Source organism: Diceros bicornis, chromosome 23 (assembly GCF_020826845.1).
Source record: "Diceros bicornis minor isolate mBicDic1 chromosome 23, mDicBic1.mat.cur, whole genome shotgun sequence".
In the NCBI taxonomy this organism is placed as follows: Eukaryota; Metazoa; Chordata; class Mammalia; order Perissodactyla; family Rhinocerotidae; genus Diceros; species Diceros bicornis.
In genome coordinates, this window is record NC_080762.1 from 57,821,938 (window position 1) to 57,894,026 (window position 72,089).

The following is a 72,089-nucleotide window of genomic DNA, read 5'->3' on the forward strand; positions in this document are numbered from 1 at the left end:
TGTGACCTCCAGCAAGATGCCTAACATCTCTTAACCTCAGGTCTTTCCTGGAGAATCTGAAGGTGAAATGAGGTCACCCCTGCAAGTAATGGGACAATTTGAGGGCCTGATGCAGAGAAGGTGCTCAGTAAATGCTAGCTCTCCACAACCCCATTTTGAGGGAAAACAGAAAAGCAAAAACACCCAGATTCTCCCATGCAAGTGCCCTGTCACCACCTAAAGAGCCCTGGGGAACATGCCTTCTCACTAGCAGCTTAGCACCAGGCTGAGTAATGGCCCTCTGAGCACCCCTGGCAGCCACATTTGCTGTGGCTCCCCTCCCAGCATCCTCCTCCCCACCCATGCTCCCCAGCAAGCCAGCTCCAGAACACAGCCCGAGTCTCCTCTCCAGGGTGAGCTGTAAGGATGCCAGAGAGACTTCTGCTACTTCCTGCAGCCCCCTCCCCTCCCAACTGTTCCTCCTCTGCCTCTGCTCATAACCCCCATCTCCTACCACCCTGGAGAACTGGGCACTTCCCCAGTGTGTCTGGGGTTTGAGCTGAACAGCAGAGGGGATGCCATAGGGACTCTGTCATACACCCCATTTGTGGACAGGAAAACAGGCCCAGAGAGAAAGTGTGAACCCCCCCGGGAGTCAGGGCAGCCCCAGCCTAGGAGCCTGTCCTCATCTCCCTGCCGTGGTCTCTGTCTTTCTCTGCCACATCAGATGCCCCTCCCTGGTCCCATTGTCCACGTGTGCTCTCTGCTCCCTCCTCTGTGATGACCCAGCACTTTGGCTGTTGGAGGCCCCTGGTGTTGTCCTCCTCGGGGATGTGTCACAGGGGGCTGTCCCCTCTCCCAGCAGTGTGTTGCCTGAGGGCAAACCCCCACCCTGGGGTCTCACTCCCTCAGTACAACAAGAGCAGGAGTGGAAGGTGCTGAATGGGTGCAGAGACATCCCTGAGCTGTGTGGCAGACGTTCAAAGATAGTAGCTTAGGAAATCACAAACACGCCACAGAGCCAGCTCTGCTCCCTTTTCAGGGCACGTGGCTTTGTCCCTCAAGGCCACTTGCTGAACCGCAGGATGAATGGGCTCTGACAATTGAGTGAATGGAGCACTTGGAAAGCAAAATGGGACAGTTACCCGCTCTCCACTTCTGGGTTGCTAAAACTGCCACGGCCTGTGCTTGAAGAGCGGCTGAAAATATCTAATGGAGAAATATGCATTGCTGTTGCAGGCTTTTCTATTTTTTCGATTCTCTGAGACCCTTGGCACATGAAAAACTGGCTGTTCTTGGATCTGAACTCTAAAGAGCTAAGGGAATCACACACAGGCTCGTGGAGAGCTCAGAGACACGTGAATACCCAGTCAGCACCCTTACTGTCCTGATGTCGTCACCCTCATGCCAGTCTGCTGTCTTTGCCAGTTCTGGTATCTGCACGTGGTATCCTTTTCTCTTTAGGCTGGAGGGATGTGTGTGTGTGTGTGTGTGTGTGTGTGTAAGACTAGTCTGTATGTAAAACTGATGGCGCCCTTCTCAGATACGTCTACAAGACATCTACTCCTCAGGGACAAGAGCAAAAACCAGATGCCGTCAGGTCAGGCACTCTGCTCCCTGCATAGGCAACACTGGCAGTCTGGGAATCTGATTTAAGGATCGGGCCAGGTTGGCAAAGCTCTGGAAAGCTGTGAGCCTGGGGACCCTGCAGAAGCCTTGGACCATGGCCCAACCCTGCTACAAACCAGTGTCAGGATGGTGGCAGGAGCCCCAGCCCCACTGAGATCGCAGAGGCCTCCTTTCCCTTATCCTGCAGGTCCCTTCAGGGGATGCATTTGCTTTGGATCTGGGTTTGCTTGGCTGACATCAGGGCCTGCTCAGCTGACCCTTCTCAACGATGTCCATGGAGAGTTTGGAATTTGGCTTACACCCCAACTCGCCAGCTAGAGTCCAGCTCTGTCTGCCCAACTGGGTCAATGCCTGGTGTCTCAGCTGAGCCCTGCCCACTTTCCACCCCACAGTCTGACCTTCTTGGCCCATCAGAGGCAAACCCTCATTTGTCACACTCCTTAGCAGCACTGCTCATAGGCTCCTGCCACACCCCAGTCCCCTCTCTGGAGACAGTGTCTTTAATCCAGAATGCATTTAGTCAGTGCAGTCATTGGTGGAGGAATTAGTCCTGGGTTTTCTCTCTTTTGTTAGCAAAGTTTTGCTAAAGATCTCTGTACTTGCTTTTCAAACAGCTGCCACACAACTCAGTTCTCTCTCCTTCCTCCATTCCCTCTGGCCTCTTCCAAGCCTAAGAGATGCCCATCTCTGTCTCCCTTTGTGCCAATCCTGTCAGCATGTCCTGATGGAGTCTCTGTGGTGGGCACCAAGCTGGGCACGGGTGAGACACAGCCAGAGGTGGATAAGTCAGATCCCTTCCCTGGAGGAGCTTCCAGCCTAAGAAGAGAGTCAGATACCCACAGAGGTAACTTATACTCCAACAAGGTGCACACCTCCTGCAGTGGGAGGGTCTCACCATGGAAGCCACAAGCGCTACCCAGAGGTTTTGCAGGACAAAACAGGATCCCAACTGCGCTGGCCCCGTGGTGTAGCAGTTAAGTGCACGAGCTCCGCTGCTGGCGGCCCGGGTTCAGATCCCGGGCCTGCACCGATGCACCTCATGTCAGGCCATGTTGTGGTGTCATCCCATATAAAAGTGGAGGAACATGGGCACAGATGTTAACCCAGGGCCAGTCTTCCTCAGCAAAAAGAGGAGGATTGGCATGGATTTTAGCTCAGGGCTTATCTTCCTCACAAAGAAAAAAAGGAGCCCAGCAAGTGTGTTATAGAATGGAAGGAATTGGAGCAGAGGGGATGGTGTGAACAAAGATGCAGGGTATGACAGGGTGTTGAGTGCAGGACAGCAGGGTTGGGGATGGCAGGAGGAACATGGGAAATAGGACTCAAGGCACAGAGTGGGCCCTGCAGAGGGGCTGACTGGGGAGGGGTCAAGGCGGCCCTCTCCATGTCAAAGTTGGTTTGCAAACCTGATTCCATGGCTACAGCTTTACCTTAAACCCTGAACTAAAGATCTCTGCAGTTTCTTGCAGAGTCAGGCTTGCAGGATTCTGAGTGCTACCAAGTCAGTAAAATATCACCACCATCTCTAAACTCCTACCCTGCCCTTTAGAGCTGCCTGAGCCATCCCAACTTACTTCCAATCATAAATGGGAGAAAAATAACTATTAAAACAATGAAATGGTGCCAAACTGAAGGTTCTAGAGGAGGGGAGGATTCTTCTCAGAGGAGGATGCTCCCTTTGTTTTAGATGGTCCTTGGAGCTTTTTGGTTACAAAAGATAAGGCCCAAGAGGGCTGTTTAGATGGAAAAGAAGAGACTAAGCAGAGCTGGATAGTTTTGCTTAATAAATTTTGTGCAGACTTTTGTTTGAGTATGCTCTCCCGTTACCTCTAGGGAGACATGGCTGTGGGTTGGGGCTCCAGGGATGGAAAGTATACATGGAGTAGAGACAGGGCCAATGTCCTTGATGTGTGACCTGTCCACAGCCCGCTTAGAAGGGCCTAATGCCTGGTTTCAGGCTCTGTTGTTGTTGCCTTGAAATTCTTAAGAGCCTTGCATTTTCATTTTGCACTGGACCCAGCAAAGTATTTAGCTGGTCCTGAAGAAAGTGTATACAAGGGTATATTGGTAAAGGATTAATGACCAGCTCTTAAAAAAAAAACTCTGACTGGTAGCACTGGCTGATTTCCATGGTGTAAACATTCCAACCTTGGCCCATTTTAAGCTACCAAAGGGCGAATAACAAGCTTGAAAGAGTCTTGAAAATTTCACAACAAACTTGCAAATTGGTATAAGCCAGCTCCAGCACATCACTGGACGGGGGCGAGGGTCTTGGCAGATAAAGAGATTATGAACACCCCCACCACCAACAAAATGGCGTTGGAAGCATGTGGAGAGAGGCCAGTGTGAGGAGAGGAGGTCAGCAAGAAATCCGTGTAGCAGGAAAGGCTGAGTGACAGAAGGGCAAGGATGTCTTCTATTCACCTTTAAGCCATTTTCTGTTTCAGTACTGCAAACACCTTCTACTGTATCTAAGCCTTTCAGAAAGTCTGGTCTATACTTGGCTTGTGTCAGAGGCTTGGGGACTGAAAGAGGAGCCAGTTGGGTGTCATTAGGTCTTTCCTGGATACTCTGGTTGTCCTCCTGGGACAGGGCAGGACTGTACTTCCCAAGCCCCTGAAGTTGAGTGTGTTCAAGTGACTCACTTTGTCCAATGAAATGTGAGCAGTGCTGTCAGGCACCATTTGCCACGTTGCTTCCCCTGCCACGGGACTGGTGAATTTCCTGATTGTGGGAGACCCATCAGCCTGTGACCCTGACTCTGAGTGAGAATGTTGTGGAGCGGAACCCACAATGGACACACAGTGTGAGAGAAAAAGCAATCTTTGTTGTTTTAAGCCACTGAGACTTGGGGGCTGTTTGTAATTGCAGCAGAATCTAGCTCCACCTGATGGACACAAGGAGTGCCCACACGGGGGTAAGGAGCAGTCAAGACCGAGTGAAGACAGCCACTGTGAGAAGTGATACAAGAAGCCAGGAGAGCAGAATTAGAAGCCAGACGTGGCCATGAAAATGGAAGACCCTAAAAATCCTCAGGAATAAGTGGGATGGGGCTTGAGGAATTTTTCTGACTATCAGGTGGACCATGAGAGCTTGAGGCCATCCAGCTGACACAGTGGTTCCCGAACATGCACCTTTTATCTGGCTCGTCTCCCCAGCAAGGAAGGAATAAGTTGTGGGGCAGCCACAGGCCAAGGATCTGCAGCCAGGAGACCCAAGGTTAAGCCTGGATTCTAGCAGTGGAAGTGACCTTGGAGTGACCTTGGATAAGTCCTCCCTCTTCTGTGGACCTCTGAGTTCTCAGATCCCTCCCAGCTCTGACTTTCTAAGACACTCTATCTTTGTCACGGGCGTCACTCATCACTTACTTGGCTTCTCAGTGCCTCCTGCCTACCTGATGGCCTACTACCTGGGAAATGGGCTCTGTTTCACCCTCCTAAAGCCCCTCCAGAGCACACAGGTGTCCTCTGCCCTGCAGGATGTGGATGTGTGTGTGTGAGTGAGAGTGAGTGAGAGTGAGAGAGAGTGAGAGACAGTGAGAGAGAGAGACTACAGCCAGAAGGCTTTACCAAGCTGATCTTTCAGTCTTCTTAAAGAAATCCTTTGCCCTGGAGAGTAATGCACTCAGTTGAAAACGTTGCTCCAAATTCCCACCAAACAGGCCTCTGCTGCCACACTGACAAACACACACACACACACACTCACTTTCACTCAAAACTGACCAGTTTTGTGCTCCCCAGCACCAGAGAGGGCCCTGCCTTTTGCACCCACCCCTTCTCTGGCCTACCAACACCTGAAACCTTTCAAGGCCATATGCGACATGAACCCACACCTTCTTTGGCCATAAAATGACTCATTTTCTAGCTGGGTTCACACCGCAAACTCTATTATGGCACCAATCACACTCTACCCCAATCAGACCTTAAGGGTAGTCCTGATGCCCATTCATTCATCAAGCCCTTACAGAGTACCTACTATGTGTGAGGCAGAAGGGACAGAGTGATAAAGGACACCCCTGCTTTCAAGGAGGTCTCACCAGGCCGGGTTGGGGACAGACACCCAAGGACCTGGCTCTGACATGGCATGCTGAGGGTGGGAAAGCCGTGGGAGCAGGGGGCAAGGAGAACATTCTGGGATGAGAGTCCCCAGGAGGAGGCATTCGAGCTTGGTAGGATCCCACCAGGCAGGGAAGCGTGGGGGTGGCAGGGGCACTCCAAACAGAAGCCCCAGCATGTGCAAAGGCCAAGATGTGCACAGCTCATGACCAGGGAGCACTGGCTGGATCCCCAAGTGATGAGGGAAGAGGAGCCTGGGGAAGAGGATGAGGCAGTGGTCAGCTGATCTTAGGCAGTTAGTGAATGAGTGAGTGAGTGAATGAATGACACCCGACACCCTTGATCATGAAGCCACTAACCTGGTGCTGGTCCCTAGACCTATTCCCTGGTCCCTAACAAGGACTCAGCTTGGTTTCAGGGATATGTGTAGGGCTAGGATAGATCTCAGAGTGAACCAGATGGTTTAGACTCGGGACAAGCCCCCATCCCAGGAGTGACATGGGAAGAGGCTATGAGAAGAGTGGCAAGACTAGCAAGTAGACAAGGAGACGTGGGTTCTAGTCCTGGCTCTGCCACCTCCCAGCTGTGTGAGCTTGGGCAGATGACTTGAGTTCTCTTAGTCCCCTTCCTCATTCAATCCTATGATTATAGCTATGGGGACTGACTAAGGAAGCATGTCTGACAGTGCCTGGTGCAGGGTAGAGGAGGTGTATGGAATCTGAAACTTTTGTTCAACCTCAAGTTCCGAGCTGACGTGACCATCAGTTCAGAGCTTGGCAGCGGCACCATAAGGTGGAATTGGCAACTTCAGATCTTTGAACATTCCAGGCAGAGCTGGCTTCAAAGTCATGTGATGGGGTCTTATGCTCAGAAGGCCCCATGCTTGGGGCTTCAAGTTCCGCAGTTGCAACCTTGTAGTTCTTAACCATTTCTCTTTTAATTTGTTTTCATGTGTAACATCTGATGGAACAATGGAGCACACCCCAGGGGCTTGGAGCCTCAGCCCCCATGTGTTCCTGCCTCCTGCTGCCTCACTGGGATGGTCTCTCAGCTGCTTGCTCCCCACATGCTGGCACCCCAGAACCCATGACCTCCTCTACCCTCTCTCTGGGAGCAAATGGGTCTAGTCAGCAAGGAAAACTCACATCCCTCCGTGAGTCACCCTCAACCCTCTTCAGGAGCCTCGGTGTAGGTGCAGTAAGAGTGGGTGCAGTGCAATCCCGATGGTGTCTCAGGGCAGGGTGAGGGACAATGCCTGGGCACTAGGTGGGTGACTCAGCAGGGACATCTTGCCCACCCCTCATCTAGGTACCAAGTGTATCATGGCACAGAGGTTAGAGGAGGTTGGAGGTTGAAATTGGGGGGGCGCCTGTCTGCCATGGGTGGGTTGGTGGGCTGTGAGAAGGGGAGGTCGACTTCCCCGACTCCACCCAGGGCCTTGCATTTTTCCCTTGCCTCAGGCCCTACAAATCATGCAGCCGACCCTCGTTAGAATCTATGTTTCCATTTTCCCATCCTCAGCTCAGAGTCCACGGTCCTCGTGTGACGTGGCCAAATGGCTCTGAGCATCTGGTGAACATGCTTGGATCTCTGGGGGACAAGAAGGCAGTGTCCTTCTTGAGGGGGGAGAGGCAATCACATCATTCGGCGCTGGGGTAGACAGCTGGTGAGGGGCGTCTAAGGGACAGAGAGCCAGCGCCTCCCAAGCTTTAATGTAAATGGCAATCGACTGAGATGTTGTGAAAGTGCAGATTCTGATTCCGGAGGTCTGGGCAGGGCCTGAGATTCTGCATTTCCAACATGCTCTTGCTTCATGGACCACATTTTGAGTAGTGAAGTTCTAGAAGGCTTAACTTAGCAACAGCATGGCCTCCAGACCAATGAGCCTGGAGCCGGTGAGCCCCTGTAGGAGCTCTTATGACAGGCAGAGAGAACGACTGCTTGGAACTGAGCCAGGAGCCCACACTATGATGACCTACCAGGACCCTGTGTCCCCAGACTCTTCAGCTGATAATGTGGGGATGCTTACTCAATGTGGTCATCAGCAGAGTAAATAAAAACTCGCCCATAAATAACCTCACTCAATCCTCACACCCTTGTCAGGCAAGTATAAAAAGGCTGTTTTATAGATGAAGGAATGGACGCATAGAGGATGGGGGGGGCGCACTCCAAGTTGCAACTGTCAAGTTGCAACTGTCAAGTGGCAGATCTGAACTCAGATCTGACTAAGGCCCTTCCCTCTCTGCCAGCATCACTAAATTTACTTTTGGAGACTGGCTTAGCTGTGGCTGGAAGCTGGTCCCCGCTGCCGGTCATGTGCCCCCCCGATCCTGCTGAAGCCTGGAGTGTGAGGTGTTGGGCCTGTGCCCTGGGCACCCTGGCCACCCTCTTCTGCACCCCTCGTCAGCAGTCACCTCTGCCTTCAGCCACTCTATATTGATCTCCCCATTCTCGATCTGCTGCCGTAGCTGCTTGGCCACTGTCTTCTCATCTCCACGATCTGCAGCAGGTGCAGGTACTTCTGCATCAGTGCTTAGTGCTCCCTGGCCAGGGTCTGGGAGCTGTGGACAGACAGACGTGGTAAGACACTGCCTTCTTGTCCCCCAGAGATCCAAGCAGAAGTGGGGCTCCCCCACTGACTGCTATTAGAAGATCCTGACTCCCAGACATGGTGCACAGGGACTTGACCTGGCTGCTGTGCTGTTATTGACTGCTCTGGCTCCTTCTCCAACTCCTGTCTCACACTCTGACCTCTGGTTCCTCTAACTGATCCTGTTCTCTCCCCTCCCCCTCCAATCCACCCCCCCGGGCCTTTGTACAGGCTCGCTTTCTTGTTAGGGGTAATGCATCCGGTAACTTTAACTTAGAGTCAATGCTCAAATGGAACAACAAAGCCTGGATGACAGCACATCTGTTTAGTACATCGTTCACTGAATATTTTGAACTCACTGTTGAGACCTACCGCCCAGAGAAAGAGATTCCTTTCAAAATACTACTGCTCACTGGTAAGTGCTATGGTTGCCATGGAGAGACTGATGCTGGTGTATGTCCCCCTCCACACACACACAGAAGTTAGCAAAAGTCTTATGACTCACATAATAGACGTCTCTGAGGAAAGCAGGGCCAAAATCACAAGCAGCTCTGAAATGGCTTGAGGGAGCAAGGAAAGAAACCAGGCCTGGGTTTTTATCGTGGTTGGAGGTTTTAAAGAAAAAATATTCAATGACACTTGTCAAAAATGGTAAGGCATATTTTATTCAGAACCACTGCAATATGTAGAGACCACTGTGATGGGATTCACAGCTGGGGAGAAATGAGATTGGGCTCGACTTTGAATGCAGCATGGGCAAGTGAGCATTCACGGCCAGGCAGCATGGTAGGGGTCAGGAGATGGAAAATTACTAAGAGAAAAAACAAGTGTTGGGGTTTATAGCTAACCTGACCTAACAGGATTATTACCGAAGCCAGGCCAGAGTTATCAGACACCACCTGAGGGATGGTGGGGGACGTGGAGGAGCCCAAGCAGATCTCGAGGGTGATCAGATCTACGGGTGTGGGTTCTGCTTAAACTGACTTAGCAAGGTTCTTACTAAAACTGGATTTTACAAGGAAGTGCACAGACAAACCTAGGAAAAGGTTCAGGATCCTGACTAAAGTTTGGTCAAAGCAAGAAATCTTTGCCAGGGTTGAGACCAGGGCGAGAGTTCTGCACACATACAGGGGCTTGTGTGGTTGGATCCGAAGCCAATGCCAGAGAAGGGAGCCTCTGGACTTGCTCTTCAGCTTGTCCGGTGTGGACATGAGGGGAAGAGGGAGAGGAGAGGCGTAAGCTGTCAGCACACATCAAAAAGTGCGGAGTCTGACTGCTCATTACAAGGACAAACATGCAAAGAAAAGCATGCATTCGCAATGGCTTGTTTTTATATAAAGAAACACTAACAGAAGCTCAAGAACGATCAGAACTGTGCACTGGGGGTGGCTGGAGTAAGTGCTGCCATCTTGCTGTCCTGTAGGCCACGGGGACCAGTTCCACATCCCATAGAGTATTGCCCAGAGCTCTACCCTCGTGGTGGTCCCACTCAGGGGTGGTGAGGAGGGGGACGGAGCCTGGGGGTGCAACAGCCTGAGGCCTGAGATGGTGTTCGCTGTGCGGCCACGATCTGCTCCCATTGGCCAGGCAACGAGGAGAAACCACCGTCTCCTTCCACAGGTAACTGGCCGCCACTGCCCAGTCAGCCCCCCATGAGGTCCAGCCTGAGGTGGGCAGCACTTTGTACTCGGGGCCTGTCCAGCAGGTGAGTCAGCGCTGGGTGCTGTGTAGCTGTGGTCTGCGCCACCGTCTCTGCTCGGGGCACCTCGGGCCACCATGGCCACCCCACAGCCACCAGCGCCCACCTTATGGCCTCCACCACCCTCTCACCCCCACCCTACAGCCACCCTGCTCTCCACTGATTTGGGCTAGTGTCAACAATGTCAAGTAACAGGATAGTCAGGAAACGCTCTTCCTTAGGTCACTATCTTCTTGGATTTGCTGTGACTTTTCTGCTCTTTTGATGGCAGGGAGCCTGCCTTGATCTCTGCAATCATGAATGTGGCTGAGCAAATGCAGCTTGTACCTGCTGGATGGATACACCTCCCAGATGCTCTGTTGCTAGAAGGTTCCTGGCAGTGCAGGGAAAGGTGGCTCTGCAGGTGGAGGTGAGTGCTGGAGAGGTGTCTGACAGCATCCTGGGCAGAGCAGGTCAAGGCCCACTCCTCATGGGAAGGCTGACCCTGTGGACTTGGACTCAGACAGCATCCTGGGAGGAGCAGGGTTCAGCCCACTCCTCAAGGGGAGATTTACACTTGGGACTCTGCATCTGACAGCATCCTAGGTGGAGCAGGGCGAGGCCCACTCCTCACGGGGAGGCTGACCCTGCAGACTGGGCATCTGACAGCATCCTGGGGGAGCAGGGCACGGTCCACTCCTCATAGGGAGGCTGACCATGTGGACTTGGATTCTGCATCTGACAGCATCCTGGGTGGAGGAGGGCACGGCCCACTCCTCACCGGGAGGCTTACCTCGGGGACTCGGTGAAGGGGCTCCTCTCTACACATCGTCCTTGGGCTCCTACAGCAGGGTGAGGGGTTTGCTTTCCCCCTGGCCTGGCTCCCTTCATGAGGGCTTCTGGAATTCAGCTAGTTCAATGAATCCTTTCCTGTGGACTCCACACTGGAGGTCCCAGAACAGTGCGCTGAAGACATTCTACTTTGAAAACCTCCTGGCAGATCATTTTGTTTCATGTTGCAGGTTGTTATTGAATTTTGAAAGACCTGAATGCCACTTGTTGTCTGTAGTCTTATTGAAGGTTTACAGTGGTTTGTTCTAATTTGGAAGTTGTTACAATCTATCCAAAGAACTAGTAACATGAGCTTGTTTCAGAGGTCAGCCACCCTGCTTTCTTGACGGTTTCCTGCAGAGCCTGTGTCCCAAAAGTTTTGTTACTGTTTTTGAGAATGAGGCAAAGCCCTGCAGAGAAGGTGGCTCTTGGCATGTGTCATGGTCTAATGTGGTCTGGGGGCAAATGAGGTAGGGGTCCTTTGGTAAATAGTCACAAAGCATTGAGAAAGGTTAGAAAGTCATGTTGCTTGGAACTCCCTGAGGACCTAGTATCCACCTCGTCTGGTCCACAGTGGCCTCAGGGGGGTTAGATGACCTCAAGTGGAACAGAAAGCCCTCGGGACAGACCCCCCCCAACTCCCCACGTGCAGTTTGGTCTAAATAGAGATTTTACCTTAATGAGGAGAAGAGATTATGAAGTGTCTTGGTCAGTACCTTGCAGGGGCTGGTTGACTTGTACAGGAAGCAGCTTTCCTCCTTGTAGTGGGAGGACAGGAGTAATACAGATCCACAGCTCTTGGGGTTGACCTCCCCTTGGCGGTGGTCTCGCATCCTCAGCTGCTTGAGCAGAGCTGGGGCCAGGCGCCCTGCTGGGTGCCTGGGAGGCTCTGCTGGCCAACACCTGGCCTGGCTTTGAAATAGGGGGACCAACCCTCCCCGTTTTAGCACCCAAAGTCTTGTATCCTAGGGACAGCAGGAGGATTGGGCAGCCATGAGCTTCTAAGAACTATTTCTGAGGCTTCTTGAAGCCTTTCCTGTTGTCTTGATGCCATCCTGTGTTATCTGCCAGAACGTCTGTGTCCCTACAGGGCACTTACCACAGCCTGGGAGGAGGTCCTCACCTTCCTTCCTTCTCTGCCCTACAGACGGTCACCTCCTTAAGTTAGACAGTGGGTCTTTCATGTTTCTATTCCAGTAATAAGTTGCAAGCAGGTGTTCCTTAAATCTTTACTAAAGGTTTAAATGGGCAAAGTGGCTACAGGTGTGGGTGTTCCCAAAAACACTTGTTTTGCTTTTATAGCTGATTATTTTAGGGGGAAACATTTAATTCTTTCTTTCTAATTACTTTTTCATTTATCCTTGCAGGCTTCACATAATGGGCTCAAAACATCTGGTCCAGTGGTTAAAAGCTGTTCACAGGGGTGACTGGACCCCACTAAGCATTCTTTCGTCTGTAGTGAATATTTCACCAAAAACAGCTCTAGGAAAGGCTGGAGGATCAGTACTATGTGCTCAAGCCATGGCCACGCCCTCCATCTTCCACCTGACCGAGAAGTGGGGGCTGAAGGCCACGGCCGCTCCAGGAGAAAGGACACTAGGAAGGCCACCGGGGGCCTGAGGAACATGTGCGTGAAGCAGATGGGAAAGGAGTTTCAGGTTTATTGTGGTCCTTGAGGGAAAAGCTGAGGGCCCAGCCGTGGTCCCGCAAGTGGAAGTAAACCGCTCTGCAGGGTGAACACGCACCCAGTGCCGCCCAGGAAGCTGCCAGTCAGGATTGGGCGCAATCTCTGGAAGGAACTCCAGGAGACAGTGTGGCCTCCACAGCATTAGGCAGCCAAGGAGATGCAAACACGTCTGCTGTAGATGCTGGTGATGAGACCCCCTCTTCCCAGCCAGGGCCTGCTGGGTAAGAGTGGCATTTCCGTGGATGACTTTATCCCTCAGGATCGGGGCGTGTAGATTTAATGGCTGGCTTCCTTCTTACAGTTTCTTCTCAGAGCACACTCAAGAGAGGCCATCTGTCCCTTGAGAGGCTGTTGACCAAAAGAGGCTGAAGAAGGATGTGGAGCCCAGCTGCAGCGGGACCAGCCTGGGGCCTGATGAGAGCTTGGCCCAGAACCCCCAAGTTCATCATTCACAATGATGCCTCAGAAACCCTCCCAGAGCCCCTCCACCCTCCGACGGATGTCACCCTGAAGCCAGCCGCAGAAGCTGTGCGGGGCGAGCACAGCAACACCGGCCCCACGTCCCTCAGCTGAGTCATCCTGTCAGCACTGGGGGCCCAAGATCTCCTCGACTGCTGCACTCCTACTGCTTCTGCTCCAGGGGGAACAGGAGCACGGGTGCCGCCTGCGGGAGCAGGTGGAGAAGAACGGTGAGCTGAAGAGGGGCAGCCGCCGACAACCAGGTGCACAAGCTGCAGGAGGAGCTGGACGAGCTGAAGGGAGGGGCTCCCTGCCTTAGCAGCCTGCTGCCCCCCGCCGAGGTCAGTCCCGGTGCTCGGGGCTCCCCCACTGCCTGCTCATCATGAGGGGTTTCCTGCTCCGCAGCAGATGGCCCCTGAGCACTTCTGTGTGCAGCATGCCTGCTGCTGTCTTGGGAGAAGGCTCTGCTGGTAGCTGCCCCTTGTAGACAGGGAGCCCAGGTTGCAGAGCTCACCCCGCTCGCTCTAGGGTGCTCCAGAGGCAGCGGTAGTTGTCAGGGTTTAGCAGGTGGGGAAGGAGGCATTGCAGGTCTGCTGGGAAAGCCAGACCTATGCAATGAATGGTTCCTGGATGGTTGGTTTTCCACTTGAACAGGAGAAAATCAGCTTCTGTTGCATCCCTCAAACAAATGTAAATTCCAATGAGTTAGGATCTAAATGTGAAATAAAATCGACATAGCAACTATTAGAACAGTTACAGGAGACTCTTAAAGTCATGGGGGGGTTCTTTCCCTTCATGTTTTAATGAATATCCTTGAACTGAAGTCATTTTGAACATTTTAATAATTTCTTTAAAATTTGAAACATCTTTTTGAGTAGAATACATTCTCTTTTGTAAAAATTAAAACACTCCAGAAATATACAAGCTAACAAGTGGTAAAAACTCCTATTTCTCACATACCTCCCAACTTTTATTCCTTGTTGGTAGTAAAATTTGGTGTGTAATCTCCTAGACTATTTCCTGTGCTTTACATACATATTTCTCTACCTGTACAAATAGGTTGGAATATTGTTGGTGTGTTTATTGGCTACATTTCTGATTTTCCTGCTCTTTTACAGTTTAGTCCTTGTAAACATTGGTTTCTCGATATTCCTTATGTATTGAGGGTACCATCTTTTGCCTGTTATACACCCATGGAGAACATTTCCCTACCACATTGTTCATTTAATCTGGATCAGTGCTTGTCTTCCCAGATGTCAGTAACACTTCAGGAGGGAAACGGCTCTATATGACAGGCTGTTCAGGACCTCCCGGACCCCCAGGGCAACAACCATTAAGAAAACACAAAGCAAGAAACAAAACCCATCCTGCGTGTTTCCAGATGCATCCCGGGGGAAGGACAGCTCCAGTCGAGGACCGCTGATGTCCTGGTCAGAGTTATCCCCTATGTTCTCCTATCACGTTAAAGCTGTTTCTGTAGTTTCTTGTACCTGATGCCTTTGTCTGTTCCTCTTGGTCAGATTGCGCAAGGTTTCTCACTGGTACAGGTCTTTCCAGACAGTCAGCCCTTGACTCCATTGCTCAGGTCTACATTGTTGTTCCTGTCTTGTGAATCCTCACTTCATTCTGCTGATGTTGGTTTTATTGTGGTGTTGTTCTGGCTCCTGGAGGGAAGTGCTCAGCTTCTTCGTGTACAGTTGATATTCCCTGATACCTGCAGTGGAGGCTGTGTCCCTTCTTCTGTTCCTTTGTCCCTACGCCATAGATTTGTCTCATGCTCCTCTCATTGCTATTCATTTCTAAAGAGGTTGTCCTGTCTGTCTGGATTCCCTCTTTAACCTGAGAGATTTCGAAGGGTTTGGATAGATTTTCAAGTGGATAGGTTGGGGGAGGGGAGCCAATATTTTGTGATTATTTTTTACTTTTATTGTTTTAAGGTCCGGTAATATGGTCACATAGATTTCTGCTTTTTGGACTCTTTAGAGATTTCACTGTGGCTTAGCACACAGTCCATTGTGGTGACTGTTTCATTGTGGTTTGAGAAGAATGTTTCCTCTCCACTAGTTGCTTATGTTGTTGTCCCTTGGGCTGAGTCTAGATCTAGCTTTTTTGTGTTCATCATCAGATCTGTTTCCTAACTTACTGTATCACTTGACTTGTGGATTTCTAAGAGAGGTAAGGTAGGTTTCCCTGTGATTCTTGAGATGCCTGTGTCTTATTGTTTGTCCAGTTTTGCTTTATGTTTCAAGACCATATTGTTAGGTGTATAAGTGTTCCTGACAGTTATCAACACAGAGAACCCCTTTTTGTCCCATTTAAAGTCTTATTTCTTTATCTCCTTATTTTCAACCATATTATATACCTTTATTTTATAACTATATTTTAACTCAACTCGAGAGCCTTCATCTTTTTATAGAGCAATTTGATCCATTTACAATTGTGATTATCAATAAATTGGAAGTTGAGTCTACCATTTAATTTAATTTTTAATTTGTTAGGCTTTCTCATGATTTTTCTATTCTTCTAGTGGGTGTCTTTCAGCTTTTAGGAACAACGATTTCTGCCTCTCTTTCTGTAAATGCTTAGAATCGATCAGTTCCTGTGTTCTACACTCCCAACTCATCACCTTCCACTCCCTAGCTCGAGACTGTCTGATCTTACTTAGTTCTATGTTCTTATTTTCCCCATCAAGCAACGATGGTTATATGCAAGTAGACGTTTTATTGGTTACTTTGTTCACTACTATTTATTGTTGCCAAATTTTTCCTCCTTTTTGGAAATATTTGATGCTACTTTGGAACTCATATGACAGTAAAATTTTGAAAGGAATCGAGTCTGAAATACTTCTTAGGTGCTGACACTGGGGAGCCAGCACCTATCCTCTTAAAGTTGCATCAGTGTGTCTGCAGAGTCAGGATGAGGTCAGAGATGTTTAAAACCATGGAATTGAATGAGGTCTCCTGGAGACACTGCAGCTGTAGAAGGGATGAGGGCCCAGCCTAGGAGCAGGCAGTGTTTACAGAGGTGCAGCTGAAGAGGGTCCAGGAAAGGAGACTGAAAGGTTGGAGCATGGAGTCGCAGGAGCCACGAGGGGAAAAGGGTATTGCAGAAAGGAGGGGTGCTCTGCTGGGTGGGATACAGCTCTGATCAGAATGGAGAAAAGATGGCTGGACTTGGCCACATGGGATCACTGGTGACCTCAGTCTCCTTGAGAGGGTGGGAATGAAGCTAGGTCTCGAGTGGGTGAAGGGGGGCCATGGGAGGGCAGTAGGGATGGGACACTTTACTTAAGAGGTTTAGCCATGAAGGGGAGTCAGGAAAGTGGACAATAGCCAAAAAGGAGCATGCGTCCAAGGGAGAGTTTTGTTTGTAAGGTGGAGATGAGCTAACAGTTGCTGCAGGTAGGACTGGATGGAGAGGAGGAGCCTGAGGGTCAGGGAGGAGCATGCTGGGCCCTGAGGAGATGCAGGGCTGGGCTTCACCGCCAGGGGAGGTGCAGAGAACAAGAGGACAGATGTGCTGGTGGAAAGGGCACCCTGTGCCTCTCTTCCTGTGTTCCTGGAGTGTGATGTGGGCAGTGGCTGGGAGTGGAGGGGCGATGCAGGAGGTGTTAGGTGAGCGGCAGGGAGAGGAGGGGGAGAGGGAGATGGCGCTCTGGTTGGTTTCCATGGCCCACCAGGAGCTCCCCACTGGGGTCCCCTGTCACCAGCTGCTGTCTCTCTTTGATGTCTTCCTCAAAATGTCAGCTCTCTTGATGGTTCTCAGGGCTATTATGAATTTGTTCAACAATCAAGGAATCTTTGGGTCATTTTTTAGGGATTTTATGTCAAGGGGACTCTACATGTGTTTATTCAGTCTATCATCTTTACCCAATACCTTTGTTTTTGGACCGATTCTGTACAACAGAACAGCCGAGCCAGTGGCCTGCAAGTTCCAGGGTTTGAGAGGTTTGCCCTCCAGAAAGCCGGTGATGATTGGGCTTCTCACAGGACGTGGTACACTGTCCCTGAGCCCGCTCTAACTGTGAGTGTCACAACGTTGTAAATCTTCTGGCAGTTCTGTCAGGGCCCATCGTTGGCATTTCTGTGACCAGCGAGGGCGAACATTTTTCCGTGTTCATTATCTGTCATTTCCCTGACTGTGCTGTCCCCTGCCTTGCTCACTGAGCTCTGAACCTTCCTGGTGGAACCAGGACGTTCACTCTCTATCCAGTGTGATTGCACATTCCCTCAGTGTACCCCTTGAGTACTTGCTTCAAAAATATGTTTTCTTCACATTCTTTGATTCTTTGTACATATAATCTAGATTTAACCTGGAGCTTTAAAAATGTTTTATTGTGGAAAACCTTTAACATACACAAATTAAACCGAAAAGTGTGATAGCCCCCCATGTCCCTATTATCCAGCTTCAACACATTAATATTCTGATATTCTTGTTTCCTCCATATTTCTACCCACTCCCTACCTTCCATTGATTAATTTTTAATTAATAGATTGTTTTTAGGAAAGTTTTAGATGGACAGAGAAATTCAGCAGACAGTGCAAAGCGTTTCTCCCTCCTCCCCTACAGTTTCCCCTACTGTTAACATCTTGCATGACCACCTGTGTTAGTGCAGTTCATTCCTTACAAGTGAGGAGCTGATGCTGCTACAGTGTTCGTAACCAAGTCAGTGGTTTACATTAGGGTTCACTGTCTCACTGTCACGTACTTGGATTTTGACAAATGCATAATCTCATGTATCCACCATGACAGAGCCTACAGAAGAATTGGATTGCCCTAAATTCCCTGTGCTCTGCCTCTTCATCCCTTGCCTTCCAACTCCTGGCAACACTGATCTTTATACTGTTTCTATGGTTTTGCCTTGTCTAGAATGTCGTGTGATTGGAATATATGAAAACTATGGAACAGAGTATATAACCTTCTCCAGTTGGGTTCTTTCACTTAACAATATGTATTTAAAAGTCCACTATGTCTTTTTGTGCCTTGATAGCTAATTTCTTTTTTTTTTCTTTTTGTATATTGAGTTAAAATATACATAACAAAAAGCGTGACATCTTAACCATTTTTAAGTGTATACTTCTGTGGCGTTAAATACATTTACGCTGTTGCACAGTCATCGCCACCATTCATCCCCATTACTCTTATAAATCTGAAACTCTATACCTATTAAAGGGTAAGTCTCCCTTCTCCCCTCCCCCAGCCCTTGGCAGCCACCATTCCACTTTCCATCTCTGTGATTTTGACTAATCTCAGTTCCTTGTGTTAGTGGAATCATACAGTATTTTTCTTTTTGTGACTGGCTTATTTCTGTTAGCATAATGTCCCCAAGGTTAATACACATGTAGCATATTGCAGAATTTGCTTCCTTTGTAATGCTGAATAATATTCTGTTTTATGGATATACTACATTTTGTGTACCCATTCATGTGTCAGTGGACACTGGGGTTGTTTCCACGTTTTAGCTATTGTGAATAATACTGCTATAAACATGGGTGTACAAATATCTCTTCAAGGCTCTGCTTTCAGATCTTTTGGGTGTATATCCAGAAGTGGAATTGCTGGATCATGTGATAATTCTATGTTCAATTTTTTGAGGAACATTCATACTGTTTTCCATAGCGGCTGCACCATTTTACATTCCTATCAACAGTGTACACGGATTCCCATTTCACCGCATCCTGTCCAACACATGTTGTTTTCTGTCTTTCCTGTAGCACTCATCTTAGTGGGTGTGAGGTGGTGTCTCATTGTGGTTTTGATTTGCATTTCCCTAATGATTAGTGGTGTTGAGCGTCTTTTCATGTGCTTATATGCCATTCATAAGTCTTTGGAGAACTGTCTCTTCAAGTCCTTTGCCCATATTTGAATTGGCTTGTTTTTTAGTTGTTCAGTTTTAAGACATCTCTGTATATTCCGGATACCAATCTCTTGTCAGAAATATGATTTGCAAATATTTTCTCCCACTCTGTGGGTTGCCTTTTTACTCTATGCACAGTGCCTCTTGATGTACCAACTTATAAAATTTTCGTGGAGTCCAATTTGTCTGTTGTTTTTCTTTCGTTACCTGTGCCTTTGGTGTCATATCCAAGAAATCATTTGCAAGTCCGGTGTCATAAAGATTTTGTCCTGTTTTCTTCTAAGAGTTTTCTTATTTTAGGTCTTACATTTATATCCTTGAGTTAATTTTTGTATATGCTGTTGGATGAGGGTCCAAGTTCATTCTTTTGCATGCAGATATCCAGTTTTCCCAGTACCATTTGTTGACAAGAAACCTTTCTCCATTGCACTATCTTGGCACCCTTGTCAAAAATCACTTGACCATATATGTGAGCGTTTGTTTCTGGGCTAGCTATTCTATGCCATTGGTCTCTATGTCTGCCTTTATGCCAATACCATACTGTTGATTACTGTGGCTTTGTAGTAAGTTTTGAAATCAGGAAGTGTGAGTCCTCCAGTTTTGTTCTTCTTTTTCAGGATTGTTTTGGCTATTCTGAGTCCCTTGAGATTCCATGTGAATTTTAGGACGGGTTTTTCTATTTCTGCAAAAAATATCATTAGGATTTGGATAGGGATTACATTGAATCAGTAGACTGCTTTGGGTAATATTGACACTTTAACAATACTAAACCTTCCAATCCATGAATATGGGATATCTGTCCATTTATGTATGTCTTCTTTAATTTCTTTCTGAAATGTTTCGTAGTTTTTATGGTGCAAGCCTTTCACCTCCTTGGTTAAGTTAATTCCTAAGCATGTTATTCTTTCTGATATAAATGAATTGTTTTTGTAATTTCCTTTTCAGAGAGCTCCCGGTTCATGTATAGAAATGCAACTGATTTTTGTGTATTGACTTTGTATCCTGCTACTTTCCTGAATTCTCTGTTAGATCAAATGGCTTTTTGTGGAGTCTTTCCAATTTTCTACATATGAGATGATATCATCCTCAAACAGAGATCGTTTTACTTCTTTCTTTCCAATTTGCATGACTTTTATTTATTTATTTTTATTGCCTCATGGTTCTGGCTTGAACTTCAGTACTGTGTTGAATAGAAGTGGTGAAAGTGGGCATCCTTGCCTTGTTCCTGATCTTAGTGCTTTCAGGAAAAGCTTTCAGTCTTCCATCACTGAGTTTTGTGTTTGCTGTGTGCTTTTCCTCCTATTCCTTGTTTCTCGAGTGTTTTATCATGAAAGGGTGTTGAATTTTGTCAACAGGTTTTTGTCCATCAATCGTGATGGTCCTGTTTTTTCCCCTTCATTTTCTTGATGTTGCATATTACATTGATCGATTTTTGTGTGTTAATCTACCCTTGTATATCAGGAATAAATTTCACTTGGTGGTAGTGTATAATTCTTTTAATACGCTGTTGAATTCAATTTGTTAGTATTTTGTTGAGGATTTTTGTATCTATGTTCATCAGGGGTAATTGTCTGTAATTTTATTTTCTTTTATTGTCCTTGTCTAGTGTTGGTATCAGGGTAATTCTGGCGTCGTAAAATGAGTTTGGAAGTATTCTCTCTTTTTCAATATTTGACAGAGTGTAAGAAGGCTTCTTTTTAAAACTTCTTTATATGTATGGTAGAATTCACCATTGCAGTCATATGGTCCTGGGTTTTAATTTGTTGAGAGATTTTTTTTTTATATTTCTTGAAATATTAGTGACATATAACACATGTAAGTTTTAGGTGTTCAAGATGATGATTTGTGAAAGAATTACCACAATACAGTGAGTTAGCACCTCCATTCCCTCACATAATTAACTTGTTTTTTCTAGCGATCACTTTTAACATCTACTCTCTTAACAACTTTCAAGTCTATAATATATTATTGTTAATTATGGTCACCATGTTGTACATTAGATCCCCAAAGCTTATTCATTTTACAGCTAGAAATTTGTGCACTTTGACTTACCTCTCCCCGTTTCCCCCACGCCCAAGGTCCTGGCAAACACCATTCTAGCCTCTATTCCTTTGAGTTGGGCTTTTTTAGATTTCACATATGGGTGAGAATATATAAATTTGTCTTTGTCTGTCTGACTTATATCACTTAGCGTAATGACACAAGTTCCATCTGTGTTGTTACAAAATGCAGGATTTCATTCTCTTGCATGGCTAAATAATATTCCATTATATATTTCATGTATATATACATATGTCTGACATTTTCTTTATCTATTTATCCATTGATGGACACATGGCTTGTGTCCACGTCCTCAGTTTGTGATTAATGCTGAAATGAACATAGGGGTGCAGATATCTCTTCAGAATAGTGACTTCATTTCCTTTGCATATACAAGCAGAAGGGGAATTGCTCATTTATATAGTATTTCTATTTTTATTTTTTTGAGAAAATTCCAAATTTTTTCCATAGTGACTGTAGGAATTTACATTCATACCAACAGTGCACAGTGTTCTCTTTTCTACACAGCCTCGTCAACACTTGTTGTCTGTTGTCTCTTTGAAAATAACCATTCTAGCAGATGTGAGGTGATATCTCATTGTAGTTTTGATTTTATTTCCCTGATGATGAGTGATTACGAGCATCTTCTCATGTACCTGTTAACCATTTTTATGTCTTCTTTGGAAAAGTATCTATTCAGGTCCTTTGACCATTTTCATATTGTTTTGTTGGTTTCTTTGCTGTTGAGTTGTAAGAGTTTCTTATATACTGTGGATATTAACCCCTTAATTTGCCAATTATTTTATTTGCTGTGCAGAAGATTTTTAGATTGATGTCATCCCACTTGTTCAGTTTTACATTTGTTGTTTGCACTTTTGATGTTATATCCAAGAAAATCATTGTCAAGATGAGTTTCTTGGGGCTGTTTTCTCTATATTTTCTTCTAGTTGTTTTATATTTAGTGTCTTGCATTTAAGTCTTTAATTCAATTTGGGATTACTTTTATTTATTTATTTATTTATTTATTTTTCCCCCAAAGCCCCAGTAGATAGTTGTGTCATAGCTGCACAGAGAAATCCTTCTAGTTTCTGTATGTGGGACACAGCCTCAGCATGGCCAGAGAAGCGGTGCGTCAGTGCAGGCCAAGGATCCGAACCCGGGATGCCAGCAGTGGAGCTCATGCACTTAACCGCTAAGCCACGGGGCCGGCCCTGGGATTACTTTTAGAGTGTTGTAAAATAGGGGTCCAATTTCAGTTTTCTGCATGTGGTTATCCAGTTTTCCCAACACCATTTATTGTAGAAACTATCTGTTCCCCATGCAGTCTTCTTAGCTGACTCATCAACTTTTAGCAAAGTGTATGTGTGTGGTTTTATTTCTGGGCCTTTGATTCTGTTCTAATGGTCTATGTATCTCTTTTTACACCTGTATCATTACCGTTTTTATTACTATAGATTTGTAATAAAATTTGAAATCAGGAATGTGATGCCTTCAGCTTTTTCTTTCTCAGGGTTGTTTTGGTTATTGGAGGTCTTTTGTGGATCCATATGAATATTAGGATTGTTTGTCCCATTTCTGTGAAAAATGTCATGGGAATTTTACTAGGAATTGCATTGAATCTTGAGATGGCATTGGGTAGCATGGACATTTTAACAATATTAATTCTTCTGATCCATGAACATAAGATATCTTTTCATTTCTCTGTGTCTTTGATTTCTTTCATCAATGTCTTATAGTTGTCAGTGTCTAGATCTTTCACCTTCTTGGTTAAATTTATTTATGAGTATTTTACTGTTTTTGATGCTATTGTAAATAGGATTTTTTTCTTTATATCTTTTTTAGATAGTTCATTGTGAGTGTACAGAAAGGCAACAGATTTCTACATGTTGATTTTGTCTCCTGCAGCTTGAGTGAATTGGTTTATTAGTCCTAAAAGTTTGGGGGGGAGTCCTTACGTATTTCTCTATATAAAATCATATCATCTGCAAACAGAGACCACTTTGATTCTTCATTTCCAATTTAGATGTATTTTATTTCTTTTTGTTGCCAAATGTCTCTGGGTGAGACTTGCAGCAGTATGTTGAAGAGTGGTGTTGAGACTGGGCACCCTTGTCTTGTTCTTTGTCTTAGCAAGAAAGCTTTCAACCTTTCACTGTTCAATATGATGTTAGCTGTGGGTTTTGTCATGTAAACCTTTTATTATGTTCAGGTATGTTCTTTCTGTAACCCTTTATTAAGAATTTTTATCATGAATGGCTGTTGAATTTTGTCAAACTGCTTTTTCTGCATCGATTGAGATTATTTTGTGATTTTTATCTTTCATTCTGTTAATGTGGTGTATCACATTCATTGATTTGCATCATGTTGAACTTGATCATGTTGTTTGATCCTTTTTTTGAGTTCAGATAGTTTTGTTATAATGTGTCTTGGAGAAGAAAATTTTAGTTTGAAATTTTAGGTTGACAGATTGGTTTCAAGACCTTGGATGTGTAAATCTCTCTCCAGATTTGGGAAGGTGTCAGCTGCTATTTTGTTTAAGTAAACACTCTTTTCCTTTATCCCTGTCTTCTCCTCTGGTACTTTAATAATGCTTATCTATTTCTTTTCATGGTATCCCATAATTCACACTGCCTTTCCCCATTCCTATCCATTCCCATTTTTCTTTTTGCTTCTTTGACTGGATGATTACAAATGACACATCTGCTTGTTCACTAATTATTTCTTGTTATAGTTGAATCTGATCTAGAAGCTCTCTATTGAATTCTTCAGTTCAGACATTGTTCTTCAACTCTAGGATTTCTGTTTGTTTTTCCTTAATGATTTCTGTTTCTATAGTGAATTTCTCACTTGTTCATGCACTGTTTCCTTATTTCATTTAGTAGTCTATCTATGTTTCCTTAGAGTTTTACGAATTTCTCAAAGAGGGTTGTTCTGAAGCCTTTGTCACATAGTTCCTATATCTCCATTGCTTGGTCAGTCATTGGAGTTTTATTCTTTTTCTTTGGGGGTGTGATGGGTTTTTGATTATTCATGATCCTTGTGGCCTTCCATTGGTGTCTGCAAATTTGAGGAAGTAGGCACCTCTTCCACACTTTACAGACTGGCTTTAGCAAACCAAAGCCTTCTCAGTCATCCCATCTAGGGGTCCTGTGTAGGCCATCTGGTAGTGTCCAGGTGCAGGCTTGCTGCTGGAGTCCTTGGGCAGCCTGGTACTGGGGTGAGTGGAAAGCTTGGGTCTATGGTATTGTGTCTGGCCCTGGGCACAGCTGGGACCCTGAGTTCATAAGTAGCCCCACTGGAGCCTGGTTTGGCAGGTCCTCATTGAGAGCCTGCAGCCACAGGAGTCATCCAGGGCCATGAGAGTTCGCCAGTGCTGGGATGAGCTGAGAGCCTTGGTTCATGGGAGACTGCAAGGAGCCTGGCACCACGAGAGACAGCTTGTGCTGTGGTAGGCCAGATGTCTGGATTCCTGGGAGCCTGCTGGGATCCTGGGGCCACAGGAGCTGCCTGAGGCTGCAGAAGCCAGCAGGCACTGGGTCAAGATGGAAGCCTGGGTTCATGGGAACCTGCCGGTGCCTGGTGCCATGGGAGCTGCCTGGGGCCGCCTGAGTCAGCAAGCACCTGGGTAAACTGGGGGCCTGATTTTGTGGGAGCCTGCCAGGGGCCTGGTTCCTTGAGAGCTGTCTATGGCTCCTGGAACTGGCAGGTGGTGTGGTGAGCCATGGGCCTGAGTTCCCCAGCAGCTCTTGGGGAGCCTGGTGCCATGGAATCTACCTGGGGTTGCTGGAGCCAGCAAGTGCTGGAGTGACTTGGGGTCTTGGGGGTGTGGGAGCCTACTGGGTGCCCTGGTACAAAAGCTGCCTGTGACTGAGTGTTGCCTGTGGCTGCCTGGAGTACGCAGGACCTTGGGTGAGCCAGCGTCTGGATTCACCAGAGCCCACAAGGAACCTGGTGCCAAGGACACCACTTGTGGTCACAAGAGCCACCTTGGGCTGTTTAAGATGGCAGCCCCTAGGCTGAGATGGGGCCCTGGGTTCCCAGGAGTCTGGTGGGAGCCTGGTGTCAGGGATGCTGCTTGAGGCCCCCAGAGCTGGCATGCTCCAGGGTGAGCCAGGGGCCTGGATTTGCAGAAGCCTGCAGGGAGCCAGCTAGGTCCACGGGAGTCAGCCTGGCGCTGGGGCAGGCTGGCTAAGGTCAGGCAGAGTGGAGAAGTCCCTTCTCGTTGGGAGGTGTTTGATTACTGATTCAATCTGCTTATTTCTTACTGATCTGTTCAAGATTTCTATTTCTTCATGATTCAGCTTTCATAGGTTGTTTCTAGGAATTTATCTATTTTGTCTAGGTTACCCAATTTATGAGTGTACACTAGTTCAGAATAGTCTCTTCTGATCTTTTTCTTTCTGAAGCATCAGTTGTAATGCCTCCTTTTTAATTTCTGATTTAGTTTGAGTCATCTTTCTTTGTTTTCCTAGATATTTTATCTAAGGGTTTCTCAATTTTATTTTTTCCAAAACTCTACTTTTACTTTTATTGATCTTCCGTACTGTCTTTCAATTTTTTTCCACTCTCCTCTTGGTGACTTCCGTCCTTCTGCTAACTTTGGGTTTCATTTTTTTCTTTTGTTAATGCTGTGTGTTGTAAGTCAGGTTGTTTCTTTGACATCTTTCTTCTCTTATAATGTACAAGTTTATCACTATAAACTGTCCTCTTACTACTACTTTTTCTGCATCCTAGAAGTTTTGGTGTGTTTATTGTTTCTTTCTTTCTTTTTTTTTTTTTTTGCTGAGGAAGATTGGCCCTGTGCTCACATCTGCCAATCCTCTTTTATTTTATTTTATTTATTTTTTTTGCTGAGGAAGACTGGCCCTGGGCTAACATCCGTGCCCATCTTCCTCCACTTTATATGGGACGCTGCCACAGCATAGCTTGCCAAGTGGTGCGTCGGTGCACACCCGGGATCTGAGCCAGCGAACCACGGGCTGCCACAGTGGAGCACACACACTTAACCACTTGCGCCACCGGACCGGCCCCTATTGTTTCTTTTTGTATGTTTTGAGCTATTTTCTAATTTCCCTTTTGATTTTTTCTTTGATCTACCTTTTTTTTGTGTGAGGAAGATCAGCCCTGAGCTAATATCCATGCCAATCCTCCTCTTTTTGCTGAGGAAGACCGGCCCAGAGCTATCATCCTTGCCCATCTTCCTCCACTTTATGTGAGATGCCACTACAACATGGCCTGACAAGCATGCATCGGTGCGTGCCCAGGATCCGAACCCGGGCCACCAGCAGCGGAACACATGCACATAACCGCTACAGCACCTGTCAGCCCCCGATCTACTTTTAAGTTTAAGAGTTTTTGTTGAACTTCCATGTATTATGAATGTTCCAGTTTTCCTTCTGTTATTGACTTCTGGTTTCATGCCACTGTGTTTAGAAAAGTTACCTGGTATTATTTCAGTCTTCTTAATCTTGTTAAGACTTGTTTTGTGACCTAACACGTGATCTGTTCTGGAAAATAGTCTGTGTGTCCATGAGAAGAGTGTGCATTTTGTTGCTGTCCAGTAAAATGTTCTGTGTGTGTCTGATAGCTCCATTTAGTATTTAATGTTTTTATGTCTGCTATTTCCTGTTTTCTGTCTGGATATTCTATCCATTGTTAAAAGTGGGTCTTTGATGTCTCCTACTATTTGCAACTTATATAAGTGAGAAGGCTCTTATTTTGAGAATATATAAAGATCTCTTAGAACTCAATTATAAAAGACAAGTCAATGAAACGGGGTAAGCAACTGGAATAGGAAATACATAGATGTCCAATAAGCACAAGATAGTTGCTCAGTATCATTAATTATTAGGAAAATGCAAATTCAAAGCACAATGTGATACTATTTCATGCTCAAAATGAAGGCTATATTCAACATAATGGAAAATAACAAGTGTTGGTAAAGATGTGGAGAAAGGGAAACCCACATACATTACTGGTGGGAAAGTCAAATGATGCAGCCACTGCAGAAAACAACTTGGCATTTTCTAAAATCTTAAACCTAGAATTACCATTGACCTGGAGAGGCCCATGGTAGATATGTCCAAAAGAGCAAACTTGCCCATAGACATTCAAAGCAACAGTGTTCACAATGGTCCAAAAGTGGAACAAACCCAAATTTCTATCCAGTTATCACTGCATAAACCAAATGTGGCCTATTCATAATATAGGATATTATAAGCCATAAAAATGAATTAAGTAATGCTACATACTAGGCCATGGGTGAACCTTGAAACATGTGTGCTCACTGAAGCCATCCACAAAGGCAATAGATAACATGATGCCATTTGAATGAACTGTCCAGAATAGGGAAATCCATAGGTGGAGAAAACAAATGAGTTGTTTCCATGGGTTTGGGTTAGCAGAAAATAGAGTGTGAATGAGTATGGGTTTGTTTGGGGGTGTTGAAAATGTTCTGGAATTAAATAGTGGTGATAGCCACACGACATAATCATTGTGCTAAAAGCCACAGAAATGTATACTTTGAAATGCTTAAAACGGTGTATTCTACGTTAAACAGATTTTCCACATAAAAATTTTGAATTTTTAAAGTTAATCAGGGTATTGGTTAATTTTAAGTTGGTTAGTATATTTAATAAGTGTAATTAATGGAGTTATTAGGAGTATGGCGGGTTGTAGCCAAGAGAGTGAACATGCGACGAGGGCTATAGTAAGAAATCCTATGATTATGCAAGCAACAATCTAAAATCCAGTCCATTTCCATTGTCCACAACATGGAGAGACCAGCCATGAAAATAGGTCAGTGATCTCGGGGGCCTTTGGTATCTATTCAAAGATTTGGGTAATATTATGCAATATTTTAACCTCTTGGGCAATTTGGTGGAGGTAGGTTTGAACTTCTCTGTTGATGTACACTCAGAAAGTGGTTCTAGGAAAGGCACCAACCCCTCCTTCCTTGGCCAGTATAGACAGTCTAGGGGCAGGCCATTTTCTAAAACCATTTAGGAGAGACTCATGAGACTGTTGTTCAAGGGCTAGGATATGTTCTTATGGAGTTGTTGTCCATGTTGTGTTAAGGTTGTTGATACCTCTTAGTTACCTCAGTTTCCTGATTTTGTGTGGGTAGGGCCACCACACCTGTGTCCAGTCCAGTCAGTCAATCCTAGTAGAACTGAACACCCAGTGCTATAGGACTGACATTGTTTCTATGGGTTGATGGTAGCTAGTCAGAGCAGGAAACTCAAAGGACATGCGACCTGAGAGAAGCAGGCTGAGAGAGAGACAATAATGCATTACACAATATAGCCTGGAGAAAGCTGTTCACGGGGTTGGGGAAGAGAGAAGCTCACTGGATGAGAGCCTTGTGATATCAGCCCACAGTAAAACCCAAAAGTGGATACTCCTGGTGTGAAATATTCCTTAGGTGTCTTGAGGTAAAACCAGTAATTTGCACCCATTCACTGGTTACCTGTGCTATATGATTTCAGAGGTTATGGTTAAAGTGTTTGTGGGCCAAGAGCTGTCTGGGCCTGGGTACAAAATCACCAAGGTGGCCTCAAAGTCTGCCCCAAAATGACCCCTCAAGGAGCAGTTGGGGCAGAAAGTGCGGGGATAATTTTGAAGGAAGCCTGGGGTAAAGATGTTGTTGTTCGATGGAGTTGGCTACTAGTGAGTGTCTCCGCAGGGTAAGCCCTTCATCTGGGGTACAGTAGGTGATTGGAGGCCAAGTGACAGACCCTGTGACTCCTGATTCCCAGTGCACGGGCAGCCCTCTCAGCCCACTGGACATAAATGGTGATGGTGTTTGTGAAGCATCTTGATGGCTGTATGGAAGGTATAGGGGACGTGTGGTGGGAGATGCCATGATATTGTCGGGAGGAGCTGTGTGTGAGATTACGGTGTTGAAGGGGAAGGATTGGAGGCAGGTGCAGTGGGTGTGTGACCAACAATGGTCAGTGAAAGGACAGCTGGGGTGTAACTGGGGAAATCAAGGACCAACAGAAGTCATGTGTTTAAAACAAGACACCAGGGCCTGCCCAGTGGCTTAGCGGTTAAGTGCGCATGCTCCGCTACTGGGGGCCCGGGTTCAGATCCTGGGTGCGCACTGACTGGCACACCCAGTCCTTGCAAATTTCCCACATGCATTTTACATGCATTTTCTCTTCTGTTGATGGTCGATGAGTTCTAAGGAAATGGTGAAGGCACAGTGAGGAGGAATTGTGGGTTTCTGCATGACTACCTCTAGGAGTGCCGCCCCCTCAACCTGAACAACCACCCGGCACTGCTAGAAATGAAAGACATCCCATCACCATGGATTGGAAGACTCCTTATTGTGACGATGTCAACATTATCCAAAGAGATCAACAAATCCAGTGCAGTCCTTACCAAAATCCCAAGGACGTTTTGTGCTGAAATAGAAAAAAACCCATCCTAAAATTCTTATGGAATCTCAAGTAAGCCCAGATACCAAAAATAATCTTGAAAGAAGGTACTAAGTTGGAGGACTGATTCTTCCTGATTGAAAACTTACTACAAATCTACAGTATCAAAACTGCATTGTCATAGCATAAAGACAGACATATTGACCAATGGAAACAGAATTGAGAGCCCAGAAATTAACCCTCACTCATGTGATCAAACGATGTTTGACAAGGGTGCCAAGATTATTCAAACGGGAAAAGCCTTTTCAACAAGTTGTGCTGGAAAATGTGGATATCTACATGAAAAAGAATCAACTTGGACCCTTACCTAACACCATATACAAAGCTTAATTCCCAATAGATCAAAGACCTAAATGTAAGAGCTAAAACTATAATACTCTTAGAAGAAAACATAAGACAAAACTTTACAAGATTGGATTTGGTAATGATTTCAAGGATATGACCCCCAAGGAGCAGCCAATAAAATAAGAAAATACACATGCTGGACTTCATGGATATTAAAAAGTTTTGTATCTCAAAAGACATTATCAACAGTAAAAGCACAACTCACAGGATGGGCGACCATATTTGCAAACCATGTGTCTGACAAGGGCTTAATATCCAGAATAGATAGAGAACTCCTAAACTCAACAACAAAAATCAAACAACCCAAATCAAATTTGAACAAAGTACATGAGTAGACGTTTCCTCAAAGAAGATCTGCAAATAACCAATAAGCATATGAAAAGACGCTCATCATCACTAATCATTAGGGAAATGCAAATCAGAAACACAGTGAGAGACCACCTCACATTCATCGATCAAAAAAAAAAAAAAAAGATGGCATCCAAAAAAAAAAAAAAGAAGAAGAAGAAGAAAAAGAATAGAACCAGTGTTGGTCAAGATGTGGAGAAGTTGGAACCCTTGTGCACTGTCTTGGGAAGATAAAATATATAGTTGCTGTAGAAATCAGTATAGCAATTCCTAAAAAAAAATTAAAAATATAATTATATAGGACCCAGCAATTTCAATTCTGGGTATATACGCCCCCAAAGAGTTGAAAGCATATTCTTCAAAACATATTTCAACACCCATATTCATAGCATCAGTATTCATAATAGGTAAAACATAGAAGCCACCCAAGTATCATAACCGAGGAAGGGCTCACTGCCCAATGCACCCCTTAAGCCAACCATGAGATACCGCTCTTGTAGAAGGGAAAAAGCTTTATTACGAGGTTGGCCAGCAGGGAGACAGGAGCCAAAGGTTAAATCCTTCTCCCCAATGGGCAGTTGAAAGGGCTTTTTAAGGGCAAAGGAGTGGGTGCAGGAGGTTGGGGGCAGTCCTACGCATTTTGCGCAAGTAGATTTTCATGTTCTGTCATACATCCCACGTTCAAAAGGCAGTGTCCTTAACATGATTGGCAGCTGAGTTCTTGGTCCCCTACGTCATCCTCCAGTCACTTGACTCAAACAGCAGTGATGGTTTGAGTCTTGCCAGCCGTCTTGTGGTCTCACTGGTTCAAACCAGTTGAAACTTGCTCAAGGAGGAAAAATGGAGTTTCTGAAAAACAACTCATGGCCCAAGACTAGATCCTTAGTAAATATATGGAACGTGGCTTAAGAAAGTAGTCTCCAGGGGACCGTTGATAAAAGTCTGGTTGGGGCCCCATTTTATTTTGGGATTGGTTTTGGGCCCGGCTAGGCTATCTGTCCAGGGATGTATGGATATGCAAAATGTGGTATATGCATAAAATGGCATATTATTCATCCTTAACAAAGGAAGGAAAGTCTAAGATATGGCACACCATGGATGAACCTTCAGGATATTACTCTAAATGAAATAAGCCAGTCACAAAAATACAACCTTGTGTGATTTCCCTTCTATGAGGTTGCTGAAATCGCTAGATTCAGAGAGACAGAAACTACAATGGTGTTTGCCAGGGGCTGGGAGGAGGAGGAATGGGGGGTTATTCATGAATGGGTATAGAGTTTCAGTTTTGTAGGATGAAAAGACTTCTAAAGATGGATCGTGGTGATGATTGCACAGCAATATTAATGTCTTCAATACACTTAAAACATACTTAATGTATCTATGGGGCCTGATGACTTGTCCTGGCTGAGCACACGCTTGTGCTGTTGCACATCTTACCCCTCACTGTGCAGTTGGGAAACTGGCCCAGAAAGAGGCAAGTACTGGCCCAGACCACAGGAGGTAGTCCGGGTCCCAAAGACTAGACAGAGCTCCAGCGTCCTTGGCCAAGTCTCCGCCCCTTCCCTCAGGTCTCCTTTGGCAATGAGAGGCATTAAGATCTTAGAGGATTGCTGCCCACCCCTCTCCATATGAGATCATTTTCCTCTCCTCATCATAGCATGTGCATAGGCACCCCCACTCACACTGAATTCTCATGTGGGGGCCATGGAGGTGCAGTCAAGAAAGAGCTGACCCGGAGGAAGTGACAAGAGGCAGGAGGGAGAGAGATGGGAGGCAGCTCTCCCAGGGGACCATGGCATTCGTTCTCCTAGATACATGCCCAGAGATGGGCAGAGGAATCCCTAAGGTTCCTAGGTTTCTGCCTATCTGTCTGTTCCAGACCCATCCTTTGCCCAGCCTGGGGAGCACAGGACTGGGATCCTGCAGTCCACCTCTGTGGGCACCCAGAACTGTGATGAGCCCATCCTCCCCTTGTGTAGGCATTGGGAACAGGAGAGAATACCTCAGTGAGGGTCCTCCTGTATAAAATGGAGTGCATCCAGCAGGTGACTCCAAGTGTTCCATGCACTCGCAATGTGTCTGTTGGACTAGGTTCTCTGTTGATGACCTACTGTGCTCTGAAATGTTGAGAAGATGCTTTCCACCCACTTGAGATCATTTAGAACTGAGGAGACATGGGGGCATAGGTGGGAGAACTGGGTATAAGGAAGAAGATGCCAGAGCACTGGACACCAAGTCTAGAGATGAGGGAGAAGACCAGTTCTTGTTGGATCCTCAGGGTCCTCATCTGGAGGCAGGGGGGAGTCATTGTCCTGGTTGAGGTTGGATGCCTCAGGAATGAAGAAGACACCTGGTGGGGGACAGCAAGATGGGGGGAAAGGTAGGCTCCCAAGATTTACCCCACTCTCTCGAAGCCGACAGGTCCTGCTCCTTTACCTCTGGGACCCTGGAGAGCCTCTGCCTTGAGGACATCTGAAGAATGGTTCCTTTCTGTTTGGTGGAGTTTTGGTGAGGGCTGCAGTGCTAGTGCTGGCCACCAGGGGGCGGGCAGCCTCTTGTGTCAGTGGTGGCAAGTTACATTTTGTTTTTATTTTTTTCAGTTGTATTGAGATATACTTGATATACAGCACTATGCGAGTTAACATTGCTGTGTGGTACATTTGAAAGTTGCTAAGAAAGTAGATCCTAAAACTTCTCATCACCAGGAAAAAATCTTTTATGTTTGCTTGGTGATTGATGTTAACTAAACTTATTTTGGTAACCATTACATAATATACATATACATCAAGTCCTTTCCTTCTCCTGTAAACCCGGAATTTACACGGTGTCCACTGAACTTTTCTTGACCTCCTGGAGCAGAGAAGAGTCAAGCAGAGGTCTTTCTGGCTGTCCCTCTGCCTCAGAAACAACTTGTACCTCCTATTTCTAGTGTTCATCTCCACAATCACAGTTGGTCAGAAGCAGGGGGCGGGGTGCAAGATCTTCCCATGTACTCATTCAGCAGCTGTGCACTGAGCACTCACCCTGTGCCAGGTGCCCTGGTGGGCCAAAGTGCAGGATGAAAATGACCAAGTGGCCCCTGCCTGCCAGGAGTTCACAGCCTAGAGGGGAAATGGACAAAAGCAAAAACAGGAGCAAGAAAAGAGCAAGTGCTGTAGAGAAACACATCAGGGGGCTGTGAGGGAGGGCTGGGCATCACTGGGTAGGAGGGTCTGAAAGGCCTCACTGGGGTGACGTTTTCTGGGACCAGAATGACAAGAGGGAGCCAACCCTTCAGGGGTCTGGGAGCAGTGTGTCAGGGGGATGGCACCACTGGTCCTGAGTCTCACATGCAGAAGTGAGTTTGGCCAGAGGAGGTTAGAAATATGGCCAGTGCAGCTGGAGGGAGGCTGGGAGGAGAGAACAGGAGCTGGGGTGGAAGGTAGGGCCAAGGCCTGGTAGGCTGTGTCAGTTACCTTTCCCTCTCTGACTTCATTGCCCCTAACCTTGCATTTCAAAGCTACAAATGTTGACTATCTCACAATTTGTGTGGATCAGCAATCAGGCACGTTTCAGCTTGGTGTCTCTGCCTCAGTGAGTTGAACAGGTTGGTGCTGTGGCCTCAACTGAGGCTCAACTGGGGGAGGACTAGCCCCAAAGTTCACTCTCAGACTTCAGGGTTCAGTTTGGACTGAGAGTTTAAGTTTCTTTCTGTCTGTTGGCCTGGGCACACCCGTGCTTTTCTCCTCTATAGGCCTCCACATTGGGCAGTCCCAAAACACTGGTATTTGATTCCTCAGTTACAAGGATTCCACAGAGAGAGAGAGAGAGATGAAACATGAAAGACGGAGTAAGAGGAAATGAGAGACTTGTGTAGTTAAAATTTAGACAAGACATCCCATCACTTTGGCTGTTATTATGTTCAGAAGCCAGTTACTAACTACTTAGTGGTTCCACGGGGATGGCTATACCATGGGTGGGGCTTACTGGGTACCACTGTGGAGGCTGCCCACCTCATAGGCCAAGATGAGGCACTTGGGTCTCATTCTCCATAAAACAGGAAACAATTGAATGGTTTAATGCCACAGGATGGCAGTATCTAAATTTCCATTAGTTTCAACCCCCTCATGATGCTGACCTGAAAGTGAGGCCAAGTTGGGAGTGACTGTTCCAATATCACATTGCTAGATCCCAGGCCTGTTTTGAGTGGTGTTCTGTGCTACCTGTCACCCCTTCTTGTTATTCTTCCATCTCTAATTTTGTGCCTTATGTACATGTGACACCAGCCCACAGGGGTAAGAGATATTATCTCATATACACCAGGTGAGGTCCCTAGGAAGTAGATTCTAGCCTGATCCCCCTGGTGTAGGTTTGGAGACTGGGGAGGACCTGAGAGGCACAGGGACTATTCCAGGATGAAGAACTGGTAAGTTAAAGGATGTCTGCATTCATCTCTGTCTCCTCAAAGCAAGGACCTGAGTTAGGTTTCTAGGGAGCTGTGGCTAGGGCTGTGTAGGCTCCTTGTGTACAGTTCAGGAAGGGACATGAGAGAGGAGGGTGAGCAGCCCGGACTCAGGGGGCAGCTCTGGAGAAATCTGATTGAGGTAAGGGGTCCAGGTATAGGAATCTTGAAAAATGACCCCATCTCCTTGGTCCTAGGCCTCAACAGATCTTTGAACTCTGGTAACCAGGCACCCACAGGCCCCCATCCAGCTCACTTGACGGGAGACAGTCAAGAGGCAAAAATGTTTTGTTGTTGTATCCCAACTTTTGCAGGATCTGGGCTCAAAAAACCCCAGAAAAAGAATCTTTTTGATTGTTGCCTACATTGGCTCAGCCCTCATCCCTGACGCCTCTGGGTGTCTGACAGGAGGCAGTGAAGGGTAACATGGGGCAGCCCAGGAAATGTTAGTGCAGACCAGGACACAACGGTGATCCCACCTGATCAACCCCAAAATCCAGGCCCCTCATCGTGTGTTTGTGTGTGTTTGTGTGTCTGTGTGGTGTGGGGAAGGCAGGGTATGTGGGGCAGGCCGTTCCTGGGCAGGAGCTGGTTGTTAGGTGTCGGAAGTCTGGTGGGTCTGTCATGTTCATACCCAGTCATGGCTGGCAGCATGAGAAGGTGAGCTGCTCAACTCGTATGTTATTGAGCCCTAGAGGTTTCATCTCCTTCCCTTCCTGACAAGAGTTCTTTGCCAGGATGCCCTCTGTGCCTGAACTGAGGAGCAGACTTTCTCTTGGGGGTTGACCACAGTGGCAGTGTGCAGGCAGCCCCTGATTCCCTCTGGCCCAGCTCCCAGGCAGTCTTTGCAGAACTCCACTCAGGAGGTCATCAAGTAGCTGCCCAATGGTTTCAAGTCCACCAACTCACTAGACAAGGGGCAGGTGCATGAGGCCACCCACACCATCCAGTGCTGATCTAAGATGAGAACAGGAGCAGAGGGCCTCCACACTCAGGACCTTGAGATGATGGGGTTGGACCAGAACTAGGGTGGGACCAGTCAGCGGCTGTCTCTTTTTCAAGCTAAAGGGGATGTACATGCAGGAAACCTTGCCTGATTCAGAGCTGAGCTGCTGTGACCCTCTTTCCTTTGACTGGTGTGAGCTTCTGGAGGCCACTGAGGCAGAGCCAGAGGGTAAGGGGGACTGCAGGCTGGCTATTCCTGGAAAGGAAGTGGGATCTTTCCTGTATTTAGAAGGACACATGGAAAGTCAGCTATGTGAGTGAACCTTTCTCTTTATCCCGCTCCAGCGCCAGGTGCAGAGCTTCAGCCAGCAGCAGAAGCAGAACAGTGGGCAGTGGTGGAGGTAGAGCTGGCTCCAGCTCCGTTGACACCACCCTCTCTAGCACTGGAGCCAGTGTCCCCTCCATCAGCAGTGTTGGAGCTGGAGCAAGGGCCGACATCGGCTCCAGCAGGAGTGGGAGCTGCTGAGCTGGAGTCACCTGGACCGTCATTTCTAGTGGGAAGTCCATCTCCACCTGTGGCTAAGAAGCATGAGAAGCAGCCCAACCTACGGCCTTCCCTCCTAAGCTGGTGGTGGAGCAGTTGACCGTGATGGATGCGGTGAGCAGCTGGGCTCTCAGGGTGGGTGGGGTAGGCCTTCACTCTGCCATCATTGCCCCAGACCTCATCCAGTCTCCTATGGTCTGGGCCCGAATCCTGGCTCCACCCCTTACCAACCATACGACCTGGGCAACTTTCTGAACCCCCAAACATTTGCTGTCCACCTGCAGACCGTAGAGGTGGACACTAACAGGACCTGCTGCACAGAGTGGTTGTGCCGGCTCCATGAGGTAGAAGAGACGGAAGGGTGAGCAGGGCCTGGCACATCAGTGGGGGAGGGGAACTCACTGTGTGCAGCCAGGTCCCTGATGGCCCAACCTTCTGCTCAGGAGGCTCAACAGCCTCAGGACTTATTAGACACCTGATGTGTGCTTCACTATGAGGGAGACAGACAAGGCCCGTGGTTGTAGCTGCCACAGGGGAATGTGCATCAGAATGGGGAGTGGGACCAGAAGGGGGATCATGTTGTTGGAAGATGCCCCCTTGGGATGAGCCAAGCTGAGCCACCATCTGGAGCTTGGAGTTAGCCAGGACGGGATGGATGTAAATGCCCCTCTCCCTTCCCTGCCAGTATTGGGTCCTGGGTCATCTTCTGCTGGGTGCCTGCAGTGACAGAGAAGAAAAGCCAGGGACTCGAACAAGGCTCAGGCCACATCATGAGCTTCCTGAGCTCCAGCTCTAAATTGTGACCCCTGTGTGGGACTTTGTGGGCTGTGGACACAGAGCTAGGGTGTGGCAATGCTGGGTGACACTCCCCCTGTTCCCCAGGAGCCCTTCCAGAAGGTGGTGCCCTCTCAGTGTCTGGGCTCCACCCGGGGCAAGAGGAACAAGCCCGGCAATGAACACCTGGCACACACCGTCCGGGCCAATATCGACCACTTCAGAAGGGTGGCCAACCTCGTCATCACCACCTGCCTCGGGGGCCCGAGCATGATGGCCCAGGACAGGGCGAGGGTGGTGGAGCGCTGGATCCAGGTGGCCCAGGTGTGCTGTGGCAGGCCCAGTGGAGCCCCTCTCTGGAGCCTTAGGAACTGCCTCCACCTTTATCAGCTCCCAGGATTGCAGTGTGTGGTCTAAGCCCCTGCAAGTCGCTAGGTCCTTCCTGCCAGGAGCACGCTGATCTTGACTCCAGGTCCCAGTGCGGGGATGCTCACTTCCTACATGGCTCCCTCCTTGGGTTGAGCTAAAATCCTCCTCCTTGTGAGTGTTACACTTTGGGTCCTAAATGTGCCCTTCTGGGGCTCCCTGAACATCTGTCTAATCCAGGAGGGGAGATTTAAATAGAAGGGGACTGAAGCTAGAGCAAGCAGGGCTCCTGCGCCCCACCTCACAGCTCATTCTCTTCCCTTCCCCAGGAGTTCGAGGTCCTGAAGACCTTCTCCTCGCCCCGCACTGTCATCTCTGCTCTGCAGAAAACATCCATATGCCACTTGAAGAACACATGGGGGAAGTTTCCTGGTGGGTAGTGCCCCTCTCCATAGGAGGACCAGAGTGGATGGGGGATCTCCTGAATGTCTGCCATTGGCCCCTCAGTCAGGTGGGAACTCCTGGGAGGCAGCAAATGATGGGGACAGGGCCTGGGCCTCAGCGGTGGGTCTCTAAGTCTCCCGGGGTCCTTAGTGCACCAGTTCTGCTTCAGGACTCGGTTTCCCTAAATGCCAGGTACTGGAGTGAGCCACATTGGAGATTTTCAAGTGTTTATAGCAACAGAACTCTATGCCCAGTTGAAACTCAAAGTGGTCAAAAGAGAGCTGCTCTGTATAGCTGGGGAATGGATACCCCAGTGACCAACAGGAGAGCCCCCTCCCAGTCCCACGAGACCTTAGCGCTCAGAGGAGCTCAGTGAGAGCACTCCTCCAGGCAGTTTGAATCTCTCAGGTTGTCAAAGAAAAGGATATGCACTTAGACCCCTCACATTATCCCTAAATTTATCCTTCCCTCTTTCCCTTCCCCTCAGGGAGAGCTCTGAAAAATTTAAGGAGAGCTATAGCCAAGACGTGTCCTTGAACAGAGAACTGATGACCAAGGTAGAGTGGAGGCTGGGGGTCTGGAAAGAGAGGAGGGGCCATGGGGGGAGGGGGACTGAGCAAGCTGTGGTTTTGATAATTTCTCACTTGAACTTTCTCTGAAACGTTCCCGTCTATCTTGTCCAGATTAACAAGCAGAGGGATCTGTTCTGCCCATGGGCAGGTGGGGTGCCATTTTTGGGCAGGAGGCCTTGGTCATGGGACACAGTGGTGTTGGCTGGGCTGTTCCAGGACGAGTTGCTGAGCTGGCGCCATCTGCAGGTGTCTGGCTTCCACTCACGTCCATCCTGCTGGATATAGCTTCTTCCAGGCTGTTGGGTGGTTGGGTGGGTTTACCCCTCAGCCTAAACCTGTCCTCAAGAAGCCAGGCCCCTGCTGCTCCTTCTATCTTCACCATGTCTCCAAGGGGAGGGCACACTGCCTGCCCCAGGGACGGGCACAGCTAGGGATTCCCCTGGCCCAGGTGGACAAACAGGCTGCTCATCCTTGGATCTGAACAGCTGGACCAGAGACAGATGTGTGTGCATTGTGGGACTCCCCACTGGACCCCTAGAGCAGTCACTCGAGTCAACCACAGGAGTCTCACCTGAGTGCCTGGTTGGCAATGATATAGGCCCCAGGTGGCTTATGAGTAGCGTCTAGGCAACTGGTGGATTCTTAGTGGATCCTGCTGAAAGGACATTAGGAGCTTCATGTAAATGGGGAAGCAAAGCATCCTGTCACCCCCTTCCCTGTTGATCAGAGGTGGCACCTTGTGGGTCCAGTTCCTGAGTGGATAAAGAAAAAGTTCAGTGCAGGCGAATATCCTGAGTGGTTCTTTGGAGAGGAGAAGGGTTTGGCATTGCCTCTGTCTGGCATGGGGGCCAGACACTCCATGGGACTGGGGCAGGCAGGAGCCACTCAACAACCAGACTCCCAAGACACCCCATCCTCTCCATCCACGGCTCGGCCTAGGGCCAAGCTTTGAGAGCTCAGGGGACAGGACTGTTGTCAGTGGTGGGGCTGGGGGTTAGGCAAGGATGTTGGAACAGGGCCTCTGGCTGAGAGGGGCAAGCGGCCTCTCCTCTGTTGGCCCCTCAGCAACTCACTGCCCCTGTTTGGGCCTTTGTCTCCCCATCAGGGAAATGGAGGTATGGTGATTGTGTGGTGATTGTGTGGTGCAGGCCTCACATGGGGGTGATGATGTAAGAGGGAGGAAAAGAATGTGGGAGCTTTCTGCCTGCTCCACCTGGAGGGGTGAGGGCCAGAACAATGATGACAGTCATGCGACAGTGAGTCCTCAGGAGAACCTGTGAGGTAGCTGGAGTTCTCACGCTTTTCAGATGAGGAAACAGGCTCGGGGAGGCCAGGCCAAAAGCCCGAGCTCACACCCAGAGTGAGAGTTGGAGCTGGGCTTGTTCTGGAATCACAAGACCTTGCAGGGTGGAGTGGCATTGGTTCCAGTTCACTCGAGTCAGATGTTCAGGGTCAGAGGCCAGTGGTGCTCGAGAGAAATGGGGTGAGGGGAGTATGGTCTCGCTGACACTGTCCTCGACTCTGGCAGGAGGGGCCCTCCACGTTTGCCCCCCGGAGAGCAACCTCCAGAGAGTGTAGGAGAAGCAGCAGCAGCAGCAGGTGAGTGTGCCTGTGGGGGAGGGGCTCTGCCCTCCCAGCTGGAGGCCTCAAATCAAGAGAGGAGGTCCCTTCCTCCTGGTGCCACAGTGTCTGAATCCCCCAGTAGAAGTGACCAGGAGGGGGGCCTGGAAGAGCTGGTGCAGGATGGGTTGTTGTGGGGAGGGCCAGGGACCGCATACCCTGTGATTTGCCAGAAGCCGGCCCTGGGAGGTGAGGAGGAGGAGTGTGGTGTTCTTGGGGTGTGAAGGGAGGAAGAATTGAGGGGAGGCTGCTAAGGGTCCTAGGCTGCTCCCCGTGGGAACCCTGGGGTGGGCCAGGAGGCTGAGGGTGAGGACTTTTCAGGGGAGGGTCTGCAGGGGGCCGACTTGAGAGCAAGGGCTCATCCCACCCGCACCCCGATGTCACAGGGTGTTGTCCCCTATCTTGGCACTTTCCTCGGTGACCTGCTGATGCTGCACCTGGAGATGGGTGATTATCTCGAAGTGGATGAATCTGAGGACCAGGCAGGAAGGACCAGGATCCTGAGCCTGGGGATGCGTGAGCCCCCGAACTGAGCTCTGAGCTCTCAGCACTTGGCACATCTCCTCTCATGAGAGCCTCACAGCCGCCCCTGGGAGCTGGGGCATCAGGCCCATCTTAGGGATGAGTGAACAGAGGCTCTGCCTGAGACATCCATTCTCGTTCCTCAGGCTGGGGAAGCTCAGAGCTGCCTGATGGCACAGCTGCGTGAGGTTTTATCTGAGCTGGACTCTGCCTGTCCCTCCCATGCTGCCCGTGGAGGGAGAGAGAAGTTGGGACCCCCAAGTCAGGCAGCACATAAGTGGCTGAGCAGTCCCCTCTGCCTGAGGCCTCAGCCTCCAAGTCTGTCATCAGAGAGGGTTGTGCTGCCAGGTCCCTCAGCCTCCCCCCATGTCCTACTACTCTGGAGCCCAGAGCCCATCCTAGGTCCAAGTCCTGTTTTCTCTGCATGCCCCGCCCCCTCTGGGGACCTGGCAGTAGTGCCACATGAGAAGGGCAGGGCATAGGGGGCTAGTCAGTCTAGGGGGCTCTGTCTGATGGACTCTGACTGTCTGCCTTCCAGGGGAATGAGATCAACCTTGAGAAGAGGACTGAGGAGCAGCTGTGGCACTCCCTGCAGGGGAGGGGAAGGAGGTGGAAATCAGAAACTCTCTGAGGAGAACAGTTTCTGGCTCCACCCCTTGTATCTTACATTGAGTGGAAGATTTTGGTAGAAGTCGAGACCCATCCAGTTGGCGCGTGGGTTGAGGGGAGGATGGCATCAAGGATATCTTCCTGGAGGAGGGGCTGATTATTCCCATTCTGAGAACAGGTAGATCCTGGATGGAACTGGAGGGAAGGAGAGTTCCCAGGACTGGTTCTCTGCCCCAGTCCTCACCCCCCTCAAGGGAGATCCTGCTGCTCCAGGTCGCTGCAAAGAATTATCACAAGACCTCAAGGAGTGATTTGGGGCCTGGTTCCAGGACATGGAGCTGCTCAACGAGAATGAGTGAGGCCGGGCAGGAGTTGGGTGAGGGCAGGGGTGGATTCTTCCTGTTGGCCAGTCCAGAGAGCCTGTCTCAGTGGCCCCCTGGTCAGCCCCAGGCCTTATGGCATGGCGACCTCTGGGACACCCAGACCCCAACTGCTGAGGTTTCTTTTGACCAAATTTTAGGATCTTTTAGTTTTCTAGTTGAATCTCTGGAATTGCATCAGCTCTAAGTGGGGAAACCAATGTAAAAAGATCAAAACATGCATGTGGAGTGGACAAGGCCCGAGGAAGATCATTTGAAAATGGACTAAAGGCAGGCAGGACTTTCCCTCCTGAGACCCCTCTAGGGGCTCCGTGTTCACCCCTGACCTAGATTTGAATCCTGCTGGGATCCTTGTACAGGACTCTGAAGTCCTTTTCCTGCTTGATTTGTATCCAGGAGGAACGATTTCTGATGCAGCTTTTAAGGCTACTGTTGGGCCTTGTTACATAAACATGACTGCTCCCTGTGAACTAGGATTTCCAGCACCCCTGCCTTCCTTATGCAATTCCCTTTAGGGCAGAAATTCCCTAGAAGGCCCCCAGCCTCCTCCCTGGCTTGGCCTGATGGATCCCGAGTGAGCTCTACTTTGCCAGGATAAGGGACCATAATCCTGGCCAGTCAGTGACCCCACATTGTCCCTTGCTGTCCAAGGTGACTTCTGAGCTCGTGTCCTTCTGAGGTCCAAGGTCTTGGGCAATCCTCCAGTTTACACACTCAGTGTTAGTGTTCTGAACTCGTCCAAATGGGGTAATTGGGCCCAAGTCATTAAAGTGTGTCACCCCTGGGTGGCTGTGTTTTTTTCCCCAGTCTTGTGCTGTGGTTACATTACAACCAGCTGCTGGGGTGTGAGCCCTGTTTGGAGCTTTGAAAGATGAGGCATGACAGGGGTGTTGAGAGGTCCAGCAGGGAATGCCACGGAACTGATGATCCATGGTCGTGCATGAACACAGCCTTACCAATTAAAATACTGAAATGTTCCCCATCTGGTGGTGAATAGACACTGCTCTGAGCTCACACCAAGAACCCGCCCCATGACTAGCAGCTTTCAAAGGGTTACCAAGTGGCATTTTGAACCTCTTCCCTTGGGAACACCCTGTAAGACAAGGGACAGATGAATCGCTTGGCACTTGTGTGTTATCGCCTCCTTTCTGATGGTTGCAAGTGTCACCCAGACACACAGGCTGGACTCTGCCAGGGAAGACTTCTCAGGACAGCCAGAAGCTGAGGATGAATTCTGGTTCCCGGCATCCCAGGCCCTTCCTGACATGGCACAGCCACCCAGGAAAGTGATTTGGTAATGGAAAGACTGGGAAGGCCGTACTTTCCCTCCAAAGAGAAAGAGAAGTGCCAACAGTGAAAGCTTGATCCCTCAAATAGACAATTAAATCCCAACAAGCAGTGGGTTCTTGTCAGATTACTGATGCTGAAAAGGCCTCTTTTGATAATAGCACGATCCCCCAGCTGCCATGTCCATCTTCATGAATCAAATTTCCAACACATATGGATCTAAAAAACTGAGGGAAATCTGGTATTTCCTTAGATGCAACACTGAAGTAGCATGCAACAAAGAACATAAAAACGGAGACCTAGAAGTAAATACCTAATTTGAGTACATAGGCATCAAAGTGCTTTTGAAACAATATTTTGGAATCTATTGGAATATTACACAAAAAGAATAATCCACTTTTAGTACGTTTTACTGTGACTGTGAGGGGAAAAACTGAATCATCCCGTGACGTCGGTAACTCGCTGCTGACTTGACAGTAAAAATAAATGATGTACATAGTAAAAGAAAATGAGAGAACAGCATGAAAAAAGATCTTTCTCTCCTCACCTGAAACTCAACCTCTCACCTCAGAAAGAAACCGCTGTCTATATTTTCTATGTCACACAGCAGAGTTTAATAAAAGAAACGTATTGGTATGTTTTAAAGTTTCAAGAGCTCAAAGCAAGGAAGCATTAGGGACGCACCCATGAGAACTCACTGAGGTGCCTGCTCCATTTCATCTGCTGTCAGGACGTCCTTCTTGGCCCTTCGTTTTCTCTGCCTCGCTAGCAAGTCTGTCCGCCATCAGTGCTACCACCAGTCTCTCTCCTGTGCTCCTCACTGCCCTTTCCTCCTTCCTGATACCTTCCACAGTCACCAGAAATTGTTGGCAGTGAAGCTGTGGAATGCCCAGATCAGTTCCTGGAATCATCTCTGTCAAATCTGAAGACCGGCAGGAGTGGGCATGGGACCTGGAGTGCAGACCACCTGCGAGCACACCTGGCAGGGATTCACCTGTGTGACTAGGTGCAAGTTTTTGCAACGCTTTGGCAAGATTGAAAGGACTTACCAGTTGTCCTGCACTGCTGCAGGCCTGGAGTCCTTGAGGTCTCTCGGGCCAGCAGACCTTGTGGGGCTGGTCCAAGGTGTCCTCCCAGAGACCCGTCACTGCTAGGATGGGATGGGATTCTAGTAACCCATCCCTTGACTATGTCACTGGACATCCTAAAAGGGATGGAGGTGCTTAAACCAGGCTTTGGTTTGGACTGGTTCCCACAGTCACGCTGCTTCCTCTGTGAAGACATGACTATCATCCTTCTTTTCCTCTTACCCTACAAAAATAAATCATGAAATTGGGTCAAATGACAAAGGAAGCCTGCCATTTTAGGACAATTATCATGGCTGTTTTGTACTTCCACCCTGCCTCTATCCTCTGGGGATCTGACCTGTGTCCTGGGATGTCATAAGGCAGATTTGCATCTAGAACAGAAAGCTCCAGGTCAAAACTCAAGGCTCCTCCAGATCATTTCTCTCCCTCCATCCTGTTAACACCCCCTCCTTGTTTGAGTGTGTTTCTATTCCTTTCTTGTCCTTGTCACTCTCAACTGTACAAGTCCTGGCACTCCCTCTCAGGACAGTCGGTCCCCAATCTTTTACTAAATCCCAAATCCCACCATTTCTGTGTTTTCTGACTACTCATTTGCTTAATCCATTGACCACTCGGTGTTCATAGAAGTCAAATCAATAGTGACATTGTCAACCAGCCCTTGTTAGCGACTTACTCCCACATCCCAGATGTTCACATAATCCAAATGGTTATGTTCAAAGTAAATAATTCAGAAAACATATTCACTCACCACAAATTCCTAATATCTAATACTTTTATTCAAACACTTATACAGTGGATACCTGTCCCTCAAGATAAGAAGTAATGCCATATCACCGATCCTCACCTTAATTTCCTCCTACCCCTATCAATCCTGGATTCCATGGACTATGAACTCAATAATTTCCTTGGAATAATAAAAAATTCCTTACCACTTAGTTATGTTGTAAACCTCCAAACCCAGAAGATCCCGATTATCTGCCATGCCGCAGCTACTGCTGGTCTTATAACAAGCTGCAGAAAAAGCAGGAAACATAATCTTTTGGTACCACTGTAATTACAAAACCATCTGCATCAACTGGGAAGCACTCATAATGCCTGAAAATTTTGTTCTCTTTTTTTGTGTTGGGTCAATAACAAAAAGAAAATTCAATTAAAAAATGGACAAGGGACCAGAATAGACTTTTTCCAGTGAAGACATACAAGTGGCCAATAGGTGTATGAAAAGGTGTTTGGCATCACTAATCAGGGAATGCAAATCAAAACCACAATGAGCTATCACTTCACACCTGTTAAGATGGCGATTATCAAAAAAACTAAAGGTGGCAAATGTTGGTGAGGATGTGGAGAAAAGAAACCCTTGTGGGAATGTAAACTAGTACAGCCATTATGGAAAACAGTATGGAGCTTCCTCCAAAAATGAAAACTAACATATGATCCAGCAATCCCACTTCTAGTATATACCCACAGCAATTGAAATCAGGGTCTCAGCGAGATACCTGCTCTCTAATGTTCATTGCAGCTAATTTACAATAACCAAGACACTGAAGTAACCTAAATGTCACTGACGGATGAAAAGATGAAGAAATGGAATATTAGTCAACCTTGAAAAAAAGCAATTCTTGCCATTTTTGACAACATGGATGGACCTGGTAGACATTATGCTAAGTGAAATAAGGCAGACAGAGAAAGGCAAATACTTATATGTGGAATCTAAAATAGTTAAACGCATACAAGCAGAGATTAGAATGGTGGTTGCCAGGGGATGGGAGGATGGAGAATTTGGGATCTGACGGTCAAAGGATACAAAGTTTCAGTTATCAAGATAAATAAGTTCTGGAGGTGTAGGCTACGGCATAGTGCCTACAGGTAACAAGACTGTACTGCATACATCACATTTGCTAATACAGTAGATATTAAGAGATCTTACCACAGAATAATAGTAATAAAGGAGGTGAAAGAAAACTTTGGGAGGTGATGGATATGTTTGTGGTCTTGATGGTGGTGACAGTCTCAAGGGTGTATACTTATGTCCAAATTCATCAAGCTGTATATGAAAAAGTATGACATCATCGTTGATTCTTCTGCATCTTGAAATATGCCAAGTTCTCATCACATGAGAAAATTTTGTAACTATATATGGGGACAGATGTTAACTGAACTTATTGTGCTGATCATTTCAACATGTATTCAAACATTGAATCACTAAGTTGTACCTCTGAAACTAATATAATGTTGTATGTCAACTTTACCTCAATTAAAAAAACACAACAGACAAAATGATTTGAATATTGTAAATGAGTTCAGTGAATCCCTGAAACTGCCCCATTCCCATATGGGAGTTACAGGAAGCAGAGAGGATGAAGGAAGATGGAAGAAAGTTGTACAAAACACTATTCAAATTAAAATCATTTGAGTTGCTATCAGCTCCTTGTGGCAGAGTTCTGTGAGCCCTGATCTTCTTTCACATTTATCTTGGAAAAGTATATTTTCAGACCCAACCCATGATAGTTCATCATTTGCTCTAATACGAAAATCTCAACTTAATAAATAAAACCAAAAGCATCCCTTATGTATGAATAAAGTTAGTGAACTTTACAGAGAAAAGAGCATATTTGCACAATCTCAATAAAGGAAACAGAAGAACTGAATGATGATCGAGTCTCAGTCAAGCTTATATTTGAAAGCCAGTGAAACCAGGATATCTTTTCAAGGATGTGTGTAGAGCTGTCAGCCTTGGAAGATAGAAATAGTGGCCTCCTCTGGAACAAAGGGCAAGCTTGCTTACTGCCCAATATAATAGAAATAACACCCCTCCCTGGGGCAAAGGTCAGCAGACTTCCTGTCCATTATCAAAGATTTGAGTTCCTTAAGCTCTGAGCTCTTGCAACCCTCTGCATGTCAGCTGGCTCACTGTGTATCACCCTGTAGGAAGTGGGATTTAGTGAACCAGTGCAAATGCTGATACTCGGGCCACTGTTATTGCTGTGTCGTTAAGTCCTTTGTCTCTGACCCATGGGTCTAGTTTCTTTTGCCAGCATCTATAAGACCATGGTAGGCTGACTTATTAGCTTGCAGATAAGGTAAAATATCATACCTTTCACGGTTCCTGACAAGCCCTTAATGTAACCAGTACTCTTAGGAACAGAGATCTGTCCAGAACAATATGTATGGATATTCTTCATCGAAGACTTCATACAACCAAAACTTTAATAAGTCTCTCTGATCTCTTTTATTTTTACCCCAAGTAGAAGGAGAGGCACCAAACTATTACAGACCTAGGGCTTGTGCAAGCCATCTGGAGACCTAGTGACCAGAAACTTCCCATGGGGAGCAAAGACAGATGGGCATATTTCCAAAATGGACCCATATGCCTCCTTATCATCCAAAAGACAGTACATTATCTTAATTTATGATGATTTCATTCATTAAAATCTTGTGATGGGCCAAAGATACATATCTAAGAGGAGTGAGACACATGGCAGTTGTAAGCAGATTAACACATTTGGTGAATATCAAACTCTGGACTAAACTTAGTGTTCTAATCAATTATAAGGTACGACAAATTTAATTAGGTCAATTAAATGATATTTAATGGTATGCCTGAATATTACTCTGCAATAATGAACAAGAAACTCATGTAAATAACTATAATTGGTCTTACTTTAAAATATGATAGTCAAGACTGTTTGAGATAAGCTGGAGAGAAGGAAGGGGAGAAATAGATAAAAGTTAGCTGCTCTGAAACCACTCTCAAGACCCCTGGATCTACATGTAACCCAGGAGATCGAGGCAGATGGCTGTGTGCCTAGATCCTCCTGCACTGTGGTTCTCAGGGATGTCACGGGGCTGAAGCAGCTTCCTGAATCGTGTTTACACATCCATGTGTACAATACCCCTGACCATGGGGATGAAACACCATTCAATCATCCCTTACACCCCTCTAATTAACAATTAGATTTCAGAATCATTGTATCATTACATGATAATTTATTCTTCAAACCTGTAGGATGCCGAGCTAAAAGAAAATCAAATTTCAATGGCTTCTTTTCTTTGAAGGACCAAGATGTTCTTTCACACTTGGAATCCGGATTAGAGGATAAATCCATCAAATCAATGGAAACAAGTTAAGAAATGGACAGAGGGATATTTCATTCATATATACACAGTTTGCACTGTGGCAAAAATAGAGTTATATTTTAAAAAATTAGAATTTTTTGAAATTTTAGAGATTTTAAAGACTTTGTTCTGCTTATACTCCCTTTCGTTTACCAAATCAAACTCACTCTTTAATGGGCATCTAGCATTGAGTGCTAATAACAGCAGCTTTTTTAAATTATTATTTTTCCCAGGTCAAACACCAAGGGTAGAGGTAGTCAAGAGATCAAGTCTAATCTACCTACGGGTGTGGCAGGCTTACCTATGGATGTTCAAGCCAGACATTGCCAGAAGAACTACATCTCTTCACCCATAGGTGAGTTTTTACTAGTAATCACAGAAACTTAAGGATATCAAAGGAAATTTTTTATTAAGAACCCAAGTTATACATTCCTCTCTTAGGTTCATTACTTTGAATTTTTGACTCAAATCATATATATCGATTGGACCATGTTCAATTCTATGATCTTTAGAAGATGCAGCCTACAGCTGAAGAGAAACAGATACAACACCAATATCTTATCCTCTCTAGCCAAACTGAGAGCCCCTGGAGTCAGAAGTTTTCAAGAAAAGAAAAAGTCATCCGTCTTTGGAAGAGAGACAGTAGAGGCTACTCAAACATTCAACTTTAAATTGTTAACATGACTTGTTAGAATGTGATGGAGCACACCTTCTAAGTTTCATGATTTTTCTCCACAATATTGAGATGGATGACCTTGAAGTCCAGTTTCCCCATAAATTTATTTATTCAATGATAAAATTAATTTCCCTATAATTACCATGAAAATCTTATGTCATAGTCTCTGACTAAAAGGAAACAAAGCAAATTGAGCAGTTGAATAGCAGTGTAATTAATTCCATACAAGGATCTTACGGCGGCATTATGTATAATAGTGAAACTGGATGTAATCCCATTTCTATCAAAGAAGAAGTAAACAGATTATGGTATTCCTGTTCTTTGGAATACCTCTAAAACATCTAACATGGTAAGTTAGAATGATGTGCACTGATAAGGGGAGACGTCTTTGATATATGATTTGGGAAACAGCAAATTGCAAAACGATGTAGTTATGTAATTTATGTTAAAAAACTTTATGTGTATTTATAAATTCATAGGAAATTTCCAGAAGAATAAACCCCACTCTGTTAACAGTAGCGGGTTCTGAGTAGGGGAGTGAGTTTTCAGGGAAGGGGATGAAAGGGGTGGGTTTCACTTTATACAGATCTGTGTACTGTGACTTTTTTTACAATATGTATTTCTTTCATAATTAGAAAAATGAATGATGTGACCATTTGGTGCAGGACAACAGCATTATGTTCACCAGTCTCTGTACTGTATGTTACTGCACAGCATGGACTGTAGGAAAAAGCCCAGAGGAGCAATGAAGACAAAGAAGACACGACACCTGCAAAAAGTCAGTGGAGTATTTCTACACAACAAACCTTCCAGGTGAGTGACGGTCAGTATCTTCCACTGCTCCAGCTCTCGCAAGAAACCTAGTACCTTCCCAGGGTAAGCTGGAGGACCACGGCCCACTAGTCCACTCCCCGCCCAGGGCCTGTTTGTGCAGGGTGACTGCCATCAAGCAGACAATGGACTCAGGATGGGGCCTGTGTCTTTGGGGAGGCTGGTAGAGAGGCACAAAGTCGAACACCAGCTAAGGGCACACACCTGAGAGGTGGAGTTCCAGGTGGAGACTCAAAATGTACCAAGACACTGCATGAAGGAAGCTACTCGACCTCCCTGAGCCTCAGTGTCCCCCCCTGTAAAATGGGAATCACAGGCCTACTTCACAGAGCTGTTGGGGAAGATACATAAAAGTGCCTGTGACAGTCAGTGTCCACATTATTAACAAAGTCGTCTCCAACTTCAGAATAATCGATGAAAAGAGTAATGTTGATGAGACCAAAGATGAGATGCCCAGCTTCATAACAGCCCCAGCAGCATGAGAATGAGAGGAGCTCCGAGTAAGCAGGGTTCTTCACAGCTCCACTGGAGAGGATGAACATGGGCTACACCAGTATAAGCGGCTGTTGTACAGTGACTCGTGTAGTGAGGGTGGGTCCCTAAAGACACTGTGAAATACAGTTACACACAGTGGCTCCTAGGAAACAACTAAAAGCAATCAACGCAGCAGATAGGAATAGGAAGGCGGCGAGCAGAGGAGGGTCAGAGCCACAAAATCTGAAGGAAGACACTGAACCACAAGAGCCCAGCTTTGTCAACAGCTGCTGTGGTTGCACCAGGAGATCAAACGTCTGAGACAGCCATTGTGGGGACTGCTGGGAGCACAGTGGTCACTGCGGCCACACCCCAACAGCAGTGCATCGGAGCACACACACCCTGAGACTTTCCTCTCCATTAATCCTTGTTTTAAGATGATGAGGGCCGGCCCCGTGGCTTAGCGGTTAAGTGCTCGCGCTCCTCTGCTGGTGGCCCGGTTTCGGATCCTGGGCGCTCACCAACACACTGTTTCTCCAGCCATGCTGAGGCCGCGTCCCACATACAGCAACTAGAAGGATGTGCAGCTATGACATACAACTATCCACTGGGGCTTTGGGGGGAAAATAAATAAATAAATAAAATCTTTAAAAAAAAAAAAGGGCCAGCCCCGTGGCTTAGCAGTTGGGTGCGCGCACTCTGCTGCTGGCAACCCAGGTTCGGATCCCGGGCACGCACCGCTTCTCCAGCCACACTGAGGCCGCGTCCCACATACAGCAGCTAGAAGGATGTGCAGCTATGACATACAACTATCTACTGGGGCTTTGGGGGGAAAAATAAATAAATAAAATCTAAAAAAATAAAATAAGATGATGAATATCCTCATGTTACAATGTCTCTTTCCAACCCTTGTGGACGAGTGTAATCAGAACCCCCTGAAGAAGGCACAGGCCAGAATAGGATGGAACACTGGGGGCTGGGGGAGTGGCGCTGCACCTGACCACACAGACTATCACCCGGGCCTATTGAACACGAGAGAAGAACCCAAGGATGTGGTCTAATGAGAATTCCCCGTCTTGCCACATTCAGAGACACTACAGAGTTTCTCTTCCGTTCTTTACAAAAATGTCAAAGAATTCATGCGTCATTAATTCATAAAGAGGCAAAATCTTGACAAAGTGACAGAGTCCAGATTCCATGACCAGGTTTTTCAGTTGTTTTGATAATATCCCACATTCAGGAATCAGAAATGTAACCTATTGGGATGTGTAATATAAACAAGGACTTTTTTTGATGTAGATCAACGCCCAGAATTTTAGAGATGACATAAATCATGAAAGCTGCTAACCATTCCTCCACAGGTTTCAATAAGACTTTTAAGTTAATTTACCAATCTCAGGAAAAAAGAATATGGCAATTCATGTTTTTTGTTTCTGCATTCAAGCATACAGTACAGGCAAGAAAATGAGCAGAAAAAAATTAACAAGAAGGTCTTGTGCCTGCCCGGTGGCTTAGCGGTTAAGTGTGCACGCTCTGCTATTGGTGGCCCGGGTTCGGATCCGGGCACACACCGATGCACCGCTTGTCCGGCCATGCTGTGGCCACATCCCACATACAACAACTAGAAGAATGTGCAACTATGACATACAACTATCTACTGGGGCTTTGGGGAAGAAAAAGGAGGAGGATTGGCAATAGATGTTAGCTCAGAGCCGGTCTTTCTCAGCAAAAAGAGGAAGATTAGCATGGATGTTAACTCAGGGCTGATCTTCCTCAAAAAACAAAAGAAAAAAACAAGGTCTTGGTTGCATTTCATCTTTTGCAAATAAGCAGGATATTTTATGCTCTGTTCCTTTCACTACTCTAAACAATTTTTAAAGAATATGGTACATCTGACTATCCCTAGGCGTGTTTATCCTGGAACCTTGCCAGAATCCAAAGCAGAGATGTTAAAGCTGATGGGTTTCAAATGCTGCCCAAGTGCTGTCTACCTTGAACATCCCTCTCCCAAAGCTGGACCACCGGTCTCTTCCTGAGGGATCAGAGTCGTCACCCGTGTCCCTGAGAGACTGGCCACTCAGGCCTGAGCTGAGATTAGGCTATCAATCTAAATGACAAAATGCTTAAGCTATTTTCATCTTAAGAATGCTGTTTCAGAGGCCCCTGCACTGGAAGGTGTTGGTGAAAATGTTCTATTAGATACTTGTCTGGGAATTGGGTTGTTCTTCTCTGCTCTTGGCGGATCCTGGGGAAACCAATGATTAACCTCACGGATGCCTCAACTTCCACTTCTGCGAAAAAGGCAAGCAACAGCCACTGTTACTACCCTGCAAAGCTCTTAAGTTGTGCTTGCAAGAGGGGCCACAAGGGCGAATTTCTCCCAAAAGCTGATGAAATGATGGCACTTTGGCTGGAGAAGGCAGAGGGCAGCAGGCAGAGGAAAGTTTCTGGGATGTCAAACCAGTTCCCATAAGCACTTTAGAGAAACACCTGGCCCTGGACTAGGTAGGAGGCTGTGGCAAGACCCACAGACATGCAGGTGGGAGGAGGAATCAAGCAACGGAGGGAGGCGGTGTGGAATAGACATGAGTCCGGCTTCAATTTTGGACAAAAGCAGTTGCACGATGCAGGCCCGCGGCTGCCCATGCAGCCGCCACACCCTCCTAACTCCTTGGTCCCTCTTGTCCTGTCACATCCCTCTGAGACTCAGTCCACGTGGAGCAGGTGCAGGACCACAGGGCAGAGCACACCTCCTTGCTCCTTCCCTCAGGGCTAGGCACCGCCCCGTGCCCAGAGTATCCGGGGAGTTATAGTCCTGTAGTCCTGCAAGCTCCCAGCCTGGAGCGGTGAGAGACAAAATCTCCCAGCATGCACAGCTAGGGGCCCCAACTCCCTCCTTGTCCCTCCACCCCTGGGCCCCACTCCTCTCCTTGTCCACCCCACCCTCTATCATACCTCTTCTCTCTACCACGCCCACCCTCCATGCCCTGCCCACCGCCTGGAGTATGCGCAGCGTGGTTGGCCTGCATCCCTTGAGGCCGGTACTCAGGTAGGGGTGGGGCTCACCAGCCTGGCTGTTGCTGAGGATGCTTGCAGCCCTCCTTGAAGCTCCCTGGCCAGTATTTGAAATGTAAATTCAATATCTAAAATGGAAATACCGGGTGACTGGGATCCTGGAATTTGCCTTTTCAATGCCACTTGTCCTGCTATCCCCTCCATCCCTCCAGGCTGCCATGATCCTCCCTCTGGACCCTGTGGTCAGGGTCGCTGCAGAGATCCTCCCTTTGGACCCCGGCTGCCTGAAGGGCCCATACCTTGGTCAGGCATCTTAGAAGGACTGCCCTGAGCCATGTCATAAAAAGGAGAAAACATCACAGTGGACAGCCCCAATTCCTGCATATACAGACGGGAAACTTAGGTGCACTGGTAAGTGACTCCTAAGCCACTTCAGGGGACCACACGCACGCCCCTTCTCCAACGCTGCACACAGGCTTGTTCACTGGACTTCCTTATCCCAGTGTGGACCTCGTGGCCTCATTAACACAGGCGACAGCACTGAAACTTCCCGTTGGTCCTTCCCACAATGTCAGGGAAGTTTTTGTAGGAAGGTAATATTCAATTTCTGCTCTACTATAGGGCTGGCTCCTTGGCAACCAGTTTTAATATCCCTTTTTAAATATACCCTCAGAATCACAAAATAATTAAGCAAAATAATTTGTTGCTGTTGGGGGTTATGGTGATAACTCTCTGAAGTCATTTTTCCATTTAGCTACTCTGACTCCAAATACTACAGCACCACGTGCTTCTCAGACTGGTGAATGCACAGCTCCACTTCTTTGCAGAGAGGATGCACAACAGCAGAATATCCGTGGCCCGACTTTCTGGAGCATCAGTATTACTACAAGATTTGGAAGAAGCAAAGTTAGGTCATTTCCATGGTAAGGAATTAAAAACTTAAAACTAAGATGAGGTGGGAAAGTCATATACCATTAATATTTGTCAGTAATCTGTGCCTGAAATGTCAGACTTTCTCTGAGAAAGAACTCTGAGACCCTATTTCCCATTGTTTTCAATAGGAAAAATTAGAAGGCATAGCAAATCTATCGAAAAATCCTACCAATTTCCTAAGTCACGATATGGCACCTAGACATAAGTTATGAACATCATTGCTCCTCGTTTTCTTCCTCATTCAACCCAGTCCCACAGGTCTTGAGTGATTGCTGTGAACACTGCACTGTGCTAGATGTCAAGGCCTTGGTGAGCATCATTATGGGGGTGGACGTTGATGGAAAAAGATTGCATCATAAAAACTCAAAACTATGCCACTTGCCAAATTGAGGCAAAAATGGAAAGACCTAGGGCACCAAGGAAGAGTGAGGGCATTAATCGATACTTGGGAGTATTAAAATCCATCTAATGGTGTCATGAGTGAATGTGTTCCACTTTAAAACAAAACACAGCTGTTGTTCTCAGATATTGAGTTTATCTTTGTGCAAATATGCAGGATTTAAAGTGTTTATTGATGTATAACATTCATACAGAAATATATGCAGAGGTCATCCATGTAAACCTCAAAGAATTATTACAAAGTGAACACACTTGTGTGACCAAGAACTAGCACCAGCTTCATTCAGGCCCCGACAATCCCTTTCTCCCTCCTTCCTCCCCAAATGTAACCAATATCTTACCAGCAAACACTGTATATCGAGTTTGTCTTCTTATACAAGTGTTTTAGTACAGGACAATTTAAACAATATACAAAATAAACAAAATAGCATAGTAGGCCCGTCACCCAACTTCGACAACTACTAATCATCTGCCATTTTTGTTTTATCTAGACTCCATCCCATTCTCACCTCACTTTATTATTCTTTTAGTCCTTTTTGTGTGTGGGGGAGGGTAAGATGTACACACACTGAAAGGCACAAATCTCAATCGTACAGTTTTAGCAAATAAACATGCCCATATAACCTTCACCCCTTTAAGAATAATGTATTTCCTTCACCCCCAGAAAACTCCTTCCTGTTCCTTCCCAGGCAATTTTTTCCTTCCCCCGAGGCAACCACTGATATGTTTTTTTCACCATAGGTTCATCTTGGCAGAAATCAGCCCACGTGTATTGTTTTCTGTCTAGCTTGCATCCCTCAGCACGAGGTAGATGAGACTCACCCAGCACGTGTGTGTCAGCGTTTGCTCCTCAGCACGGCTGAGGGCGTTCTGCTCTGTGGATGCCCCGAAGTGGGCTCGTCTTCCTCCTGGGGACGTGCAGGTCATCTCCTGTGAACATTCTTGTACAAACCCTTTTTGTATGCTGTTTAATTCCTTTATTAGCATTTAAGTGACACACCTTTGCAGTTTTTAGTGGTTGATCCAGGTTACAATATGCATCTTTAACATATCACAGCCTACCTAGACTTAATAGTGCACCAGTTTAATCAATGTAAAATATGGAAGCCTTGTTACAGAACAGTTCCATTTACCTCTGTCTGTCCTTTGTGCTATGTTGTCATAAATTTTACATCTACCCATGTTATAAATCCCACAATACAGTGTTATGATTTTTCTTTAAATAGTCATAGGTCTTTTAAAGAAATTAAGAGAAAAAAGTTAAGTATTTGGAGGGAGATGCTTTGAGGCTCTGCAAATGTACTGTTTCTTCTCTAAGTTTCACTCACAGTTTTTGCATTCATCAGTCAGTCTTGCCCACAGTAATTATTACTGTGGTGGTCTAGTGGCGATTTTCTATTTCATGCTATCCAGCCGCGTTTATTATTTGGAATTCTGTGAGGAATATTCCCCCCTCCCTCTCCCTGCCTTCTTCCTGTCTTTCTCTCTTTCTCTCATTCTCCCCCCCCTTTTATTCTTTCTTCCTTTCTTATTTAATCTTCTTTATATCAGTATAGACTCATGGATATTTATTTTATTCTCTGGGTAATAATCCAATGCTACCATTATTTATTTTGTTGCTCCTAGTTTTCCAGCTTGAGCCGTACGGAAGTCTTTAAGATTGATTCCTTTTGGTTTTTTTTTTAAAGATTTTATTTATTTATTTTTTCCCCACAAAGCCCCAGTAGATAGTTGTATGTCATAGTTGCACATCTTTCTAGTTGCTGTATGTGGGACGTGGCCTCAGCATGGCCAGAGAAGTGGTGTGCGCCCGGGACCAAACCCAGGCCACCAGCAGCGGAGCACGCTCACTTAACCGCTAAGCCACAGGGCCAGCCCAGATTGATTCCTTTTGACACATCTCATCATTTTCTGTGTTTTTTTTTTGAAAGCACTTTCCTACTTTCTGGCACTACAAGAAGCTCCAGGCTCATATTGTATTTCCCATCCCCAGATTTGAATTAGGCATTTCTCCAAGAAAACCTGGTTCTTTTTATTGAAGAATGATATTTAGAAACCAAAATCTGGGAGCTAGGTGTGACCATTGATACGAGGGTGTCACTGCTTCTAGACCCTCTCAGCAGAGCTTGGAAATGTATGTATGAATGTAAACTCAGGTATACACATCTACCTATCGATATATCAATCTATCAATCTATCTATCTATCTGGATAGATATATTAAAAGAGACATGGATTCATACTGATACTTCCAACTCCAATCCAGCACCACAGAGTTTATTCCAGCATTCTCCTTTTGTTTATTTGTAACTTCTTTCACCAACAGTGAGAAACTTAACTCCAGTTATCTACAATATATTTACTAATGTGTCAACTAGTTTCAGAATCGCTAATCCATACCCTTATGAAAAACAAATTTACCACCTAGAGTACAGTGTTTTTGTACAGTACTTTAGTTTTACAGTATCCCATCAAAACACTGTCTTCCAAAGTTACATCGGTCAGGACCTTTCATCCCCACCCCTTCTGTGTGGTTATGTCACATGCTTGTAATACAGTAAGGTACATTTGTCACTGCATTCCATCTGAGTTCCCCAGCATCCTGATTGATTTTTAAAATTTGCAGAGTAAAATTCACTCTATGCGGTGTACAGTTGTATGGGTTTTGACAACTTTACGGTCATGTATCCGTGTCCACGGTACCACACAGAGCTGTTTCTTTCACTCCCAAAATTCTCTCATACTGTCTCTTTGTAGTCAACCCCTTCCCCCACTCCATTCCTTGGCAACCACTGATCATTTTCCATCCCTGTAATGCTGTCTTTTCTAGAAAGTCATATAAATGGAATCATATACTATATAGCCTTTTGAATCTGGCTTCCTTCACTTAGAGATATGCATCTAAGATTAATCCTTGTTGTTGTGTGAATCAAGAGTTTATCCTTTTTATTGCCAAGTAGTATTCTAATGTACTGATGCACCACAGTTTCTTTCTCCATTCACCTGATGAAGGACATTTAGTTTGTTGCCGGCTTTTCACAATTATGAATAAAATGGCTATGAAGATTCACGCAAAGAGTTTTGTTTAAACATTAGTTTTCAATTTGCTTCAGTAAATCTCTAGGAGTGGGATATCTGAGTCATATAATAAGTGTATGTTTAACTTTATAAGAACCTGTTAACTGTTTTCCGAATGCAACTATCATGTAGCATTCCCAGTTCTAGTTGCTCCTAGTCCTCACCAGCACTCTGTAGTTGCAAATTTATTTTTTATTTTAGCCACCTAATAGGTGTGTGGTATCTTATTGTGGCTTCTGCTTCCTTTTTGAAAGTGAGTTCTGCTAAATATAAAATCCTGTGTTGACTTTTGGGTTTTCTTTCTGCACTTGAGAGATGTCATTTTGTTGTTGATTTGTCTCTTTTGTTTTTGATAATATATCATCCATCATTCACATTATTTCTCCCTGTATGTAATGTCTTCCCCTGTATATATGTATTTCCATGACTGCTTTCAAGATTTTCTTTTTATCTTTGGATTTTAGCAGCTTGACTATCATGTCAAGCTGCTAGGTAGTGCCTAGGTATGGTTTTATTTTGTATTTTATTTTGTGTGTTTCCTGTCTTTCTTGGATCTAAAATTTTAGATTTTTCACCAAATTTTGGAAGTTTTATGCTATTACTCATTGATTTGCCTTTCTGCTTCATTTAATTTTTTGTCTCTCTCCTCTCTGATGGGGACTCACTCATCTCACAGGTCTTAAGGCTGTCTTCATTTTTCTCAAAACTTTTATGTTCTTTTCTTCAGACTGGATAATTTCTATTGCTCTATATTCATGTTTCTTCTACTGTTTCTAATCTACCAGTAAACTCAAAAATATTTTCTGTATTTCATCTTCCTATTTGGTTCTTTTTTGTAATTTCCATTTCTCTGCTGAGTTTCTACATCTGTTCATTCATTATGAGAATATTTTTCTTTACCACCATGATCATCTTTATAAAAGCTGTTTTCTCATCCTTGTCTGCTAATTGCAACACCTTGGGAATAGTTTCTACTGCCCACTTTTGGTCGTATATGGATTATATTTTCCTATTTCTTCAAATCTCATGATTTTTTAAATTATGTACTGGAAACCATGGATGATAGGTATGGAGACTCTGGATTCTATTGTATCCCTGTGAAGAGTGTTGTTATTTTTCTAGCAGAGAGTTAACTTGGCTGGACTGAAACTCCAATCCTATCTCCTTTACAATGGGCATAGCTGAAATCCTCATTCAGTTCTTTCATCTTCCAACTGCTGTTTTTACACTACGCCCTCTGGGGCCTACCCTGCAGGTGTGTTGTTCAAAGATCTGCCAATTTGCTGTGTGTGTGGGGGGCAGACTTTCATACATATTTTAAGATTTTCCTCTTTGTGGTTCCCTCCCTTCCAGAATTTCTCCCCTAACTTTCCGGCTACTCTGCCAGCCCCAAAATACATCCTCTAACATTACAAGTAATACTATAGTTTTTCCCGTCTGGGCCATGTACAGATTTTGGAATGCTTTGAGGCAAAATACTCAAGCTTGCAAATATCTCCTGGTAAAATTCCCATGATTCAAGGGAAGACTCCCCTTCAGTTCTGCTTGCCTTTGGAAGAGATTTATGCATACATACATATACACATTTATTATATGTGTATTACATATAGATACATGATTCTATATAAATATATATAAAATTTCATGCAGATTTTATCATTGTTATCTGTGAGAGTGTTAGTTCAACAAGCTACTCCACTAGTACTGGAAGCTAGACCTCGGTTTTTTTTCTTTTTTGCATTTTATATAAATGGAATTATAAAATATATAGCCTTTTGAATATAATTTCTTTTATTCAGCATTATGGTTGTGATATTCATCCATGCTATTGCATGTAGCTAGTGTTAGTTCATTTGTTGAAAATAATTAATGTTGTTAGATGGTCATAAAATATGCATAACATGAAATTGACCACTTTATCCATTTTTAAGTGTACAGTTCAGTGACATTCAGTACATTCACATAACTGTGTAGTGATAACCTCTAACCATCCACAGATCTATTTCCACCTTGCACTGAAACTCTGTGTCCATTAAGCAACAACTCCCTGTTGTCCCTCCCTCTTGACCTTGGGAACCACCATTCTCCTTTCTATTCCTATGAATTTGACTACTCTAAGTACCTTATATGAGTGGAATCATGCAGTATTTTTCCTTTTGTGTCTGGCTTTACTTCACTTAGCATAAAGTCCTCAAGGTTCATCCATGTCATAACATGTGTCAGAACTCCATCCTTTTTAAGGGTGAATGGTATTCCACTGTGTTTTACACAACAATTTTTGTCAACTCATCCATTTATGGACACCTGGCCTGCTTCCAGCTTCTGCTTATTTTGAATAATGCTGTTAAGAACACGGGTGTACGTATATGTCTTTATATATGCGTTCAGTTCTTTTGGGTTTATACCCATATATGGTGTTCTGAGATTCATTTTTTTCACATGTGGGAGGGTTCCCCACACCTCCAACAAGCAATTCTGGGAATGCCAGCTGGTTGTAAGATAATTCAACTCAATTTGATGCTGTCAACCCAGAGATACATCAGATTCCACAGTTTAAGGGCTCAGTCCTATAAGACTGCACACCCACCCAACCTCACCTCTACTTCAGATGCCAGTTACAAGCCCAGGCTGTTACCTGTACTTCTGACTGAGTGACTGTAAACCAGAGATTCCCACAACATCCTCCTTGGGTTTGATTAATTTGCTAGAGTGACTCACAAAACTCAGAGAAACATTTACTAGATCACCAGTTTGTTATAAAATGATATAACTCAAGAACAGCCTGATGGAAGTGGTGCATAGGAAAAGGTATGGAGAAGGGGCACAGAGCTTTCATGCCATCTCCAGGTGCACCACTCTCCAAGCACTCCTTGTCATTGCCAATCTGGAAGCTCTCTGAAACTCATTCTATTGGGATTTTTATGGAGGCTCCCTCACGTAGGCATGATCAATTATTAACTCAGTTTCTAGCCTCTCTCCCCTCTCTGGAGGATAAGGGATAGGACTAAAAATTCCAAGCTTCTAATAGGGGCTTGGTCTTTCTGGTGACCAGCCCCCATTCAGGAGCCATCCAGGAGCCCACCCAGAGTTGTCTCAATAGAAGAAATGATTCTCCTAGTGTTCTTATCACTTAGGAAATTACAAGGGTTTTAGGAGCTCTGTGTCAGGGATGGGGTCAAAGACAAATATTAGAAAAAGAGATGCTCCTAGTGTTCTTATCATTTAGGAAATTACAAGGATTTTAGGAGCTCTGTGCCAGGAACTGGAGACAGAGATCCATAAATATATTTTCTGTTATTTCAGAACCCATAGGTAGAATTTCTAGATCATATGGTAATTCTGTTTTTCATTTTTGAAGGAACTGCCATACTGTTTTCCACAGTTTTATATTCTCACCATCCAAGCACAAGGGTTCCAATTTTTCAAAATCCTTGCCAACACTTGTTATTTTCTGATTTTGTGATAGTAAAACTATTCTAATGTGTGTGAAGAGGTATCTCAATGTGGTTTTATTTTGCATTTTCCTGATACTTAGTGATGTTGAGCATCTTTTCACGTGTTTACTGGCCATTTTATGTCTTTGGAGAAATGTCTATTCAAGTCCTTTGTGCATTTTTAAATTGGGTTGATTTTTATTGTTGAGTTGTGGGAGTTCTTTATATATTCTAGATATTAATCCCTTATCAGATATGTGATTTGCAAATATTTTCAACCATTCTGTGGGTTGCCTTTTTACTTTGTTAATAGTATCTTGTGATACAGAAAACTTTTGCATTTTGATGAAGTCCAATTTGTTGTTTTTTTTTGTTGCTTATGTCTTTGGTGCCATATTAAAGAAATCATTGTTGGCAATGGCATTTGGACCCAACGACATGCAGCTTTTACTCTGTGTTTTCTTCTATGGATTTTATAGCTTCAGCTCTAATATTAGATCTTTGATCCATTTTGAGTTAATTTTTGTATATGGTGTAAGGTAAGGGTCCAATCTCATTCTTTTGCATGTGGTCATCTAGTTTTCCCATCACTATTTGTTGAAAAACTTATCCTTTCTCCAATGAATGGTCTTTGCACCCTTGTCAAAAATCATTTGACCATATATGCAAAGGTTTATTTCTGGGCTCTCTATACTATTTCATTAGTATATTGTGTGTATTTATGCCAGTACCACACTGTTTTGATTACTTTGTAGTAAGTTTTGAAATCAGGAAGTGTGACTTCTCTAAATTGTTCTTCTTTTTCTACATTCTTTTGGCTATTTAGGGTCCCTTGAGAGTCCATATGAATTTTAGGATAGATTTTTCTATTTGTGCAAAAAACATCATTGGAATTTTTACCTCCTTGAGTAAGTTGATTCTTAAGTATTTTTCTCTTTTTGATGATATTGTAAATAAAAATGTAAAGTTTTTAAATTTCTTTTTCAGATTACTTATTATTAATGTATAGAAGAACAACTAATTTTTTCATGTTGATTTTGTGTTCCACTACTCTGCAGAATTTATCAGTTCTAAAAATTTTTTTGTGGAATTTTTAGGGGTTTCAACATATAAGATATTATTTGTAAACAAATATAATATTATTTCTTCCTTTCCAATTTGGATGCTATTGCTTTCTTTTTCTTGCCTAATTGCTTTTGCTAGAACATCTAATACCATGTTGAATAGAAATGGTGACAGTGGGCATTCTTGCCTTTTTCCTGATCTTAGAAGAAAAGCTTTCAGTCTTTCTCCCTTGAATACAATGTTCTCTGTGTATTTCTATATCTGGCTTTTATTATGTTGAAGTAGCTTCCTTTTACTCTGAGAGTTTTCTAGTGTTTTTAACATGAAAACATGTTTAGTTTTGTCAAGTCTTTTTCTGCATCCATTGAGATGATCCTGTGTTTTTTTCCCTCATTCTGTTAATGTGCTTTATTACATTGATTCATTTTCATATATTGAAACATCCTTGTATTCCAGAAATAAATCCCACTTAAAAATGATGTATAATCCTTTTAATATGCTGCTGAATCTGGTTAGTTATTATTTTATTGAGGATTTTTGTATCAATATTCATCAAAGATACTGACTTGTAGTTTTCTTTTCTCTTAGTGTCTTTGGCTTTCATATCAGGGTAGTGCTAACTCCATAGGATGACTTTAGAAGTATTCTCTCCTCTTCAACTTTTTGAAAGAGTTTGAAAAGAATTGGTGGTAGTTAATTAAAAAAAGGCTTTGGGCGCACAAATAAATTCAGCATAAAATAAATACAAATAAATATTTTTTTTAAATGTGAAAAAGACTTTTTCTTAAAAAAAAATAAAAATTAAGCAAGTACATCCCTTATCACTTTATTTCTAAAAGGGTTTTTTAACCTGATAGTAAGCAGAAACAAATCGTTAAAATTAAAATGACTCAAGTCTTAATTTCCTTCATTGCAAATTTTCTGACAGAAGTATATGGTGCCATCATGTATGACATCTTTTATGAAAAAGTGGTCATTTTTTGTGGTATTTGAGAATACTATGAATTTCCCCAGTGGCCTTTGACAATACTCTGATATGCAAAGTTATCGTTTCAACATTTATGTCTTATTATTGTCCTTACCAAATTAACAAATTCTGTCAGGTGCTAATTAATCAACTACTTTTCATATGATTCAGGTTCTCCGCCACCAACTTCCATAACCATCAGGATATTCTACAACTTCTGCAAGAGTAACAATTTTGCCTTACACTGTATTTATCTCATGTGGTTTAAAACATCCAGAAATCATTGATAAACTGACCCTGCCCAAACTAAAGCATGGTGAGTTATAAAAGATGGTCGCTGTTAAGTGGGGAGGGATTGCAGGTTGAACTTAATTTTATAAGTGGTCAATTTATTACAATATATTGTTCTATTATCTATTTCACTTCTTTTTTTAAAAAAGTGATATTTGAGGGCACTTAGATAATAAAAAGTTGAGAAGATAACGAACTGATATACTCTGTAAGTTTGAAATGTTTTCAAGCATAAGATACAATAAGAACTAAAACTAAGAAATGGCAGAGGAAATAGAGATAAGAGGATGAAATTGCAAAACTGAATCTATAATAATATCTCAATGGCTAGCGCTGTGGTGCCAAGAAGGTGGTGAAGTCAAAGAATTCGTAAAGATGATAATAGACTGCAAAGAAAAAAGACTGAAATTTTTGTAGAGAGAATTTTTACAGCGATATTACAGATAGAGAACAGGGAAGAGAAGTTGGAGTGAGAGACTATCTTCTTAAATTACTTCCACTGTAGAGAACAAAAAACCAATTTGCTGAAATCTTTATTCCCTTCTATGACCCTGTGGAAGATGAAGATTTGGCCAACCTGAAATCTATCTCTTTACCTTGGTTGTTTTCTCTGAGGGCATTTGACCTCCCCCACTAACTGCCTAAAGAATTTAAAACAAAACATCTGTTTCAGGAAGGACTTATTATCATGATGGCTGTAAATATAATGTACAATAGATGTTACAATAGAAAAGACACCAACAAGCCTATCTTATCAGAAGTTCTGTCTCTGACCATATTCTTTGGATGGCCCTGCAAGGAGTTGCCAGACAGACATTTACATTTATAAGGGAAATCTCCATTTGTAAAGGTATCTGCCTCTCTGAATTGGGAAGAGGGGGAATGACCTCATTTCTAGAAACTTATCAATGTAAAAGGTGAGGCCTTAAATCTGCATAATAACCTCACTCTTGTTTACTGTGCTTTAGTGGTAATCTCCTGTAACTGACTCCCCCCACCCCCAACATCTTCCTTTGTCATTGGCTGAACATGATATTTAAGATGAGAATTCTGCTATTGTGTTGAGAAACGCAGTGTCCTTGCTTTCTCCCATGCATACATGTTATTAAACTTGGTATTATTTTCTCCTTCTAACCTGTGTTGTTAATTATTTGGCCAGCCATAAGAACCTTAAGGAAAAGGGCAGAGGGAGAGTCTCCCTCTATCCCGACAACCCTATCTTTACGTGCAAAATCTCAGCCCTGAATGAATGTCACATTCCTCCTTTTGCATCCCCGGGGAACAGGGCAAATAAGCTCATCTGAAACCTCAGCTGCCCAGCCTGTGAAATAAGGCTGGCCATCCATTCTCACAGAGGAGCCAACTGGAGGTAGGATTTTTGCTTCTGAATTCAGCTAAACATCTTCAAAGAATTTTATCTGCCCTTCCTTATCCAGGGCTATCAATGAAGGGCTGGCTGGCATTTACAGAAGACCAATTCACAGTCAGCTGAGACATTTTCTGTTGGGCTCTCTAGAGAAGGCTGTGGGGTTTGTCAGTAAGAGTTTATATCTATATGGGTTATATATTTTTATTTTATTCAGAGATTTATGAAGAAATTTACATGGTAAGTATTACTTATTATCAAGAAAAATGGTTGTGTATTCTCTGGTCATTTAAGCAAAATCCTCCTTTCAGGGTCCACCCATAGACAAAGCCCAGATTTAATCTCTGAGAGATCAAGATTTGGCCACCCTGAAATCTGTCTCTTTACCTTGGTTGTTTTCTCTAAGGACATTTGACCTCCCCCACTAACTGCCTAAAGAATTTGACATGATGGCTCCTTCCTAGAACAGATCTATCATGACTGCTATAAAGATAATGTAGGATAGAGGTTACAATAGAAAAAGCACCAACAAGCCCATCTTATCAGGAGTTCTGTCTCTCTGGCCACATTCTTTGGATGGCCCTGCAAGGAGTTGCCAGACAATCATTGACAAGGGAAGTCTCCATTTGTAAAGGTATCTCCCTCTCTGTATTGGGAAGAGAGGGGGATGAGCTCATTTTTAGTGACTTATCAATGTGGAAGGTGAGGCCTTGAGCTACATAATAAACCTTACTCTTGTTTACTGTGCTTTAGTGGTAATTTCCTGTAACTGACTCCCCCCACCCCCAAAATCCTCCTTTGTCATAGGCTGAAAATGGTATTTAAGACGAGAATTTCTGCTATTGTGTTGAGAAACGCAGTGTCCCTGCTTTCTCCCATGTATACATGTTATTAAACTTGGTATTATTTTCTCCTGCTAACCTGTCTTGTTGATTATTTGGCCAGCCAGAAGAACCTTAAGGGAAAGGGCAGAGGGAGATTCTCCCCCTTCCCCCGACAGTTTTGGCGTAGTCGCCAGGAGCCACACTGGCTGACAAGTTGCCTTCTCTGGCTGGAAGACCTGCCTTCTCCCTGGACTACTGCAGATGGTGAGATACGGGAACGCCTGACGAAAGCCGGCAAAAGGTAAGACTTCTTACCACGTCAGCCTCCCGGAATCTCTATCTGCGGAGTCCGGCAGAAGGAAATGGTGAGAATTTTTTCTCTTTCTAAATTTAGATTGGCAGGAGAAAATATTTGGGAAACTAGTTTCTTGGGTTTTTAGTGACTCTTGGTTTAAATTTGGTAGAGTACTCTTGGTTTTGATCTTGATCCCTTTTCCTCCCAGAGTAATCTCTGTCTTGTTCTGTGTCCTGAGAAAACTTGGCTTTGTGACCAGTGAGAATCTTCTCCTTGGTCTCCACCATACGGAAGGTGCATTTACTGGGGTGCACCTCGGTGGTCAGTCGAGTAGACTGGGGTTCCGAACTGTCTCTTTGTCTGGCTGTGCCAAGCTCTCAGGGGAATTTGTCATAAAGGGCCCAGTCCATAAGGGTTTTTGTCGTCTTTACCTTCGTTGCTTGTTAGTGTTGGAAAAATCCCATTCCAGTATCGCCTGCCCGGTGTCACAGATTAGCGGGTCTGTGACTGGAGGCGTCCCACACTATTGTGGGAGACCGGAGACACCATCCTTACCGCTTGTGCAACGAAGGTCTTTACTTTCTCTGAATATCTTTGGGAGTGAATTCTGTGGATCATGGGGGCTACATCATCTGCGCCCTCACCAGGGACGCCTCTTTGCGTCCATGGTAGATTTATTCTAAGCATGGAAAGTTACCTCCGGGTCTTTCCTTAAAAAGGCTTATTGGTTCGAGTCACTATTGGAATAAATATACAAATGAAGATCCTACTCGTCAATGGCCAGACGACGGATCCTTTGAATTGGAAAAACTTCTAAATTGGGGGAAAAAAAAATGTTTTGAGAGCTCTCACATAATTAGTTATTTGGTACCTAAGAAAAGGCCAAAAAAAAAAAGAAGGGAAAAATTTGACTAGCCTTAAGACCTTGACTCAGGTTACAATTGAATTGAGAACATGTAAAAGTGTAAGTGTTGATAAGATTATAAAGGTTGGAATGTTTGAGCTAATTTTATATAGAGGTTACATCAACTTTGCCTGAGTATGTTTTAAAATGTCTGACTGGGAATGCTTCCATTGTCCAAAATTAGAAGACCAAGACCTATTGATAAAAATCTTAATGATAACTATGTTTAAAAGTATAAGAGGTGATAAAATTTACATGAAGTTTTGTAGGAAAAAACTGATGTTATTTCTATTACAGAACTGGTTAACAAAAATAGTAATTTAAATGATGGCAAATTTTATCTGAAGTCTTATGAAATCTTATAGGCAATCTAAATAATTATTGGGAACAAGTAAATAGTTGTGAAAAAGATAAATGTTGGATGAACTATAACAATAATTATGTGTTATGGTGGTTACAGTTTCCAAACTCTTTTTGGTGACTTTTAGAGTTTTGCTAAAATTTATGATAAAAAATTCTCTGAGTATCATCATTTCCAAATAAGATAAGATATTAGACATTGATTGCTAAATGTACGTTTGTCTACTTTTGGCTTTTCATTACAGGAAAACTAAAAGGTGTTTTGGGTCTATTGGTAAACATGTGTTTTATTAAAAGATTGTACTATAAAGTAACATGTTTCTAGAAGTTATGAAGTGTTTATAAATTTTCCAAGCCACAAGATACTAATGTAAAAAAAAGTTTATAATTGTTTAGTTTTTACTTACAAATTAAGGTTTCTAAAGGTTAAAATTTCTAATTAATATATGTGATTGAAGCTACTAAATATTAAGAAAAATATGTCTGTGTACAAGGAAAGTAAGATGTATAAAGAAGGTGCAAAGAATGGAAATATTTTGTTTGGTTAAGAAAGATAAATATGTCCTCAAGTACTAGAAGGGAAAAGAAAGACATGGGACAAATTCTAGATGTAAAAAGAAAGTTATAGAAGGTTTGTGGAAGAGGAATTCTGGAAAAGGAGTTTTTGTATGGTCAAGTTGGCTAAGATTGAAATGAATTTAATTAAGTAAATGAGTTTTAATAGCAGAAGTAAGCTGGTGCAAAATTGAAATTTCTCGTAAAAAGATAATTTGCTTAAACTTGATAAAGAGGTTATAAAAGATTTTTCTTTACCTTTGACTAAGTCTACCTAAAAAAAAAAAAAAAAAACCTGTTAAAATAATTTCCTACGTTCAAAAGACTGAGGTCTCTCTTTTAAGGCTCTTTGGACTGCTAATGTTCTGTTTGCTTTGATTGTTTATATTTTTGACAAGCTCCACCAAAATTCATATCTTAAAATAAGTCTTTTTTTCTTTGAGAATTTTCAAAGGGCCCTGAAACTTCTCAAAGAAATTTGCTCTCTTCCTATAAGGAGGAAGATACTAAACTTATTAGGCTTATTCAGTATGTTAAATTACATAGAAAACATTGTCAGACAAGTGAAGATAAAACCTTCTTAGGTGGTATTATGTGGGCAAATGTTATTGATATAGCTGTTTTAAAATTGTATAACATTACTGAAATTCTGATCTGTCCTGATTATCAGTCATAATTCTGGTTATTATTATTTTAAAGTGTTGTATGTCACAAAATTAACCAAATTTCTTTGTCAGTTGCCATTTTGAGGTCTTGTTGTTTACAGACTCATTTCTTTGCTCTAATGTTTTTGCAAAATATGTTTCAACTTCAGAAAAATTCATGGAAAGGACTCTGGCATTTACACTGAAGTACAGGCTTCTGATAAACTTTCTGATCATAAAACTAAACTTGGTAAGAAATGACAGAAATCTGATGGAGAGACTGATAACTTCATGAAGCTGCTAACAAAAAGATTGAGATCAAGAATGGATTACACGGGACTGAATAAACTGATAAGGATGCTTATAATTTTTATGATTTTTCATTTGAAGTATTGCTGAATTTTTAATGTTTTGTTTTTTCAGATTTAAGGAAAACTTTTTCTTGTTTCTCCTGAGCTAGCTATGACTTATAACAATTTGGTAAATGATATTTTTGTAAGTAAAATGGAAATATTTATCTTTTTCTCTCTACCCGATCCCTCCAGGATTTGGAAACTCTTAGTAAGTGAGTATTGTTGTTTTCATGGCAATATGGTTATTTGCATAAGTTCAATAAGAATCTGTTCTCCTTATAACAGGACACAATTGGAAACACTTGTTATATTACCAAGGTTGTGACTGGAACATCATATTTGCGATATAACCATATAGCTTTTGAGGAATGAAGATTGGACTTTATGGAATAAAGACACGTGGAAATATTGGCCTGGTACCTTATGTTCCAAGCAGCACTTACCAGGATAAGTAAAGAATGTCACTTGTCTGGCAGGTACAAGGAACCTTGAAATATTTGGGGGGAACCTTGGAAGAGAGGAATTCACCCAAATCTGTAGGTATTGCAGGCAAAGTCTGATGACAAAATCCTTGGCTTGGCTTTCCTGGCCTCGAGAGGCTTTTGAAGTTCAATGTGAGATTCCTTACAAAAAGTTCCAGCGAAGCAGATTTAAAAGAGCCTATGTGGTCAATTGCTATTCTTGCTGTACTTATGTAAATAATTGGTCCAACTCTATTGAAACTAGACTTATTTTGCAAACTAGTTAGTTTTAATTTGGCTATCTTTGATAAAAATGAGGATGATTTTTGAGAAAAAAATTATGTTTCAGTAAAAACTATAGTATACATTGGGGATATTAGATCCTAGTTTTGTTAATTGTCTTTTGAGGTTTTTGTTTTATATCTGTTGACTGGACTGGATCCTGATTTCTTCTAGTCTCCTAAAATATCTGGCTACAGATGTCCAAACTAACGTTTTTGATTTTTTCCATCATTTTCATTTGAAATCACTGAAAACTGAACCTGCCCTTTTTCCTGAAGCCTTTTACAAACTAAAGCTGATGGACTTGATACAAACTTAAGAGATTACTTGATGACATCATCAGAGACATTTTAAACTGCAAAAGATGCTTTGACGCTGACATCTGAAATTCTTCTTCACTGGCTGTCCTCTCAACTCAGAAACTGTTTTACAACTTGCTCCAACTATTAACCTTGTTTTTCTTTTGTTTCCATAGAAATGCTTCTATTAAATACTTGATTGCTTGCTTCCACAATATAGGCATAACCTTGAGAGCCCACCTGCATCACCACCTTCCAAAATGAACTTAATTGAACTGATCTATTATCAGGACTAAGAAATGTGTTCAGTGAGATGAAACAATCTACCAACTCAGCTTCTGGACTATGAAACTTCTTTAAGTTTCAAAAGGACTGTGAAAGTTTTAGTTTCAAAGGCAGGACTGTGGGAGATCAAGATTTGGCCACCCTGAAATCTATCTCTTTACCTTGGTTGTTTTCTCTAAGGACATTTGACCTCCCCCACTAACTGCCTAAAGAATTTGACATGGTGGCTCCTTCCTAGAACAGATCTATCATGACTGCTATAAAGATAATGTAGGATAGAGGTTACAATAGAAAACGCACCAACAAGCCCATCTTATCGGGAGTTCTGTCTCTCTGGCCACATTCTTTGGATGGCCCTGCAAGGAGTTGCCAGACAATCATTTACAAGGGAAGTCTCCATTCGTAAAGGTATCTCCCTCTCTGTATTGGGAAGAGAGGGGGATGAGCTCATTTCTAGTGACTTATCAATGTGGAAGGGGAGGCCTTGAGCTACATAATAAACCTTACTCTTGTTTATTGTGCTTTAGTGGTAATTTCCTGTAACTGACTCCCCCCACCCCCAAAATCCTCCTTTGTCATAGGCTGAAAATGGTATTTAAGACGAGAATTTCTGCTATTGTGTTGAGAAACGCAGTGTCCCTGCTTTCTCCCATGTATACATGTTATTAAACTTGGTATTATTTTCTCCTGCTAACCTGTCTTGTTGATTATTTGGCCAGCCAGAAGAACCTTAAGGGAAAGGGCAGAGAGAGATTCTCCCTCTTCCCCCGACATCTCCAAGCGTCTGCCAGGCATTCTGTGGTCAGTGGGACGCTCTCAAGTTGGCAGCCTGTTCTCTTGTGTCCTTTGCTGGTACTTAATCTTCCATCTCTTCAAGGTACAACTAGACAGAGGCTCAAAGGACTTGACATTGGAGAAATGTACTTTACATTCTCTTTCGACTTCTACACTTTTCCCAAAGACTTTCAGCATTTCCAGTAATTGTGCAGCAGTTTACCCAACACTAAGATTCTCACTATAAAAATTAAAATAAATAAATTTTGAAAAGGAAAAAAGTGATCTTTGCAATTTGTACAGAATCTGTATAATTGGTGCATCCTTATAAATGGAGGAAAAATAACAAATTTAACTATTTTGATTAGTTAACACAGTAAGTAATATACTTTATATATTACTGATTTTGAGATTATTTGTATTTAAAAATACTGCTTCAAATCCTTAAATTATTGTAAGTGGTAGAGTCTGCCATTATATACAACAAGTCAGCCAAAACTCCTCCATTCCTGTATAATCCTATATGTGGGTAGTAATGGTTAGTTCTTATAGATTGTTTGAACACCTGCATATCACAAAATACAAGTGGCCATTAAAAATTAAAATGTTCACCAAATACAAGATTATCTGATTCCCAGAAAAAGAAAACAATATTGTAACATTAAGGCTAAAACTATCAAAAAGGAAGCCAAGATACACTCAAGTAAAGCTTTTGCTGAAAAGTTAATTGGCTCATCTTTGAAACTTTATCATGTTTATTATGTAAGCAAGATACTTTCAGAGCCTAAAATATAGAGAGTGCTTATTGGTAAGTTAACATTGTGATCATTTATTTTGTAAATTTTAATATGAGAGATGTAATTCATTTTCTACTATATTCAGATTTTCAAGTTCTGCTAAATCTAAGGCCACATTACTGGCAAGTTGGGATACCTCTAGACATCTGAAAAATATGAGTCCTACACAGAAGCTTATACATTCTCTATTCATCAGGTTCTAAATTCTAAAACGTTCTAAGGTTTTGGATCAAACCAATGGCATTCTGAATTTACAGTAAGTTTGCACGTGCAATACATGATCCTATAGGAAGAGACATCCAGATTTTAAATAAAGGAGATTGTGCACAAAAATAAAATATATTTTCACGTCTGAAACGGGATTACAAGAAAGAAGGGACTCTCAGAATATGTGCTAAGTGGTAAATAAGTTACCAAAGGGTCTCTAAAAGAGAACATATTGTGGAAAAAAGAGCTTAAACGCAGAGAGTTAAAATGGCATCTCTGGAATCCTTACGGTGAAACAGACACTGAACTACTTTTGCCTAAAATTTAAAATGCATCTTATCCTCTAAACAAATACAATGTCCCTGCCATGCAGCTTACCTGGGCACGGTGACGTGTTTGAATCATTTTCTAATTCATTGGCTCTTAAACTTGATGGGCACCAGAAGCACCTGGAGGCCTTGTTGAAACCCAGATTGCCAGGCCCCCACCCCAGAGTTTCCAGTTCTGCGGATCTGCAGCAGCACCTGAGAATTTGCATTTAAACCCAGTTCCCAGGTGATGCTGATGCTGCTGGTCCACGGACCCCACTTTGAGAACCACAGCCTAACTTACACCCTATATATTGTTACCAAATCCATTATTTCATCCTTTGGCTGCTACTTTTCCTTTATCACATCAGCACCTTAGCTCCGAATCTCCTCACCTAACAATGGGAATACTTGGAGACTTTAACAGCTGGTCCTCCTTTCCGGCTCAGTTCTCCCTCTTCCTCTCAAAACTACATTCTCTTGCCAGGTAACTGTTCCTTAAACATCAGTTCATCATAGATCTTCCTTGCTCAAAATCTCATGGCTCTTATGCTGAGCACAAGACA

General features: G+C 44.4%; 2 long non-coding RNA genes across 12 annotated transcripts; both read left to right on the forward strand.

Moving 5' to 3' along the window:
- The first annotated feature begins 12,130 nt into the window (after nt 1-12,130).
- Nucleotides 12,131-53,938, forward strand: LOC131420605 (uncharacterized). 10 transcript variants are annotated; one of them, XR_009223577.1, is made up of 5 exons: nt 12,447-13,249; nt 47,881-48,002; nt 48,959-49,136; nt 52,856-53,054; nt 53,471-53,938. It is a non-coding gene; the product is annotated as an uncharacterized LOC131420605 (long non-coding RNA). The 10 variants fall into 10 exon arrangements; XR_009223578.1 differs by lacking the exon at nt 53,471-53,938 and adding an exon at nt 53,398-53,445; XR_009223582.1 differs by lacking the exons at nt 52,856-53,054; nt 53,471-53,938 and adding an exon at nt 53,398-53,442 and having other exon boundaries at nt 12,451-13,249.
- Nucleotides 53,939-61,221: 7,283 nt separating this feature from the next.
- LOC131420606 (uncharacterized) lies at nt 61,222-64,214 on the forward strand. 2 transcript variants are annotated; one of them, XR_009223585.1, is made up of 3 exons: nt 61,222-61,394; nt 62,690-63,659; nt 64,095-64,214. It is a non-coding gene; the product is annotated as an uncharacterized LOC131420606 (long non-coding RNA). The 2 variants fall into 2 exon arrangements; XR_009223584.1 differs by lacking the exon at nt 64,095-64,214 and having other exon boundaries at nt 62,690-63,943.
- Nucleotides 64,215-72,089: the final 7,875 nt, after the last annotated feature.